This window comes from Motacilla alba, chromosome 8 (genome assembly GCF_015832195.1).
Source record: "Motacilla alba alba isolate MOTALB_02 chromosome 8, Motacilla_alba_V1.0_pri, whole genome shotgun sequence".
Lineage (NCBI taxonomy): Eukaryota > Metazoa > Chordata > Aves > Passeriformes > Motacillidae > Motacilla > Motacilla alba.
In genome coordinates, this window is record NC_052023.1 from 1509424 (window position 1) to 1576482 (window position 67059).

At 49.5% G+C, this 67059-nt stretch overlaps 3 protein-coding genes across 6 annotated transcripts; all 3 read right to left on the reverse strand.

Annotated features, from left to right (window-relative positions):
• Positions 1-10645: 10645 nt before the first annotated feature.
• LEPROT lies at positions 10646-15494 on the reverse strand. The gene is made up of 4 exons (XM_038144864.1): positions 15413-15494; positions 15142-15217; positions 14219-14405; positions 10646-13079 (listed from the first exon to the last, which is right to left on the reverse strand). The coding sequence occupies exons 1-4, from the start codon at positions 15426-15428 to the stop codon at positions 12963-12965; spliced, it is 396 nt and encodes a 131-aa protein (XP_038000792.1). The 5' UTR covers positions 15429-15494; the 3' UTR covers positions 10646-12962.
• Positions 15495-16588: 1094 nt separating this feature from the next.
• Positions 16589-60178, reverse strand: DNAJC6 (DnaJ heat shock protein family (Hsp40) member C6). 4 transcript variants are annotated; one of them, XM_038144510.1, is made up of 20 exons: positions 59953-60178; positions 51009-51129; positions 39195-39345; positions 38416-38465; positions 38171-38319; positions 34607-34729; positions 32417-32550; positions 30672-30866; positions 29120-29237; positions 28501-28580; positions 28136-28329; positions 27962-28042; positions 26889-27344; positions 25118-25270; positions 24282-24350; positions 23526-23660; positions 21576-21833; positions 20940-21085; positions 19750-19926; positions 18359-18809 (listed from the first exon to the last, which is right to left on the reverse strand). In XM_038144510.1, exons 2-20 carry the CDS (start codon positions 51019-51021, stop codon positions 18708-18710), a joined length of 2784 nt encoding a protein of 927 aa, XP_038000438.1. In that variant the 5' UTR covers positions 51022-51129; positions 59953-60178; the 3' UTR covers positions 18359-18707. The 4 variants fall into 4 exon arrangements, with proteins under 4 accessions (XP_038000435.1, XP_038000437.1, XP_038000438.1 ...); XM_038144507.1 differs by lacking the exon at positions 59953-60178 and having other exon boundaries at positions 16589-18809; positions 51009-51238; XM_038144509.1 differs by lacking the exon at positions 51009-51129 and having other exon boundaries at positions 16597-18809.
• Positions 60179-61920: 1742 nt separating this feature from the next.
• Positions 61921-66711, reverse strand: AK4 (adenylate kinase 4; the record flags this gene model as incomplete). The annotated part of the gene is made up of 3 exons (XM_038144511.1): positions 61921-64427; positions 65201-65319; positions 66097-66711. Coding segments are annotated over 3 exons (849 nt in total), but the record flags the coding sequence as incomplete, so codon positions are not given.
• Positions 66712-67059: the final 348 nt, after the last annotated feature.

Consider the following 67059-nt stretch of genomic DNA (forward strand, 5'->3'; position numbering starts at 1 on the left):
AATGCAAACCCACTATCTCTGCTTCATGAAGTATGAAGACAAATATTTTTGTTTCCCTATTGCAAGCTCGTCTCAGTAACCAGACTGGAACTGTCTTTTGGGTGGTGTAAACACTTCTCCCATGAGCAAACCCACTGATTGGCTTCAATTTATTTATTGACTTTCTGTAATTCACAACCCATTTCCTCAAAGCAGCATCAGCCAATTTCGCTCCTTATTAAAATAACCCTCTCTAAATTGATAAATTCTATTTTTAAAACATTTCCTGATTCTAGTATGGCAGTTTGGGAAATCTGACTAAATACAACCCGTGGCTGAGGTTAGGAAGCCACTGAGGCTTTCGCATCCCAGACTTTCACAGCATAAGCAAAAGCTGTCAAAAGCTGCCACTAGAAAATCCTTTTATTTAGAATATCTTGAGACAAACATTTGACAGAGTTTTCTTTCACTTCCCCATGTGCCACTGCTGTTCAGCCAACCAGGGGAAAAAAAAATCCCCTACAAAGTCTCCAGTAGTGGAAATTTTTTGAAGGTTTTTTCCCCCTGTAACACCCAAACTAGAACTTCCTTGAGCTTAATCCTCTTGAGGAAGACACAAGGTGATTCCTCCTTTCAGAGGCCTTTGACGTGCGTTACGCTGTGGTTTCACCCTGATCATCCTTTGTGTAAACTTCAATTCCAGTTCATTCTGTCCTTCTTTTACAGACCGGCTTTCCTGGGGGCCTCTGAGGCTGATCCCCGACAGGATCTGGGACCAGCTGGGATCAGGGAACAGGACAGGGCAGGGGGCTCAGGCTGGACCAGCAGGAATTTCCTCATGGAAAGGACATTTGTTCAGATAAATATCAGTTTTAGAGGTGATGAGATTTTAGAGGAGTATTTGGTTGTAGTTTAAGAGTAGTTATAAGTTTTTTTGTTATAAGTTAATATATAATTTTTTTAACTAATAGTTGTTAGAGAATTTATTTTGGTTTTTAAAAATTTATTATTTTTATTTACTTTTATTGTATTGTGGATATTTAAAATTAATAAAACAAAAATATTGTTTATATATTATTTATATTTTATATATTTATATATATAAATACATATATTTGTACATATGTTTTTATATTTTTATAATTTTAAAATGTTATTTTACATAACATATTTTACATTTTTATTATTTTATTTATGTAGTTTTTATTTATTTAAGGTATATTTTTACTTATAACTATAGAAATATAAGGGTTTTTTTTTTTTGTTGGATGTTTGTGATTGCATTTTTAGATAAAGTCAGGCCTAGGCAGGGGCTGCCCAGGGAGGTTTGGAGTCCCCATCCCTGGGGGTGTCCCAGCAATTCCTGGAGGGGGCACTCAGAGCTCTGGGCTGGGGACAAGGTGGGATCAGATCTCGCTGGCCCTGGAGGGCTTTTCCAACTTAAATGATTCTGGGATTCCACTACTTTATTTTATTATTATTATTATTATAAATTAATATTTTATTATGATTTGACATCTTGCTGCTCAAATGTTTTCACGCCTGTTGTGTTGTTTCTCTTCACGTCTGAGCGAGTTTCCATTTTGCCAGGGCCTTTCTGACTCCAGGATTTTCAGTTTCTCTGTGCTTTATTCCCCAGGATCTGGAAATGCAGGATGTTCTCCAGCCTCAGCACAGCATCCCCTCTGCTCAGGGCCTCCTCTGTTTGTGGAACCAGAACAACTTTTGGAGAGGCTTTTATTATAAATACAAACAAGGAAATGTTTTTTTTCCCCTCAGCCTCCACGTTTCACCTCAGATTTTCTCCCTCAAAGCATTATAAAAACAACAAGAGGCCAGAAGCTTTTCAGTGAGTTTCATGTTGAAAAACAACAAAATACCATAAAATACCAAGCCCCGAGTGGTTTTGCAAAGCACATGAGAAGATTTCAGTGACCTATGTGCATGCTTTGAATCTACGTGTGAGCAAGAAACACAGAACTGTTCTCCAACAGAACAGAACTTCAGCCTTGAGGGTTTATTTATTTTAAAAATGTGACATTAAAGCAATTCCTTCCACCAATTATGCTGGATACAGTCACAGAGCCTCTGTGTGGCAGATCATAATAATTCCCTGATCTCTTACAAAGAAAAATTCCTAATCCCCTGCTCAGCTCTCCTGAGTCAATAACCTCCTGCCTGGTTTTCCATCCACATCGATTCTCTGAGGAGGAGCAGAGATGCCAGGCTGGGTTTGGGGTGGGAGGCACCTTAAATCCCATCCCATGGGCAGGGACACCTTCCTGTCCCAGGCTGCTCCAGCCCGGCCTTGGGCACTGCCAGGGATCCAGGGCAGCCCCAGCTGCTCTGGGAATTCTATTCCAGGGCCTGCCCCCCTCCCAGCCAGGAATTCCTTTGCAATATCCAATCCAAACCTACTTTCAGGGTGAAGCCATTCCCTCTTTTCCTGTCCCTCCATCCCTTGTCCAAACTATTCATCTTTTAGGCAAAGAACACCAGGAGTTTACACCACAGCAAGCACAGGGAAGTCTCCAAAATTAAAAATATGAGCACAGAACTCATAAACCCCGTGATAGTCACAAGATATGACTCTTCATCTCTGCAAATCTGTAATTACTTTATAATCAAAGCATGGTTTGAGAGGCAGAACTGACACCGGGCCAGGAGGGGCAGAGCCACAGCAGCTGCTCCTGGAGAGGGAAGAAGGGAAAAAGGGAGGAAAACCAAGTGGCACCAAACACCCTTGGCTTCCCAAGGGAAGTTCAGCCGAACCTGTGGAACAGCTGATGAATAGGTAATTTTTCATAATGTATTCTTTATTTTTAATATTTAAGCTCTGTCAGGAACGAGCTTTTGAGGGAGGCAGAAGGGAATGATCTACAGCAAATTTCCATCCCTTTTTAAGCCTTCACATGGCTGCACAAGAGGTCCCAGGTAATTAGTGCTGTCACCATTAGTGCAGCTTATTTCCCAAGAGCCACGGTGTCATTTAGCAAAAAGAGGATCCTGAGTGCATTCAAGGGGAAAATTGCAACAAAATATACAAGTTTGGCCAAAAAAAAAGTGGTCCTGGAAGCAGCAGGCTGTGCAGTTTAACTTTCATTTTGACAGGCTGGATGTCTTTGATATGTCTATTTAATGGGCTTTTAAATAAAACCACTGTTACTATAGTAACATTTACATCAGAGGTTGTGCTCATGCTGCCTCTGAGGTACAGAAAACCAATCTGCTCTGCTCACCTTTGTGCTTCACGCCGATATTTTACATGGCAAAGCTGTTTTCTAATAAATAATTTCCTTTTTTCGGAGTATTTTCCTTCGCAGCTTGGAAATGAGGATATATTTGAGCTGGTTTGGCTTTGCAGTGACTAAGCCCTGTGAGGGGGAACAGCGCTCCTGGTGCCAGGGAGAACAAGGGAACATAATTGCAGGATTGCATAAAAAGGGAACTGCAGCCTGGGGAAATCCATGCTGGATCCCTGGAAGGGTCCAAGGCCAGGCTGGACTCTTGGAGCAGCCTGGGACAGTGGGAGGTGTCCCTGCCATGGGAATGGGATGGGCTTTAAGGTCCTTTCCAAGCCAAACTCTTCCAGGATCCTACAATTCCATCAAATAGGACAAATTTTGCTTTTCTGTTCCTCCATGACGTTTCCCTGGTCCAACTCTGCTTTCACTCAACAGCACCACAACATTTCCACAGCAAAATGTGACCCTCTTTGGGTGAGGAAATGAAGGCACCCAGGCTTCTCAATTCCCCTAAAAAGACTTTTCAGTCGTGCATGTCCTTAACAGGAATGAGCACCTGAAAATAAAGAGGATAACAGGAAGAGTGAAGGACACCTCTCCAACAGCTTGACTGGATTTTACTCCTATTTTTCTATTTTTACTCCTATTTTTCTTCCCGATGAGCATCATTTGAAATCAGCTTTTAGTGAAAACGTGCATGGATGGGACTGTGGCACAACCCAAACACTGCTGGCCATGTAAAGCCAGCTTTGCTGATGTCACAGCCATGAAAAAATCAGGATTTACTTTGATCCCAAAGCATTGTTTGGTCTGTTATCCCCACAGCCCCTGCCAGGATGACACACTCAGCTCCATCTCGGGGAGGAGAAAGTAAACACCACGACTTTTTCCCTCAGGGGGTGGTGGGGATCTATTTCCAGCAGCACTTCAGAAAAGCTGGCACCAATCCGGGTTCTCAAGTGGGAGCTCACACAGAGACCAGGAATTCACAGCACCGAGCTGGCACAGACAGAAATGCTGCAGAAAAGGGGAAGGTATTTTGAATAAATGCCTTCATAAAAAAAAAAAAAAATCTAGGCTTTTTATCAATTTTAATGTTTCTAAATCTGTCCAAAAATTGAGTTTGTGATAGTCATAGGCTCAGAAAAAAAAATATCAAATGGGTGGTTTAATCCAAACTGAGGCCACTTTTATGGTTTTGGCTAGGGAGAGAAGATTTTACTGAAATGTTTATATCTCAGTGATGAGTTTCATCCAACATGAAATAGAAACCCCATCTTCTCATGCCCACAATAAAGGAAAATCATGGAAGGGTTGCAAGAGGCCCTAAAGTTGTTTTTTTTTTAATGCCACCATTTTTTCATTAGAGCAGGAGAAGTTTGAAAATGGGTACAAGGATCCTCCCCCACCTTGTTCCACCATCCCAAAAGACATAAAAACATTCCTAAATAAGGGACAACCTCACATACCTCTCATCCCAAAAGACATAAAAACCTTCCTAAATAAGGGACAACCTCACACATCTTTCATGGCTCTTATTGCTGCATTATTCTCAAAAATCAGATTATTTCACCTAAACATCAAGGGAAGTGCTGGCATAGGGTCCAATTTTTAGCTCCTACTAAGCACAGGTTTGGACACTAATTTTTGGGTAAATCCTTGGAAGATTTGGGTTTCAGTGTCCAAAATCTTGCAGCATTTCATCCCTGTTTAGTTGGAGTGTGGAATGGCTGGATCCATCTGCTGAGATGTTGATTTTCTGCTTATTTTCCAGATAATAATAGGTGAGAAGGAATTGCATGAGGGGAAAAAACATAGGGATATTGAGTGTATGGTGGGAAAACAGGAAAACTGGGCTAGGAAGGGAAGATATGGGAAGAGGCAAGAACAAGAAGCAGATGGATCCTTCTGGGGTGGGAATGATGTGTCCAGATAGTGCTGGCACAGAGGAAGTGCGAGTGAAGGGATGATCCTGGAATTGTGACAGCAGGGAAAGGGTCAGGGACACAGAGTCCCACCAAAAAGGGGTCAAATCTCTGTGAGAGGCACTGGGAGGCTGTGCCCTCAGATTTATGGGATGGTGGGAACACTTGGATGCTGGATTCTGAAGTTGTTGCCTCTTTATTTGGGAGAAAAGTGGGAGCAGCATTGCCTGGGACAACAATTTCCTGGTTCTGGGAGAAAAATGGGATCAGCAGAGCCTGGAACAGCCATTGCCAGTTTTTGGTGCCTCTGGTGCAGGCTGGGAGAAGCTGGCCCATGGAGAGGGGTGCTCTGTGTGCCTTTCCCTCAGGAATTCCACACGGGAATGTTCCCTCAGGCAGCATCACTGATGCCTCGTGCAGGCTGCCCTGGAGCAGGGGCTGGGCAGAGTCCCAGAATAAAGCAGGGATTTATTCAAAGCATCTCCTCCATGGATCCACCTTGGGCAGCACCAGAGCCCAGCCAGGGCTGCCCCCAAGATGAACCCAAATGGTCCCAAAATGCACGAGCGCTCCCGGGGTCTCTGCCTTGGCTCAGCTCTGCTCCATTTGCACCTTGCAGTTCATTGTCCCGTTCCAGCTTTAGCCCAGGCACTCCCACCCTGCTTGTTTTCCTCTCTGCAGCCCACGCTGTTTGTGCTCCTGGGCTGAGCTTTGGATCATTTGTCCTTGGTGCCCAGCTGGAGCAGGAATTGTTTTGTGTCCCTGCTCTGTGCAGAGCTCACCATCCCCAATGTGAAGCTCAGACCCACACACTGAAGCAGCACAGAACCTGAAAATAGAAAAGCCAAACATGAGGCATCAGCAGCAGCCTTTGCCAGGTGCTCCTGCAGGAGGGAGAGGCCGAGGCACTGCTGGGGCTGGAGGAGTGGGAATGGGCAGGGATCAGCTCTCCCACACTTGGCAAGGAGCTCTCCAAAAGGCAGAATTCCAAAGGAATCAGACAGGAACTCCACACCCAGAGCTGCTCAGACCACACCAGGCAAGAGCAGAACATTCAAACCCACAACCCACTCCAGTCTCCACTCACAGCCCAGGCCCGGCACATTTAAAATGTCATTTCTGGACTTTGAGAGACGCTCTACACCTCCGAACTCTCCCTTATTGATCAGGTATTTGTGGCAAAAGGTCTCCCTTGAAGGCTGTCAAACACAAATCTGATTTGATTATTCAGTGCAGACAGGTTTTCCCTTCAGAAAGGTCACATTTATTTAATTTATTTATTTAATTCCATCCTGGAGCTGGCTGCAGGATATCTGAACACCCCTGAATCAGCCCAGTTCAACATCAGCTCTTTCCCTCCACACCACCGCTGCTATTTCTTTGTACTTGGGTTAACAAGAGATAAAATTGACTATTAAACTTGATTCATAACACTAATTTCAATAGGTTTCATTTTGGAGCAGGAGTTTTGAGGTTTAAATGGGACCAAACCAGCCTCAATCCTGCTTGCCACGCTCAGTCTCCAAATAAAAACACAGCCCTAAGGAATGGCCTATTACTGCCATTTAAAAGTTAGCTACTATTCATTTAACGAGATTACTAAAAGTGCTACAGGAAATCAGGTGTTGACTGACCCTCAGAATGAGTTTACCTCATTACCTGCCCATTACAGAGCAGAAAATATAATTATTGCAGGAACTCGGAGCACCTCACACAAAACTGAAGAGTCGTGGGCAATAAAAGCACTTCACTGTCAGACAGGTGGCAGAAAACTGGTTTTGCCCTTTGATTTACTTAAAATTCTGCAAAGAATCCAAAAGTTTGGGATCTACTGGGAAATGATCCCCCCAAACTGGCTTTATTTCTGTTTTAATTCTTCCCATCGCTAAAGGAAAAGGGAGCGGTGCTGTCATTCACCGTGACTTCCATCACTTGTCAGAAGCATCACTGCATCAGCAAGATGAGACTAAAATAAAGTTAATTGGGCAATTTTTCACACCAAACCAAAGGCCACACTTTAAAAATACCTCACAGCCCACAAAGTTTGAGCAACCATCTCAAACCATCACACAGTAACACAAACACATTTCTTTTCCAAGATCAGTAGCAGTGATGAAAGGTTTGTATTTCATAAAAATTGTTCTGACATTAAAAACCTTCCAAATATGACAAATCAACCCCCCGTGAAAGAGCAGAGGAACAGAGATACCTGTGATCCTCCTCAGGTGTCCAAAGGGAGGTGAATAATCCCAATCCTAATTGAGGAGATTGGCTGCATCCTAATTAACTTTCCACATTCCTCAGCTCTGAGACTCCCAGACAAAAGCTGGGCATTTGGAAATTGTGTCTAAGGACTGGCTGGCTCTTAAGAGATCCATGAAAACTCATTTTCTGCTGTAGATTTTAATTAAGCAGCAAAATATTTGTTTGGAATGCAATCTTTAAAGGAATGGAAAGGAAACCCAGCATACTCTGGACTGGCTAAATTAGTTCGTATAATCTGATTTCAAAGATAAAATTTATTCCCGTATGCAGGAGAAATATTCTGCATTTCTTAATCTGTTAAAATTGAGCAGAGTTTTCTTTGGGGGTTTTTATATGGGAAATGGTTTTATCAGCCTGGAGCTGTTTAAGACATCATTTATTTGGTGACAAAAACCTGCCCCGCAGGGTGACACTCAGCTGTGTTCCCAGGAACAAGGACAAGCTGGTAAATCCTCTCCCTGTGTCCAAGGCAGGGATCTGTGGATCCAACACCGCACTGCTGTGAGGCACAGCCAGAAATCCCAGCCCCTCAGCCAAGGGACAGTGACTCCCACTCACATTAAAGGGGTCACCAACCCAGCTGGGTCAGGCTTTCATCCCTCCTGATCCCAAATTCCCACCAACTTCCCCAGGGACAGTTTGATCAGCAGCCAGAAAGTGACAACTATCGCAGCCTTTGTTTCTGGGTGCTGGAAAGGGTTTGGGTTTTTTTTCCCCCTTAAAGATGGAGAACTGGGAACAAAGGCTCCTGTTATAGTGGGAAACAGCAGAGCAGCAAAATGCCAGCCCCAGATTAAACAGTCCCAACAGAGGGTAAGCAAGACATACAAATGTCACCCTCAATCCTCTTAGTCCAAGCGCTGCTTTCAAAGGCACTTTATAAACACCCTTGAACTTGTCCCCAGATCCCCGAAAAACCAAAAGCACCCAGGCAGTATGTGCCATTTACTGCCATGCACCAAGAAAGGAAAGCAGCACAGGCAGGGAATTGGACAGCGAGGCTCCAAGCAGTGACAAATCAAAATTCAAATGGATTGATAACCTGAAATGACCCCCTGGACCTACCAGAGACACCAACATTGCTGTTTGTACCTCAGGATTATTCTCCTTTTAAGAGTTTCAAATAATATAAAACTCCAGCCTGAATAGGATTTCTGCTTTGTTTTTTTCAACTCCTCAACAGTGAGAAATTCCTTTTCTCAGCATTCCTCAAGAAAATGTGCAACTGAAAATACGTAACACTGTAACACAGGCAGTTTCCAGCAGGGAATTTCCACCAGTTCGGCTGGGGGCAGGCAAAGAGCTAAAAAATCTTAGGGGTTCAGAGGCCAACACCTGGGCTGATTTGAAATTCCTCTTCTCATCATTTCACAGAAGTCTTCCCTGAATGCAAAACTGCAACAGGAAGGCTTTTATCATGTATAACCACTATGATAATTATAATGTATGATTATTATGATAATTATCATGTATTTACTATTAACATTACGTGTATTTATTATCAACATTATGTGCCATTCTGCACAGTTTATGTTGACTACATCTAAATGACTGTATTAAAGAAAGCCATGGATTGAGTCTCACTTGGAAAACAATCTTCCATCTGTTCCCTAGGAATTTCCTGAGGGAAAAAAGGGGTGTTTTATGATCCCTGTGGTGTCCCCAGCAGAGGTGGCCAGAAGGAACTCCAAGTGTGGAATCTCCTGCACAGGCAGACCAGGGTGGGACAGGAAGCAGGGACCAAGCTGTCCATTGGAAAGATGAATATCCAGAATATTTGTTACAATCCAGAAGTATTCTACAGGAAGTAATAATTCCATTTTAAAAAATAAATACTGCTCATGGGGAATCAACACCTGTAACCCATTTTTAATATAACTCAGAAACAGCTGAACCAAGCCTCAAAATAAAGGGCAAAAGCAAAGCAATAAAACAAGACAAATACAGAACAGGCCTTTTGAGAAAATGTCTCCAGCTGATCTTTAAAGTTTGATCCCAATTCAGCAGCCAGTGCTTCCTCACCCATTTTATCAGATTTCCCCTGGACAGCCCTGCAGTAGGAACCGGTCCTGTGTTTGCAGGGGCCACTTAAACAAATCAATGGCTCATTAGTACCTGGTGAGCATCCAGCCTAATGAGACAGTCTGTCCATCCTTTCTCAAGAGCCCAAAACAATCCCTGCAGAGCAAACAGAGGAGGATCTGAAAAGTCCTGCTGTGTTAAGAACTGAGATCGGGGCTGTAAAACTCATTCTAGAGCTTTCCACCATTTGCAGTTTGTCACCACAATTTGATATGTGTTTTACCAGGACACTGTTTGGATCACCCCGGTGTTAACAAGCTTACACTCGTTTTGTGGGATTAAAGGCTGTTCGAAGGTTTTAGGAAGTTTCCCAAGGTCATAACAACTGCTCAGGAAGGTTAGCAGCTTCTGAGAGGATTGAAGAACCCACAAAACCAGTGCCAGGCTGGGACCAGCACCCCCTGGGCTGGTTCTTTAAATCCAACCCAGTGGATGTGACAGGGAGTGACTGAAGAAAAACAGCTGAACAGGGCTGGGAGGGATAGGAAATCACAGTTACCCCACGCAGACCCCCAAACCCAGCCCCAGGTTAAAAAAGGGAGCTCAGGACCAAGCCTGGAGCTGAAGGGACCCTGCCAAAGGTGAACAGCCTTCCCAACCCTCCCTGTGCACAGCCAGCAGCTCTCTGACCCACCCTCACCTCCTCCAAAGCCCTGCTCTCAGGGCACTGCTGGCAGCAGAAAGCTCCAGCTCTCCCAAGCAGACACCACAAACTCCTGCTCACCGTGGGGGATTCAGTAACTCCATTCTCCCAAGCTCTGGGGAGATCAGAATTCCCCACTTTAATGCTTTCATCACCTTAATACCAGGAGAAGTGACCTGGAAGAGAAGGAGAGCTCTGCTGCCCTCTGCATGCCTGCCCTGCTGCCAGAGAAGGGATTTTATCCCCACTCCCTGGAACAAAGGGAAAAGCTCAAGCCCTACCTTACATCCCACCTTTTTTATGGAATGCTTTAAAACCCTCCCAAATTCACCAGGTACACAAGAGATAAGTGATGATCCTTTACCTTTCCCACACATCCTACATGAATTCCACTCCCATGGCTCCTGGAATTGTCCATTCCCCACCAGGAAAGCAGCACTGGACACGTGTTACCTTCCCCCTCACACCTGTCTTGTCACCTCTTGAAGTTTAAAGACAGACAAATGTTTAAGCATCGGATATGTTTATTAGACAATTCCAAAAGTCACTTTTAGTAGGCAACTTGGAAAGAAAAGTAGAATATATTTGAATGTCCACGTTTTAATACTTGATGATCTCAGGGACATGGCAATCATAAAAAACTGTTTACAAAAGGTACAAAAGCTGCACCGTGCTCCCCGTGACAGGAAACAGGATTAGCTGGCAAGGAAGCTTTGGGAAACGCAGCTCCACATTGCCAGCTGATTACGGAACACTGATCTTGCCACGGAGGTGCAGCCACAAAAATCAGCCTCGTGTGGAAATTAAGGCACTTTGGATACACAGCGTTCACTTCCACACAGGAAAACCACTCCAGAGAAACCACAATCAATTCCCACGGGAGGGACGGGACACAATTCCCAGCACAGACCATCAGAGCGCAGTGGGAGTGAAGCTCTGGAGAAAAAACCCCACTGAAAGATTATTTTTAGCATATTTGATAACAAAGAAAATTTACTTTACAGAGGTTAAGGAAGATCTCCACGGTCTCAACACAATTTTAAACGTTAAATGTAAAGTCCATGTGAAAACTGCATGAAATTCACATTAGGGATTAGTGCACGTAGCTACTTCCAAATAATAATACAAATAATAAAAATAATAATAAAAAAAGCATTGACCCTCTCCACTCACCACCCATGAGGTGCCCACCAACCACAGCCCGAAGGGGATACAGTACAATGGAAGAATTTGGCAAAAAGCAATTTAAACCAGCATTTTCTGGTCCTCCTGGTCCCTTTGGATTGTCCTTGTTCACTGTTCCCGTCACACGCTACAGAGTGATTTATTTTCAGGAAAAATTCAATCTCAGCTGGTTTTCCTCCCCAAAGCTCCATCAGTAATTGAGGAGTTTTGTAGATTTCTATCTCAGCCTTTGGTACATAAATGGAGTGAAAGCCTGCCAGAATCCAGCCCCAATCCAAGAGGAGCTAAATGGAATTTTAGCAATGGCATTAGGAATTTATCATCAGGCACTGACTGGGTTTTATTTCACTGTTTTACACCATTATTGAGTGAAAAATGCCTCTGTATAGGGAAAAAAAGGCATCTTCTTTAAAATCCCAGCAGGGTTTAAACATGGAAATGATGTTTCATCTGAAAAATTTGGTTTATCACTAAAATGACTAAAACAAGTCATTTCCCCAGCTCCATCAGATTTCATCAAAAGCAGGAAGAAGACACTCAGACCATTTGTTATTCCCAGGATTTTTGTAAGTTTTTCCTGCCATGTCTTGGATGGAGCATTAACATTCAGAAATAAAACTGTCCTTTAATGTTAATTCCTCTATCAGCAGTAATTAATTACTGACCATTCCCTCTATTCTTACACAACTAAAGTAATAAAACTGTATTTTCTTAAGTGTGATTATGCAAATGTTTACTAGGATAATGCTATTAAAATATAGTGTTTTATGCAATAATAACCTTCTTCCAGACAAAAAACAGGAGCTGAAGAAGGGTGTTTTAGAAGCAAGGAGGAAATAAGAAATCCTACCCAGCAGAACACTCCATTCCTTGCAACTCACACCCATAAAAACACAAGAGTTGAACACTAAACTGTGATTTTAAGTGTCCTGAGGGTAGTTTCTCCTTTTGTGAACCTTCAGAGAAGTCATGTCAGCTTTAAGATGCATTAGAATATGTTATTCCCCAAATACAGCCACAATTTTTATCTAAATAGGGACAGAAAAACTCTTTGTGGGGAAGAAAATGATCTTGAAGCAAACATAAGTGGAAGGGTTTTTAACCAGGGTTGTTTTCTTTTTTTCCTCAGGCAGTAAGAGTTGGCATCATTTACATTTGGCTTTATTACCACTAAGAAAAATGACAATTTTTCTCAAATAGCAATTAATGAGATGCAAATGCCACAATAACTGATCTGAATTAAAGCAGAAAGGTTGATCAAGCTGAACAATCCCAATCAGGATAATCTGCCTATGATTCTTTGATGACATGGTTAAAAACCCAGCAGGAGTGGTGACCAGTGGCACTGCAATAAACCAAAAACCAATGCAAACACAGTGCAAAATGGGTAAAACTGCTTCTGTTTTGTAAACTTCTCCAAGGATAAATTCCTGGTGATTCCCCGTTTCAGTGACTTCTTCCAGCCAGCTGTCAGCACCGTCCCTTTGGCTGAAGTGCATTTCAAAAAGCAAATTATTACACGACAAGGTAAAGCCAGGTGAATGTTAGAACACACCACACACATTGGAGTATCCCTACACACAGAACAGGGGGAAAAAGCTGTGGGACAGTGAAAATCCCCAGCACCGCAGCGAGCTCCTACCACTGCTCCCAGCTGAAGTCATCTCCTCTGCCAAACACAAGGAAAAAGCCTAAAATGGTGAGGAAAATGACTGCATTGCCAGCCAGCACCAGGCCACAGGCTCCCCACTTGATCTGAAATGCAAGAAATGGAACAATCAGAGCAGTTCTTGGAAAAGGTGCTCAGGACAGTCATTTCTAGGCATTAGATCAGCTAAAACACTAAAAAAAAATCAAAATACTACAGAAAGGTGCTAAAAGCAGAACAGGCAAACAATAAATAATTCAATTTGTGTGACTAATTATTCAATTAGCAGCCACTTGCATCACTAATAAACACTTCAGCCAAGCTACTGCTAGGATTTAGAAGAAAATGATGACTTGCCTTCCAAATCCTTAAAACACACCTAAATCAGAGAGAAATCTGGTGAAATTAGTGCTCTCCTTTCATTGCCAAGCAACAAAACCAAAAGATCTTTCCTTTTAAAAGAACTAACAGGCATGGAAAATGTGGGTTTAAAAGTAAACAGCTTTTTTTTCTTATTCATGAGCTGCAGAAATAATTTACTTAAACAAGGAACGTTTACTCTTAAAACACATGACTGAGAGTTCCCTCTCGTGGTGGTTCTGCCCCAACCCCAAAATAAAAATATCAGGGGAATTGGGCGTTGCAAATAAACTCAGAGCAAGCACACAAAGCTTAAAGGAGTGAAAGCAAAGAGAAAAACCAACAGGACCCAGAAAATCACTGGGACAGGGGGAATTCTTTGCCTTTCAAATGTGACCAAAATCTCACCGCTGGGGAGCAGTTCAGAAAGCAAAGAGGAAAGAATTTAGGCAGAGTTTCCTCAGGTTTTGGAGGGTCCAAAGCTTGGGAAATGCTTTGAGAGGCACCAGGGCAGCTCTGGAAGCTTGGCCTTTTATCTTTTAACTCCTAACACTCCCCAAGTTTGCAGCATCCTAAACGGAGAAAGCAGAAATTCCAAGAGAAAAATAAGGAAGCTGGAGCAAGAAGTGATGCAAAGGGTCATGAGACAGAGAGGCACGAGGTGCAGGAGGAGATATTATCTTGTGTTGGGCCAAAACAAGGCTGGAGGGGGAAAAAAAACCAGCTAAAAACTTTTCAGTCATGTGAGTTCTTTTTTTTTCAGCTCAAAAAGGCAAATTTGAGTGGTTTATGTTCACCTGGAGGCAGCAGAGTAATGAAATAAAAGCAGGATTGAAGAGGATACCCAGCAAGTGGGGTCTGAGAAGAAAAATCAGCAAGGACTTACTGCTTCCACCCGTGCAAGGATGATGGGAAATCCAAAGGCAGAGACAACAATCCCTGTGGTGAAGAAATAGGCCAGCTCCCTGCAGGCACTGCTGGCTGCATCGCTGTCATCACCCACCCTCTTGGCAATGAAGTGGGGAATGGGGCAGATGAAGTAAAATATCAGCACAAACAGGGGCCAGTACACACTGGGGAGGGGGAAAAGAAACGTGCCATCGGTTAAAAGAGGTGCTACAAGCTGGTGCAAAACTCCTCCTAGAATAGTCCACCCAAAATGGGGCAATTCCACCTCGTTCTCCCTGCTCTGACACAGCAGCACGCAGCCTCTCACACGAGCAAGGGTTGATTTATTTTACTTTTGAATCATTTTGCTGATTCAGCTCTGAGCACAGAGGGAGCAGGGAATGCACTGGAGCAGGACAGGAGCGGCTTTCCCAAACCACAGGGATGAAGCAGGCACACCCTCACATCTCCTCTCTGCCAGAGCTCTCACGAGCCTCCTGGGAGTTTTTAAAGTGTTTTCCAGCCCCAGAATCACGGAATTACAGAACGGTTCGGGCTGGGAGAGAACCCAAAGCTCACCCAGCTCCAGCCCCTGCCATGGGTGGGGACATCCCAAATGGAAACTTGTGGGAGGACGACTGCTCAAAGAAACAGGAAACTAAGGAAAACGTTCGTGTGAGATTAAAAAGCAAGGTGGCACCGCTTTCCCCGAGGCAGCGCAGAGCTGTTTGCAGCGTTTTCATTTCAATGTAAATGCAAATACCGCCTTAGGAAGGGCTGTCTAATCACAACAAAGCGCCACGTGCCAAGAGCCCGGGAGCGGGGGCTGCAGAGGAGCCCAAGAGCTCCCTTAAATTACAAACGCCTCAATTAATGGCTTCCAACCGGGAGAAGCTTTGCCAAGGGCGCCGGCCCGCTCACCCGTAGTACTCCAGGGCGCAGCCCAGCATGAGGAACGTCAGCCCGATGGCTCCGCTGAACGACAGGGCCACGAGAGCTGCAACGGCACAGGGCGGCCGGTGAGGCACCGGGCACCCCTCCCGCCTCACCGCGGGCCGGGCATCCCTCGGCGAGGGCCGGGCACCACCTCCCCCGGTGCCGGGCGCCCCTCCCCGCCATTCCCGGCCGCCCGCCCCCGCGGGAGGCGCCGCCCGGGGCGCGCTCCCTCATGAGGGGAGGCAGCCCCCGGTACCTTTCACGCCCGCCATGTCCGGGCTCCGTCGGCACCGCGCGACTTCCGCCCTCTGGCCCCGCCCCTTTCCCGCGCGTCACGTGACCGAGCCTTTAAAAGGGCGGGCGTTGAGCGGCAGTGCCTTTTCCTGCCACGCCCCCGCTCGCGGCAGGGGGCGGGGCGTCCTGAGGGGACGGCCCCGGGTGGGGTTTAACCTCGCAAAAAAGGGGTTTGTTTTCGTGTATAACCCTTGTATGAGGGTAAGAAATGTGTATGTGTGTGCGTTACATTCGTATCAGTGCGCAAGAAAAGTGTATTTGTGCGCAAATGGGTGTTTGTGTGGATTTGAATCCGTAAACACCGCTCTGAAGAGCCCCCGCCCCTCAGGCGCTGCCGTTTTGTGGGTACCCCTGAAAAGCTGTGTTTTCACCCCAAAACATGGAGCCGGCCGCCCGTTTGCCTCAAGCAGGGCCACCTCAGGACCTACATCATCCACCCTTCTGCTAATCCACACGAAGAAAGGCACAGCTTCTTTTAAAGCCGTGTTTTTCAAGCCTTGGAATTTTTGAGATGACACATTCGAGCTTCCATTTTTGACCCAAGAGAAACCTTTTTGCCCCAAGAATGTCCTTTTTACCCAAGAACAGCCTTATTAATTCAGCGATTGGACTTTTGCCCTAAGAATGGTCTTTTTGTCCCAAGACGAACCTTTTTGCCCCAAGGACAGCATTTTTGCCCCAAAACCAGCCTTTTGACCCAATAACAGTATTTTTCTCCCAAGAAAAGCCTTTTAGAGGGCGATTTTGCACAACCTTTTCCATGACCCCCCTCCGGGAGCTTTTCTTCATACACCTCCCTCCTCAGCTCTTCTCTTTTTATGTACCCTGCTCCATATTTTTTCCCCATTTTTCATTATTTTAAATTATTTTGAGCCAGAGGGCTTATTAAAACAGGCTTAATCCAACAAATGCTTCCCAAAAAACTTGAAAAATTTGGGTTGTTTGGCTGTGGGTCTCTGAAGGCAGGAGCCTGAGAACAGCAATGCCAAGTTGTTTCCAAATAATTTGGGAAAAGCACCTGGAATGCCAACCTGTGGATAATGACAGTGACAAAACCGACCCAGCCAGGGCTCACCACCCCTCGCACAGGAGGTGTGGGACTTGAATCTCGTGGTCAGAAGCACAAAAGATACCTGAATTTGTTAATTTGAGCTTTTTAATGTATATACAAATGTTTTAGACCAGTCACAATTTCATCGAGTATATACCGTATTTACAAAAATTACAATAATTTAGTCAAACAGTAAACCTGAACATTGATAACCTCTGTCACTACCAGATATGACAAGAATGGATTTTTTTTCAGTTAACTATTTGGATATACATACGTCCTAATACTTTCATGCATCCATAAAAACATTAGGGATGGAAGTAATCAAAGCTTAAGTGGGGTAGAGGGTTGGATTTTTTTTTTTTTTTTGGTAAAGTTTAATGGTGGATTGGTGTTTTGTGAATGGATGAGTATCCAGAGTCATGTGCCGTGACAAACTCGATACAAAGCTAATGAGGTTTTCATCATTAAAAAAAAGTACGTTATAGTAATGAGATCCTTTTTATTATATAGGCATAGGTCACAATATCTACAAATGTGAATGAGAAACAATAAACCAACAAATCACAGGAACATGATTCACATTCCAGTTATCTCTTTAAATAAGACGAGCACATACTGGATCAAAACATTAATAAATAACATCCAGTTTGTTACTATTATCTTAAGGTCTTTTATATAAAAGGAGACCTATGTGTTGGTTTCACATTTTCAGTTAATGGCAGTAAATAATGGACCAGTACAACAAAAGGATGAGTTTTATACAGAAAGCCATGTACTTTGACACGCTGTCTTTGCAGTAATAGCTTTGCCACTTGAAAATGTAAGTGCAACAAGTAGTGGATTGTCTTGAAAAACCACCAGCCTTAAAGACTCGCATCCGATGGCAACCTGTTCCTGAGGCAGTAAATACACATTATTTCCTGCCCGTCTACTGAGTATCCCTCAAACACGGATAGGTGTTGGTAAATAAACTGCTAGCTTTAGTTACTCTGCAAAAGAACGCCAGGATTTGGGGTGAACTTTGAATTTCAACTCGCTTTTGAACTAGGAAAGCTGCTTCAGCTTCAGCAACAGAGAGATTCCCTCGTGATGTCACTGCTTTGGTCCAATATAAACTTTTAAGCTAATCAATTTGCACTGGAGTGACCTCAGAGATCAGACCTGCTCTGTGGACGTCTGTGCGACAGCTCGTACACCATGATCTGAAAAATGAAGTTGCAGCAGGTTTCAGCCTGCCGAGAGCCTTGGCCAAGTGCTCTGGAGCTGATAAAGGCATAAAGGTGATACGAGTGGGCTGGAAAAGGTTCTGAATCCGCAGGAGGGGAAGTGCTACCTAGAGACTGGGAAGTTTCTAAACCTTTCCAGCAGAAAATTTTGAGTTGTTGGTGTTTCTTTGATGGTTTCAAGCTGCTGAGGAGAACCACGGGAAATGCAGCACGTGCTCGTTCCTCACTTGGACAAGGTGGATTCACCCTCCCTTCCCCCCAAAACTGCTGCTTGACAAACCAGCGAGGGGCTGTCGAGCCAAGGACTCGTTGCTCGCTTTCCAAAGCTTTTGGAGGAATTCTGCCTGCACGTTTCAGTGCGGGGCTGTGAGGTGAAGCACAGCGTTAGTGCAAAAGCAGCTGCCACACTGACCCAGCCCAGGATTCAGCTTTGGCTCTGTTCAGCCAGACTACACTAGATGAGCAATTAAGCAGCAAATGGTGACTGATAGGAGTGTGCCTAAACCACAGCTGAGCACTTCAAGTGGATAATTCGATCCAAACCCAGGAAAAAAATAACAGACATCAAAGTTTGGGCCTCACCAGCAGCTGTTGAACTCAACTGAAGCGTTGCCATATCACACCTCACAAAAACAAGGTAGGAAATTCACCAGCTACACTTTGTTGGAGACAGTTCCACCTCTTCCCAGTATGTGTTCTCTCTTGTCCCACTGGAACCCAAAATAAAATAGAAAAGTTACCAGAAACTGTAACCCTGTGGCTCTGGTGGGGCGAACAAGGTGGCCAGAGTTCCTCTGAGCTCAGGATTCTGGAGACAAGTGTTAGGAAACCTTTCTCATGCTCTTCATGATAAGTATTAGGCTCTCAGTTTTCTGAAACTTCTGAATTTCCAGCCAGAGTTTGGTTGATCTGTGACATTTGTGACAAGAGACTAAATAAGCACTAGCACGGGTCTGGAGTGGAGGCTGAGAAAGTACCTAATACAAGGGTTTTTGTCCTTGGTTTTCAAATTCCGACCAGGCATCGTTCAGCTCCATAAATATCATCTTTGCATATTGTTCATACGGCTGCCCGGTAGCCTGGAATACAAACAGAGACAAAAGAGGGATATCAGAGCTCCCAAAGCCAACCACGAGAGCTGCCACGCGAGCACATTCCCAAGCAGTTCCAGGAGTTTTCACTTTTTCCTTGACAAAAATCAGCCACTCTGGAGGGCTGCTTTCCTTAAGAATTTCTTGGCTTTGCTGCTCCTCAGAGCTGACAACCCCCAGAGTGGGATAAAGCACTGTCCCATGGGCATAATAAATGTCACCTCCTAAATAATAAATATAACCTTGGCATCGGGAGAGGAATTTTACCTGCATGGAAGGGGAAGAGCTGCCACCTGACACAGTTCCTGGATGAAATCAGAATTCCTGCAAACCTCAGGCAGCCCACGTCCTCCCAAGCCTTGAGACTCCCAGGGCCTCCATTCCCTGCCAAGTGGACGCTTCCTCCTCCCCACGGGGTGTCCCAGCTGGATTCGTTACTCCCTGGTCAGCAAATGGCAGCAGCCAGGGCATGAGCCACAAGCTGGGCAACCAAACAACCAGATGGTTCCCTTTGCAGGAGTTTGATTTGGATCTCCTTTAGCAGGAACTGCTGTCCAGCAGCAGAATGGCCCACAGTCAGAGTGAGGGTGACAAAAGCTCTGAATCTCTGCTGCTTGAAGCAGCAGGTTCCAGGCACAGCCTTGGGGCTGGCAGTGGCTTTACAAAACCCCTGACTGCTCTGGGCTGGGAGGGACCTTAAAGCCTAAATGGTTCCATAGGCAGGGACACCTTCTGCTGTCCCAGGTTGCTCCAGCCTGGCTTTGAACGCTTCCAGGGATAAATTTAAGGTTCTCAACTTCCAGAAACTGGCAGAAATCTTGAGCTCCCACTCTGCACGGAGCTGTTTGCAGCAATAAATCAGCGATCCCATCCAACACTTTATAATCAATTTTGGTTTCCCCCCGAGGTGGAGGCAGCCCAGCCTTACCTTGTCGGGGTGAACGACGAGCACAGCCCGCCTGTACACCTTCTTCACCTGCTCTGGAGTCACCAGGTCTGCCATACTCACGGGCTTCCACTTGGTCTCCCCTGCCCACAGCACCGTGTGCATGGTGGACAGCAGAGCCCTGATATTCCTCTCCTTGCCTTCGATCCACTCCAGGACCTGCAGGAAGGAGTGCAAGTCTCTATTTATGCCTCACTTTAGATATTCCACTAAGTTTCTTCACTTGAATAGCTGTGACCCCGAGGAGCATCTCAAATTTCTTTCCATGCTTTAGAAAACCTTCAGAAAACCTTTGCCTAACTGTCAGTAATTTTTATATCGCTGCTTGAAAGTTAAGACAGACTTTGAGCAACATCCCTGCTAAAAACACTGACTTAGTAATGCTTGATGGAATAGCCAAAATTAAGTGTTTAACTGTCTGGTTCCTTAGCAAGGTTAATTGCACTCCTAAACTAAGCTCAGCTAAGCTAAAATGTAAATGTGAAAACCAAAGCATAAATAGATTTTACAGTCCCAGGCTGAGATACCCCAATGAAATAAAAAGGCATCAGAGCAAAGAGAATTGTATTGGGAAGGCCAAATCAGCTGGGAGCTTCAGTGACTCGACAGCTTTTGTGGGGATAAAAATGGGAGCTGGGAAAACTCCTGCCCACTCCACGGCCTGACCTCTGTCCAGCTGTTGTGGCTGATGGTGGTGTTCAGCGTGGTTGCTGTCACCTCCCAAAGGTTAAAACCTTTCCACAAGACTAAAACCAGGACATTTTGAGAGGATCATTCTGTTTTCTAGAATTTTGCTTGGCTTTTGCTGCAGCTTTTCCTCTGAGTTCTCTCTCCTTCTGTAATTCCAATCTGTGGTCTCATATTTCACATACAGAGCAGGACAGACTGAATTCCCTTCCCTTCCCTACGAGATCTGCAGTTTGGCAATTTATTGAGGAGAGATGAGAGAATTCCAAAGCAGGCAGGATTAATGAGGCAGAGGATTAGCTCAATTAGCTGCGCCTGCTAATCAGGGCTGGAGCGCTGTGGAAGAGCAGCAGCCCAGACAGTGGCACTGAGCAAGCCATTGTTGATGTGGTCTGGTTGAGGACAGAAATGTCACCTTGGAGCTTTAAATCTGTTGAGGACATGTTGAGAATGACTGGGAGGATATCACCAAGAATTTTGCTTACTTTTAGTTTTTCGGGGTCCATCTCCTTTGCCATTTCTTCTTTTCTCATCTCAGCTATTGTTTTGGGGCCCTTCTTGTCCTTGTGAGCATTAAAGCCTTGACCAGATAATAAATCTTCGAAATCTGCAGACACTTTTGGCTTGGAATCTTCAAAAAGGGAGAAAATTTGAAATTATTATCATAGCACGGGTGCATTTAACCCTGGCTTTCTACATAAGATACATTCTTTAGTTAATCCCATTAACAATCTCCCACTGCTAATGAACGTGCAGGTTCTCATGAAAGGTGTTACTTAATGTTACTTTTAAGTTGTTGTTGTTATTATTATACAATCCCAGAATGGTTTGTGTTGGAAGGAACCTTAAAGTTTATCCAGTTCCAAACCCCTGCCATGGCAGGGACACCTTCCACTGTCCCAGGTTGCTCCGAGCCCCATCCAGCCTGGCCTTGGGCACCTCCAGAATTATTCTGGAAGCTCGCTTGGAATACAGGACTTCCTAAATAGCAGAGTTCAGCAATCCAGGACAGGATAAAGCACCAAATAATCCCCGTGGCTGACTTGCTCAGCCCTAAGCTGCAAACCAAGGGATACCCAAAGGGAGCCAGCCCTTGGGAGGCTGCATTCCGAGGCTCTTACCCACGTTAGCGGCGCCTTTCCCGCGCTCGCCCTGCGCCCCCGCGGCCGAGAAGCTCACGTTGTAGTTGGGCTTGTTCTGGGGGGAGGCGTGCGGCACGCCGGGCTGGCCCTTGGGCTGCGTCCCCTGCCAGCCGTAGCCCGCGCCCTGCTGCCACCCGCTGCCCGCCATGGGCTGCGCCGGCGGCTTCTGCGGCGACGGGGGGAAGCCGCCGCCCATGCCCGTCGGCGTGGTGGGCTTGCTGGCGAACGAGGGGCCACCTGCGGAGAGCGACGGCAGGGAGTCACGGTGGGGATCAAACCCCAGCTGCCTTCCCGGCGTTGGAATCGAGGGTTTGCTGCGTGTTTTGCGGCATAAAGCAAGGGGGAAAGGCTTTTCTAAGCAGTGAAGCTTTGTAGCCAGGTGCGAATACCCCACGTTTAGATAATATTGCAAATTAGAGGCAGATCAGTTCCACGGCTTTTCTCACAAAGCAGGATTGATCCAAGCGAATTCCCCCAGGCTTCTGTTTTCAGCTCTGCCACCGATGTTTGCAGCATGGCTTTGGCCCCGAGATCGCTCTGTGAGCTGATTCTAGGACAGCACCTGGCTGCGAGGGTTTGAGGAATGGGAGGTGGCCTGGGGGAACAGGGAAAGCTGGATGCAGCTAACAAGGAGCCACAGCTGCGGGGGAATGGTGGCAGCACGGAGTGACAGAATGATTAACGTTGGGAGGGACCTTAAAGCTCATCCAGTTCCATTCCACTCTGCACTAGGCCACGCTGCTCAGAGCCCCATCCAGCCTGGCCTTGAGCACTTGCAGGGATGGGGAAGCTCTCGGGCAGCCTGTGCCAGTGCCAACACCAAGCTGGTGCTGTTGGAATCCTGATTAAAACCATCCACAGAGATGTGTCCCAGCCCCTCGTTGCTTTAGGGGATGCTCCTCTGGCTCTGGTTGTGTTTGTGGGAGGAACCCAGTGTCAATGTTTTATTATTTCACACTGACATCCACACTCAGCTCCCAGCTCAGAAATGTGTCATGGAAACTGGATGAAGTGCTTGTGATTTACTCACGACCAACAAAAATGTGCTTAAATATCCTGGGGATGCCAAGCCATTTGTTTTTAAACCCCACCACTCTCCTACAGAATGTGTGTTTTAAAAGGACCTCGGTGGCTCTGACGTGGGGCTTGGCACGGTTTTTATTTTGCTCCTGCAGAGCAGCCTGAAATCCAGCAGAGGGAACTGGGAAACCGAATTCCAGACCCATGCTGGGACTGACGCAAAGGGGAAAACAAACATCACACCAAACCACAAGGGCTCCCAAAGAGCTGAGGGCACCACCAAAGGCAAGAAAAATCTGTTTATCACACTCAGACAATGCTGGGCTTTAAGGAAAGCTTCAATAATTTCTCAGAACTACGTTTTAAACATTGGAATTTAGGGTTTGCTGATTTTTTTATTACATAAAACAAGGGGGAAAGGCTTTTCTAAGCAGTCAAGCTTTGTAGCCAGGTGCAAATACCCCATCTTTAGATAATACTGCAAATTAGAGGCAGATCAATTCCACAGCTTTTCTCACAAAGCGGGAAAACAAGTCAAGTCTAGAAGGAAGCAATTCCTCAAGAACCCCAGCAGCTTTGCAGAGCCAAATTCTCCTCCCAGGCCTGTAGCAGCACTTGAACACAGAGCATCCTCAGCCAGAGCATGTTTGGACTTATCAGAGGTTGTGCTTTGCAATCCATGGAGCCTGCTGAGCTCCCTGCACGTTGCCAGCACATTTTTTGACCGGGGATCAGGAAAAGCACGGATTTGTGAGAGTTTACAGAGAATCAGGCAGAAGGGAAAGCCTGGCAGCAGCACTGGCATGCAGGTGGGTTGAGAGGCCCCACACATACCAGGCTGCTCAGCCTATTTCTCTAAAAGAATGCTGGTAATTTATTATTTTCCTTTTTTTAATAAGGGATGCAAACCTGCTAAACTCGCTCCAAGGCTTCCCAGATCAGCAAATGGATCCAGTGTTTGGGGTTTAGCCTGATGAGTGGGAGTGCTGTGGAGGGATCCTGTAGGACTGGTGGCAGCAGACTTACTTCCCATTCCTAGACCACCTTAAAAAGAAAATGAAAAAAAGTATATGTATATAAAAGGAAAAAGAACATTTTTCCTTCTGTTTGACATTTTTCCTCCTGTTTGATATGAGTGCAGCTCTTCCCCAGTGCTCAGCCACATATTAGAAGACTGCTGTTAAAATTGAGTGTACCATTGTCAGGTTCCTCAGCAGCCTCAGACTTGTTGCACTCCCACTCCCAATTAGGAACAGCAGCAGGAATGTTCCCAGACTGTCTGCACTGCCAGAGGAATTGTGACATGTGCATATATTTTAAGAACTAGAAGCCTTCAGGAAGCAACTCTGGGAGGCCATACACACTCTCCCAAGATTAGAAAGAGCCATGCAATCATTGAGTGGCATCCTGGGAATGCACAGCGCTCCCCAGGTTTTTCCCATGGCTCTACATGGGATGAAACAACCCCTGGACACCCTCACCTCACCTGTCCTGCTCTGGGCTCTTGAGGAAACAAACCCAGATATTTTTTTTAACACGGAAATCTTTAGAGGGAGGCTGTTCTTTGCAGTCACTGGCAGCATTTTCCCTCTGCTTCTCCCCTCTTAGACATCCCTAAAGGTTTTGGGTTTTTTTGCTACCCACCCTGAATTTTATGACACATACCTGCTTTGTTGGGCCAGTCCCAACCACTGGAAACATCTGGTTGGATGGAAACCGTTGGAGTGCTCGAAGCTAAGGAGAATGATTGATATCAGTATCTCAAAGCAGTCCAGCAAAACCAGCATGGCCCAGTGCCCACCAGGAGCCACTGGGACTCCACAAAGTCCCAGAACCTCACATGGGAGTTTCTCCCCACGGCAGGGGGCTGCAACTGGATGGATCTTTAAGATCCCTTCCAGCTTTCCAGGGAGATACTCCCAAGGAGAACGTGTTAGATGATCAGGCACAAACAAATCCATGGCTGAATGTGTTTCACACAGGGTTACACATTAAATTTTGGGGTGAGAAGGAGGAAATTATGGAACCTTTAAACAAATAGAAGAAAATTCCTTCTCTTCAGTCAAATTCAGCTGTGAATTTGGTTAGGGTTACTACTGGAGCTAAAGAAAGCTGGTGCCTGCAACTGAAATCACCAAAGGATGTGTGTTTTCTCTAAATATGGCTGTGTTTAGTGCAATTAATGGTAGTTTGCTTCAAAGGAGACCTCATAACCACAGGAATATGTGGGCAGACATTCTGCATGGCCTCTTTTTTATTTATATAAATAGCCTATTAATTAAGTGTAAGGCCTGATCAAAACTCAGCTCATCCTACCACACTTCAGATGCTGAATATACTTTTAAGTCCAGGGACAAAAAGCTCTTTCCTGTTTCGTGGGGTTTCTGTGGTTTAGAGTCGTTTTAAGGGAATCATCACTTTGCACTTAATGGTTCCATTTCTATTTCAAAGGAACATTTTACATTTCTTTAAACACCCTGGAAGAGGCTCCCCTTTCTTACCCATGTGAAAGGGATCGCTGTGCACAGTTGGTGAAGGGCTTCTTGTGGCTTGAAGGAAAGGATCCCCGGGGACAGCTGATGAGCCAAGGAAGGAGCCCAGGAGGTCTGGACCAGTTTGCTTGGGGCTGCTTCCAAAAGGATCAAAGGCAGTGGCTGTGAAAACATATTTGAGGAAACAAAATCATGAACTTGCAGCAGGAATGTGCTGCAGGGTAAGGGAATGCTGTGGGGAGGAAATCTGATACCTGAAGGTAGCAAAGAGGAGACAGACTGGGACTGTGGGGGAGCAACTGGAGAGCATCAATATCCCAAATCCTGGGCACCAAAAGAGCCCCATGGCCTGGCCATGGCAACAAACTGACCCCATCTCTTGTTTCCTAAGAGGGGCTGAATTTAGAGCCAGGCAAAGTGAGTGTTAGAGTACTCAGGCACTTCAGGTGGAGTTTCAACTGCCAGGAGAGGGAGGAAGACAAGCTGGAGCTTGGAGTGGCTGCCCTGGTGCAATTCCTGCCATTCCTGCTTCCTCTCAAGATGATGCTAGGCTGGCATGCTGGGGGTAAAGGGACTTCTAGAAACAGCTTTAGAAAAGAATGGATATCTTTCCTACATCACTTATTACAAACCCCAGTTCTTCTCAAACTCCATTTTTCTCTTCCATGTAAAACCCCAACAAACTCAACCAAAAGAAACTCCTATGAAGTCACTCAATTCTTGTCAAGAAATTTCAGGTTAAAAGCATCCTGAAAGGTACAATCCCTTGCTCTGCACTGTGGTAATGATAATACTGATTGCTTATGTTACTCAGTCACTACTCTTCACTCATTTCCCAAGCTCTTATCCTTGTTCTCCTGGCTTGGCACAATGGAGCTGTGTGATTCTGGCTCTGCAGAGCTCCTAAATCCCTAAATCTTTTCCTAATCTGTTGCTGCACCTCTTGTGTGATGTGTCTGCAAAACCTGCCCTGGGTGAGAGCTCTCAGACTGAGCCAACAACAAGAGAAACCTTCTCCAGGTACAAGTGACCAATTTCTTCCACTGAAACTTGGGTTCTTCTCCTCTCTCTGCACTTGCTATGCTTCATCCTTCAAAAGATCCCTCTCCCTAATGTCTATCCAACCACTCCTGCAGCCTGGACTTGGAAGAGACAGAAATTCTCTATTTCCTAGTCCAGGATCCCTCTCACAGCTCCAAACCCCCTAAGTTAAAGGAGGAATTCAATTCATGGTGCTGTAGGTCTACCTAAACCCCCAGAGGAGTTTTTGTAAAACTCCTGTGCGCTCTTGGACACACAATGAGAGCAAAACGGAGGCTCTCCAGTGGCTGTTGGTGTGAGGAGCCTCCAAACCCCAGGCTGTGCTCCAGTAGGGACTGGTTTGGTGAGGATGCACCAGCTTGGAGCAGAGGAGTTGGTTGGGGCCTCTTGGGATCTCCTACATGAAAGGAAGGTAGCCAAAATGCCCCAGAGGGATCCTCCAAGCCCAAGTCTCGCCCCTGGGGGGGATGCAGTTCATTATATTATCAATTTCATCAAAACTTCTGTTCTTCATTACAGTCTCTGCTGGTTTTGTCTTCTAGAGGTAGTGCAAACAAATAATGATTGTTATTAATATCAAACTGTTTAAAGTTTTAGCTCTGTTCCCTTGATACATGAATGTTTCAAAAGAGTTAACTTCCTCAAACACTTATTGCTGATATATTGGTTGTGTAATGTGACTTTACTGAGTCATTTATGGAGTATTGCTGTTATATTTTTATACTAAAGCCACCGTTACCTTCTCCTACCCTCGGGGACGGGGACGGGGACGCCGAAGCTGCCGAGCGCCGCGGGGTCGACTGCACAGATCCAGGTGCCCCCACGTGGAAAACCTCCTCAGCAGCAGCAGCAGCAGCAGCTCCAGCAGGGCTCTGGGAGCTCGGCCCTCCGACCCCAAACAAATCATTCAGCAGGTCAGAGTTAGAGGGGGCAGCGCTGGGCTGCGAGGGAAAGCTCTTGCTCATGGGGCTGCCATCCAGGCCCAGCAGGTCCACGTCTTCAGGGGGAGGTGCTGCTGGAGGCTCTTGCTGCTTTTTGCTGTGTTTGGGTGTCCCGTGGGGCTTGTCACCACTGGCATTACTGTGCTGACTGGAAAGGGACAAGAGTTCGTCATCTGACTGTTCGCTTTCCTCATGCACCAACGCTGCTCGATCCTCTGAGGTGGGGTGAGAGCTACTTTTGTCAGATTTCTGATCTAAATGATGATTGAAAATAAAATTAGGCAGCTGTTAGTTTGGTCATCACAAAGGTCCCGTAAAAATCAGCTTACAAGCAGAACAGAAAGCTGAGAATAGCACAGCAGCATTTGGCTAAAATAATTTTGCTTTTTAAAATAAAAGCTGGTGAATTTCTTCCCCTAAAGGGTTTTGCAGCCCTGGCACAGCTGGGGTCCCCATCCATGGGGGATGTGGCACTTGGGGGCATGGTCAGTGGTGGCCTTGGCAGTGCAGAGGAATGGTTGGACTTGATGACCCCAAAGGTTTTTTCCAACTTAAATGATCCCACGATTCCTTTGCCAAGATTAACCTAAATTTTCTCATCCAGGCTTATTTATTCCAAGTTTTAGCACGAAGGAGGCCTCGGGTGAAGGTTCACCCTAGAAGCGTGTCAACAATGGTCCCACAGAGCACAGTTTGAAGAAGATGTTGTAGGAAAGGAATTCCCACTCCATGGCCACACCAGGGTGTGCCTAGCTCTGTGATCTAATGCTGCAGTGGGATCCCTCAGCCTCACTCCAGCTCCAGCCAGGGGAACTGGAGTTGTTTGTGTTCTTTGGAGCAGATTTGACTCTGAAGACCAAGCCTTGCCTACCTTGCCAGCTGAGAGAGGAGAAGAATGCACTCTGCCCAACGTTCCTGATGTTATCCTGGGGGGAATCCGTGGCACCTCTGCCTGCAGCACAGAGCACCAGAGAGGCGGAATGAAACAAAACCCAGCTCAGCATGAAGAACTCATGGGAAGGGAATAAATCCATGCAGCTCTTACCTGCCAAAGCAAGAGTGTCCTGGTGCTCCTGGTGGGAGGAGAAGAGAATGGAGGGATTGATGTCTTTTGTCGTGAAGTTCTCCCATGGGGGAGTTAATTCAGTTTGTCTGTCTGCAGACTGTATTTCTATGTCCAGTATAACATGAAAAAGCTGAGGATATTTGTCTGGAGAGTCACAGGCATCCAGCTCAGGCCTAAAGGGGACAAGAGTGGTCCAGTTGAAAAGGGAAGAATATTTCTGGAAAGCTATAAAAAGGCTTTCAGGACATTCAGGCTTTTCATATTTCATCTGTGACTGTTCTCCCTCAGCCTTCATCAGGCTTTTATGCATCAGGTTTGATTAATGTTCAACTTCAAACACTCACTTGGTGAATTTGAGAGTGGTTGTTCCCAGGGCTATGAATCCAGTGTGAAATTGAATTTGGAATATTTGCGTGTTGGTCATCTGAAAAGAAAAAAAAAAAAAAAAGCAGAGAGAACAAGGGCTTAAATACAGGAGTTAGTTAAGTCTGCCCTAATCTTAACTGCTGCATAACTGAATTCATTCTGCTTGTTCTACAGGCAGTATTTCCTTCTCAATATTCCCAAATATTCCAAATATTTCCACCTGCCTTCAACCCTGCTGCTGCAGCCTCTGTACAGCAGAAAACCTTTAGGAACTGGCCTTTTCCCCCTGCTTCTCTTTATTTCTGGGATCTACTTATCAGTTTTGCAATGAAATTAAGCTGTTCCCACTGAATACATGGGAGCAACAGGTCTGTGTCCCAAAAAATATAAATCCATTTCACTTGGAGTGGAGGCCTCAGGGAAATGTCATCTACACAGCAAAGGGCACCAGGAATGAGTGGAGAGGAGGAAGATATTCACTGCCCACTCTGCAACTGGAATATCCAAGTTTTAAATACATCCTCAAGGAAACAGTGGAGATTCCATGTTTAGCCAGCTCTTAGTTCCCCACACAAGAGAAGAGAAACCAGCTCCTACTTTGGCTTGGAGGCGTCCCCCGATGGTCGATCTCATGTGGTAGACAGAGACAACAACATCTCCATGGACAGTGGCTCCCAGTGGGATCAGCACCTTCCCTTCCTGCACACGGTATTCTCTTGGAGGGGAAGAGGAGGAAAGCCAGGGTTAAGCTCCCTTCCACCTCGTGTCCACATCAAAGCTCTCAGCTCCTTCAGGCCAAGCAAGGAGGAGCATTCAATGCTCTGCTTGGTTAGAACAAAAATATTCCACAGGGGGAACCAACAGAGCACTGGATGGTCTCTAGGAAGGTATCCCACTCATGCCAACCTCAGATCCTGATGTCTGTGCAGTTATCCCACTCCTGCCAACCTCCCATCCTGATGTCTGTGCAGTTATCCCACTCCTGCCAACCTCCCATCCTGATGTCTGTGCAGTTATCCCACCCCTGCCAACCTCAGATCCTGATGTCTGTGCAGTTATCCCACTCCTGCCAACCTCAGATCCTGATGTCTGAGCAGTTATCCCACCCCTGCCAACCTCAGATCCTGATGTCTGAGCAGTTATCCCATTCCTGCCAACCTCAGATCCTGATGTCTGTGCAGTTATCCCACCCCTGCCAACCTCAGATCCTGATGTCTGAGCAGTTATCCCATTCCTGCCAACCTCAGATCCTGATGTCTGTGCAGTTATCCCACTCCTGCCAACCTCAGATCCTGATGTCTGTGCAGTTATCCCACTCCTGCCAACCTCAGATCCTGATGTCTGTGCAGTTATCCCACTCCTGCCAACCTCCCATCCTGATGTCTGTGCAGTTATCCCACTCCTGCCAACCTCAGATCCTGATGTCTGTGCAGTTATCCCACTCCTGCCAACCTCCCATCCTGATGTCTGTGCAGTTATCCCACTCCTGCCAACCTCAGATCCTGATGTCTGTGCAGTTATCCCACTCCTGCCAACCTCCCATCCTGATGTCTGAGCAGTTATCCCACTCCTGCCAACCTCAGATCCTGATGTCTGAGCAGTTATCCCATTCCTGCCAACCTCAGATCCTGATGTCTGTGCAGTTATCCCACTCCTGCCAACCTCCCATCCTGATGTCTGTGCAGTTATCCCACTCCTGCCAACCTCAGATCCTGATGTCTGTGCAGTTATCCCACTCCTGCCAACCTCCCATCCTGATGTCTGTGCAGTTATCCCACTCCTGCCAACCTCAGATCCTGATGTCTGAGCAGTTATCCCATTCCTGCCAACCTCAGATCCTGATGTCTGTGCAGTTATCCCACTCCTGCCAACCTCCCATCCTGATGTCTGTGCAGTTATCCCACTCCTGCCAACCTCAGATCCTGATGTCTGAGCAGTTATCCCATTCCTGCCAGCCTCAGATCCTGATGTCTGAGCAGTTATCCCAACCCTGCCAACCTCAGACTCCCTCTGGCCATTTATTTTAACCCCAGGCACTAACTCTCAGGGAATATCTTCATTTATCAGCAGCCAGGCAATGACTGCAGCTCAGATGAAGTGGCAGTGGCTGCATCCAGCTCCTGAGGGAGGCAGGGGTGACAGGACTCACTTCATCCTCTCGTACTCCTGGGAGGTGGTGAGGATCCTGGTCTCTCCGCTGAGGATGTCGCAGAAGGGCCGGCAGCCGTTGCGCTGCTTGTTGAAGCAGGGGACGGGGCTCAGGGTGACTGACTTGATCGTGAGTGGTTTGCAGTGGGGGATGACAGGTTTGTCTGCTATTAGGTCACAAATGTACCCTATGTACCTGCAGGCAGAGAAAACCAGGGCTGAAACCTCCATTTCTTTCATTTCATGCTCAAAATCTGCCTCGAAATCCAGCGGCAGTGCCGTTCTTTCAGAGGCCCAGGACTGAATTTCCACATGCTCCAACATCCCTGCAGCTGGCACACAGCCTGCACTGGCACTGCTGTTTCTGTAGGGATGCAGCTGGCACAGAGCACTGGCACTGCTGTTTCTGTAGGGATGCAGCTGGCACACAGCCTGCACTGGCACTGCTGTTTCTGTAGGGATGCAGCTGGCACACAGCCTGCACTGGCACTGCTGTTTCTCTAAGGATGCAGCTGGCACAGAGCACTGGCACTGCTGTTTCTGTAGGGATGCAGCTGGCACACAGCCTGCACTGGCACTGCTGTTTCTGTAGGGATGCAGCTGGCACACAGCCTGCACTGGCACTGCTGTTTCTCTAAGGATGCAGCTGGCACAGAGCACTGGCACTGCTGTTTCTGTAGGGATGCAGCTGGCACAGAGCACTGGCACTGCTGTTTCTCTAAGGATGCAGCTGGCACAGAGCACTGGCACTGCTGTTTCTGTAGGGATGCAGCTGGCACAGAGCACTGGCACTGCTGTTTCTCTAGGGATGCAGCTGGCACAGAGCCTGCACTGGCACTGCTGTTTCTCTAGGGATGCAGCTGGCACACAGCCTGCACTGGCACTGCTGTTTCTGTAGGGATGCAGCTGGCACAGAGCACTGGCACTGCTGTTTCTGTAGGGATGCAGCTGGCACAGAGCCTGCACTGGCACTGCTGTTTCTGTAGGGATGCAGCTGGCACACAGCCTGCACTGGCACTGCTGTTTCTCTAGGGATGCAGCTGGCACAGAGCCTGCACTGGCACTGCTGTTTCTGTAGGGATGCAGCTGGCACACAGCCTGCACTGGCACTGCTGTTTCTCTAAGGATGCAGCTGGCACAGAGCACTGGCACTGCTGTTTCTGTAGGGATGCAGCTGGCACAGAGCCTGCACTGGCACTGCTGTTTCTGTAGGGATGCAGCTGGCACACAGCCTGCACTGGCACTGCTGTTTCTCTAGGGATGCAGCTGGCACACAGCCTGCACTGGCACTGCTGTTTCTCTAAGGATGCAGCTGGCACAGGAGAGGGACTCTCCAGGGCCCTGTTAACCACAGGTTCAGCATGGGGTGGTTGGGATGGAAGCGCCTTTAGCAGTGATCTAATCCCAGCCTCTGCAGTCAGCAGAGACATCTCAAATAACACAATCATTCGGGTTGGGAGATCTGAAGGTGACCTGCTCTCTGTTCAGAGCAGGAGCAGCTTCACAGCTGAGTCTCAGAACTTGGTTTTTTGCTGGGGGTGAGACCCCACTGGGGATCTCCAAGGGAAGAAATCCCACAGCTGCTCTGGTCAGGCTGTTCCAGCACCTGATCCGTGTTCATCTCTGAGGAACACTGTGGGATCTGGGCACCTGGCTGAGCCTAGGGGCCAAAGCACACCTGCCAGGTCTTTGGGCAGCTTTGAGCAGGAGGGATGGAGCTCACAGTGCTGAGCCAGGGTGCTGTACCTCCTGTGAGATGGCCACAGTACAATTCCAGGTCTCTTTGTGTTCAGCAGCTGCACGGCAGGGCCGGGATGAGAGAAGAGGTGACAGAAACAGAACATTGCACTGACCAGAACTGCTGAGGCTGCACGGCCGTCCTGGCAAGGAAAGGGGCAGAGAGGAAAAACTGTGAGTATCAGAAAGATCCTTTAAATTCCAGCTCTCCACTCCTCCTGAAATCACAAAATATAATTTATCCAGGAAGACTAGGGTTGAGACCACAAGATGATGAGCAATTTTGAGTTCTGTGTCATTTGTTCAACACCCAGGACTTCAGTGAACAATCAAAGCTAAGATAAAATCCAGGGAACAGCCAAAGCTGAGGGTGGTTTACACTTGTTTGGAAAGCCCACAAGAACATTTTGGCTGCAAAGCCCGCAAGAACATTTTGGCTGCAAATGTTGGTGTTTCGTGGCTGCTTCCCAGCTGTAATTCTATAATTATTTCAAACATAGGCCTGGAAGTGACCACAGGGGTCAGAGTGCACCCATCCTACAGCTGCAGGCAGTCCTCTAATAGAAATTTATCCTGGAAAAGGATAAACAAACAAAAAATCCAGCCCCAGGCTCCCTCACCCAAACACCTCCACAGCTCTGATTGCTCCTGATGGGTTTTTTTAAGGTGATTATGGGGAAAATTTGCTGAGTCACATTGATAGATCAAAAATGTAGGAAGAACAGGAGAAAATCAAAGCATTCCCAGTGCCCTGGGTTCCTGATATACACGTTGCACTATCCCAGGTTGCTCCAAACCCCTTTGAACACTTCCAGGGATGGGGAATCCACAACTCCAAGGCCTGACCACTCTCACTCCTTGCAGTTGGTTTTTTTCAGGCCCCCTTTGGGCATTCCAGCCATTTTCTGTAGGGTTTTCTGTACTGGAGCTGATCCAGACCCCAAGAACCTGCTGACATGAACAGGCTGTTTGCTTTTTTCCGAGTTTAGCCCCTGCCAGTTGTTTCTGGCAAGATCTCTCAGGTTCATATAAACTAAGTGGGTTTCTGAAGCCTTATTAGAAAGTGTTGGAAAGGACTCCCTGTCCTTTATCACATTATCCGGATACCCATTGCTCAAAGGGAAGGAAAGGAATTGGATTTTTGAGTTAGATTTCCAGGATTGGAGGCATTAAGTGCATCCTTCCCTCTGTTTGAAGAGAATTTACATCCTGGAGCTGCTGGCTGTGCTGTGAGAGGCAGAAATGCCAGGCTCACATGGGAGCTCTGTGCAATTTGGGATCAGTCATTTCCTCAGTCCTCCCAGTTTCTGCTGATCAGGGCTGACAGCCTCCTGGTTTAATTTAGGCTCCAGGAGCAAAGCAGAACTCTGCTTTGGGGCATTGCTGTCAACGGGAAAGGTTGGATGGAGTAAATTAGGAGTGATCCTGGATCACACCACCCTCACACAGCGCAGCATTGCCCAGTGCTGAGTAATCCCTCTGGGGGCTTCCTTCAGCCAGGCCTGACCTCTCCTGATGGCAGGAGACTTCAACAGTCTCCATTTCACAGCTCGACAGGATTCCAGCTCTGCGTTTTCTGCCCATTTTCCAGCCCCCTTCAGCCAAAGGCTGCATTTTCTCCTGTGACTACTCAGATTAAAATGCAAATCACAGAATCACAGAATGGTCTGTGTTGGGAGGAGCCTTAAAGCCCACCCAGTGCCACCCCCTGCTATGGGCAGGGACACCTTCCACTGTCCCACGCTGCTCCCAGCCCTGTCCAGCCTGGCCTTGGGCACTTTCAGGGATCCAGGGGCAGCCACAGCTGCTCTGGGCACCCTGGCCAGGTGACAGCAAGCTGACAGCTCTTGGGTGAAATTCAAGCCTTTCTCCTAAAGATTCTTTCTCCTAAAGAATCTCTTTCTCCAAAGAGATTTTGACCTCTCTTGCTTTGCATTCCTGCTTCTCATTCAGTGATTCTCTTCCAGCTGAGCTTTGGGTGATGATGTCCTTTACTCTGGGTCAATCCCATCCCATCCCATCCCATCCCATCCCATCCCATCCCATCCCATCCCATCCCATCCCATCCCATCCCATCCCATCCCATCCCTCCCTCCTCTTTCAGGCGTTGTCCCCGTGCTGGCACACAGCCTGCAGACACTCCACGAGCAGTGTGAGCCGGCACTCCCCAGCTGTGCTGGCTGCTGTGGCTGCACTCACCATGCAGTGGATGACACAGACGTTTTTGGGGTTCTGCTGCAGCCAGTTGTGCATGTTCTTGCAGACAGCATAGAGGTTGTGCAGGCTGGGCGCCTGCCGGATGGGCCAGCTGCACTCGGACACCTGCAGGGATGGCAGCACCAAAAAACACCTTTGTGGGAGCACTAAACAAGCCCTGCTCTGCTAATTCTCCCTGCCAAGACACCTCCTTGTCCTTTACAACCCGGAGTTATGTGCTGGAATCCTACTCCACCTCTCCTCGTGCGTGACTCCGCGCCGCGCTTCCCATGGGTTGTGAGGAGGCAGACAAAAAAAGCTTTCTCAATGGAATGACATTGGGCTGGTGTGTTGTTCCTGACTGCACATTTTTCAAAATTTACATTTCACATCAGCTTATCTGGAGGGGCTCTTTTAGAACGCTCCAGTGTCGCCTTGATTTCCAAAGCCTTTGTACAACGTGTCCCTAAAAACTGCTCTGATTTGCACAGGGCACTGAGCATCTGTTGTTGTGAATCCTTCTCTGGCACAGGATCTGTGTGACAGATATTAAACTGATGAAAGGGAAAGTTCTGTTCAAAAAAAAAATAATCCTATCTAAGTATGTTAATGTACGAGCCAGAGAAATGAATGGCTCCTCAGAGCAGAAACCCCACAAATCTTAAAGTCTGTCTGGTTCCTACTCCTCAGTGTGCTGGTTCTGAGTCAGCCCTTGCAGTCCCAAGCAGCACATCAAATAGCCCTCGACAGACATCTCCCTTTCATCTGGTTTTAATTGAAATATCTCTTTTTTAAAAGGCATTTCTGGCCTGAAGAAATTTAAAGGAGGAATATCCCGAGGCTTGTCCTCAGCTGAAGAATTGATTCTCTCTCTCTCTCAGCTGACATTTGGCTGCTGCTCAGTGGGAACGGGGAAGGAAGGAGATGATTTGCCCAGATGTTCTTAAACAGCCACATGATCTCCAGAACTGTCTCATCTCTCAGAGGAAGGAAATGCTCCAGGTTTTACAAAACTTGCACTGCAGGTTCTGACACAACATCTTGGAGCAGAAACAGGCAACCAGATTCCAACCAGAGCCCCGCCAGGCTTTTCTGTGTCCAGCAAGGATCCCAAAGGCTCCCATGGGATGCAGGGCCAGGCCAAGCTGGCAAATTCCATTATGTCCCACGGCAAGTTGGATATTTATCTGATCGCTTTTTAGATCTGTGAAAGTTTGGGTCTCCAGAATATCCAGAAGTGGCTTTGTGTTGTAGAAGCCACTGAACAGATCAAGCAGTGCTCAAAGTTTGGAGAGCAGGGAGTGACCATTCCCTATTTACCCTCTCCACCTTCTCCTGTCTCCAGAGTTTCTTTCATTCCTTCTGTTGCACATCTTTGATTTTCCCTGTTACAATCCCTACAAGTGACCCTTCCACTGACAATCCTCCGAGCAGACCTCCCTGCCAAGCATCTGGAAAAGCCATTATCACTTCTCTAGTAAATCATACACATTTCCCACAGTCCATAATTACATATTTACGTTGCCTCTAATTACACATCTGCCTGATGGCTCACAATTAGGAAATTAAATGTGTGCTTGGTGTTTCTATCAAACAGAACCTCAGCAGCACTCAGCACAGACAACCTTAGGGAAAAGCAACTGGACTTCTCCAGCTCTGGGAATCAGCACTCAGCACTTGTTTGATTTTAGCAGCAGGGCAGCAGCTGCCAGGAACGTGACCCACGAGGGGCTTTGAGGTTTGGGTTTGTTTCGTGCCAGATTTGAGTTCTGTGGTTTGAAACTGCTCTTCTCTCCTCTCCTCTCGGGGACACAGAGGGGACAACGGAGCACAGCCAGGCCTCTGCTCAGAGTCACACTCTGGCTGGGGTGGAAGGGACCCTGAAGATCATCTTGTTCACACCCTGCTGCCTTCCACTATCCCAGGGTGCTCCCATCTCTGTCCTTGGACCCTTCCAGGTTTGGGGAAAACCTTTCCCAGTGCCTCACCACCCTCGCAGTGCCCTCTCCTCCTCGGCACACGGGGCACCTGGGGCTTGCTGAGCCACTCAGCCACACCTAGGCAGGGAAATGGCCCAGCAGGACACAAATTCACCTCCCTCCCGTGCCACCACGCAGCACAGTGACCCTCTTGGATCTTAGCAGCAGAAAGTTTTAAAGAAAGCAGGGACTGAAAAGCTTTTCCTGTCAAAGGACAAGTGTGTGTCTCAGTGCAGCTCAGCTGACATCCTCATCCCAGCAGAAAACTCACTGGGGTTTCACCTCCTTGAGAGCCCTTTAATGGTTTTTGAGAGAAGCTCAGCCTGGTAATTATTTCATGTATTGTGTTGTTCACACTTCTTTCTCATGAAAAATACTTGCAATCAGGACTTCCCAGCCCATAAACTGAAAGCACAATATTTTAATAAAAGATCATTTGATTTTCTTCCTGCGTGAGTCAAGGCAATGATTCCAAGGCACTGAGCTGTCCTTTGAGAGTGACGTTAAAAGTCACTTGTTAAAGTGTTGGGCAGGGTGGAAGATAACCCCAGGGGTTCAGGAATTATGGCCAGCTCACACAGCAATAGATCTTTAGTGCTAGGCTTTCAGAAGTAGATAAATTTTTCTCCACCCACAAAGAGCATCAGTGGTGCACCAAAATCAATCAAGACTGAAGACTCAGAGCTCTTAATATCTCTTAATTAGTCTTCCCTGTTCATTTACTCGTATTTGAAGTCTGGTTACTGATGGCCACAGAGAAATTTGCTTCAAGTGCCAGTGAGTGGTTTCTGGTGATCAGAATTATTGAAGATAAAGTCAGCTACACCTCAAATTAAAACTAAATTAGCCTTAGATTAGATTCATTTACTCTGACTGAGAGCTAAGCCTGGCAACTGCTGCTGCCTTTTGGGTTGAAGGCACCAAAAAGTTAGAAATTAAAAAAAAAAACCAGAACACAACACCAAAACACAGCACTCCCTTGTGGGAGAGGGAAAGAACAGGAAGTTTTCAGAAAGATTAAATCTAATCTTGCATTTCAGCAGCAGCATTTCATAGAGATTTCCTCTAAAAGCCATTAACGAAGCAGAGGCTCGCAGTGCTCCCTGACGCTGCTCTGGTTTTAGAGAGGGAAACTGGGCCAGGCAGTGCAGGTGGCTTTTTAAAGTCACAAGAGCCAAAATGCCCCTCAGATCCCATTTCCATCCCGAGCTTTGCCTGCTTGATTAAAGCCCTGCAAGAAAATCATGTCCCTCCTTCTATTGGTAATTTCTTCCAAAGGCTTTTCGTTTTATTCTTTCCCTGCAGCAGCTCCAACACTCTGTAGGAGCAGAATAAACTCTGATTTATTTTTTATTTGGCTGCAGCCCAGGCTCCCCTCCATGCCATGCCCTTCACTCTCCCAGGCTCCTCACATGAACATTATCCCTGAACTTTCCAGCTCTTTCATCCCCGTGCTCCCAGCTAAAACTCCCAAACCCACCCCAGCAGCTTAAGAACACCTCTAACTCCTAAATCCCCTTCAATTCTGGATACAACAGGAGCTGCTGCCCCTTTCCCTGAGGACTTTGCCCCCATGGAAGGCACTCACCCTGTTGTGGAACTTGGCACTGCGATAATATTTGGGTGACAAGTTGAACACGGTGTAGTGGTCGGGGTGCCTGGAGTCCAGGAACGTCCTGACATCCTCAATGTGGTTCCTGAATCCCAGCTCCACGCCCTCAGCAGGAAAAGACATCACTGGCAAAGCAAGGAGAGGCCAGGATCAGCAGGGCTGGGTGGAATTCTGGGGTTTGGGCTGTTGCAGGTCGTGTTTCTCCATGGAGCAGTGCTTACCTATGATCCTTGAGGTAATGTAGGAAATATCCAGCTCTCCCTTGGTGTAACTAAAGGACAAAGCAGGGAACAGAATTTAGGCACCTCAGCAGCACATCAGGAGTGTTTGCCCAGAAAAAATCTACTTATCACACAAGGAAAAATTATCTTTAAATTAATTCTTGAGATGCAGACAATGACCCAGCCTCCCCCTCTCTACATGCAATTAACTGGATACAAAACCTGCAAGAAAGGTCCCTTTTCCCTTTTGTCATTAATTTTTAGTGCCAGTTTCCAGGGGAAATCTCCAGCAGCTTGCACTTTGCAGATCCCTCAAACCCTTCGGGGTCTTGCATTAAATCTCCTTAATTTCTTGTAGCCCCCGCTCCCTTGGAGGGGGACAACACCAGGAGAGTCCCCAAAACAAAGTCACCTCAGCCTCTCTTCCATTCCAAGGTGGATTTAGGGATGGCAACATCAGCAAACACAGCGGAGAGAGGCATCAACAGCAATGACAAAATAAATATTCAAGTGGTGGTTCACTGGAAGGATCCCACAGGAAATCCTCCAGGAACTGGAGACCAGGTGCTGCACTTTCAGTGGCATTTCCCAGATTTCAGGAAATCACTTCAGATGCTCACTTTGGTTTTCCCCACTTCCTTGAGGCCAAACCCCAATTATGAAACAGAACCAAAGGAATGATTGGGGATTCTCCCCTTTCCTCAATCCCTGCGAGCTGTGCTGTGCTCGTTCAGTGGGATCAGCAGCTCCTGGATTTTCCTGCTTCAGGTGCGCTGTACCTGGCCACAGACTGCATGACCTTGGAGGAGGTGTCCTTCAGGGTGTCCTTCAGGTTGTCCTTCAGGTTGCTGAAGAGCCTCCCTGCTCCTCCCTTCACCATGTCCAGCAGGCCTCCCCCGTAGCTGGACTCCATGTCTGGTGACGAGGCACCTTCAACACAACAAAACCAAAAATTATGACACAACAAAACCAAAAATTACAGCACAACAAAACCAAAATTACAGCACAACAAAACCAAAAATTACAACACAACAAAACCAAAAATTACAACCCAAAAAAACCAAAAATTACAACCCAACAAAACCAAAGCCAACGTCACTGGTTGGGAACAAACCCCAACACCCCCTCTGCTCTGTCCACACCAAACAGGTCCCCATGAGCTGCTGGGTGTCAGGCATGAGGAAAAGTGGTTTTCCTCCTCCAAGGGGGTGAGGGGTGGCTCCTTCCTGCCAGCTGGGCTCGGAGCTCTCAGCACTGTGTGCAGGTTGACTGTTCAGTCTCAGCACAGAAAGGACAACAGGGTAAAAGATCTAAACTGGGGCTTGAACTGGGTGATCTGAGCATCAGCCAGGTGTGCCCAGGTGGCCAAGAGGCCAATGGCACCTGGGCTGTGGCAGGAATTGGGTGGCAGCAGGAGCAGGGAAGGGATTGTCCCCATGTGCTGGGCTCTGGGGAGGACACACTTGCAGGGCTGTGTCCAGTTTGGGGTCCCTGAGGACAAAACTGACCCTGAGGGGCTGGAGCGTGTCCAGGGAAGGCAAAAGGGCTGGGGGAGGGTCTGGAGCCCCAGGAGAGGCTGAGGGAGCTGGGAAGGGGCTCAGCCTGGAGCAAAGGAGGCTCAGGGGGCCCTTGTGGCTCTGCACAGCTCCTGACAGGAGGGGACAGCCGGGGGGTCGGGCTGTGCTCCAGGAACAGGGACAGGAGCAGAGGGAACGGCCCTGAGTTGTGTCAGGGGAGCTGAGGGTGGACATCAGCAGGAATTTCCCCATGGAAAGGGGGCTCAGGCACTGGAACTGCCCAGGGAGGGTTGGAGTGCCCATCCCTGGAGGTGTCCAAGGAATTCCTGAGTGACAAGGTGGGCATCAGGCACAGCTTGGATTCTGCTCTGGGAGCACTTTTCCAACCTAATTAATTAATTCTGGGATTCTGTGATTTTCAAGGTCCCTTTCAACCAAAGCCATGCTATGGTTTGAAGCTCCTTCACCTCCAACCAACCCAACCCAGCTGATTTGTTTATTACGACCAAGAACCACTTCCTCAGGAGAGAGAGAAACTCTCCCCAGCCCCTGGGACATCCCTCGCAGGGGCCCCTGCAGGGCCACCCTACCAGCTGACTGAAAGCTGCCCATCCCAAACTGTTCTACGATTCCATGATAAAATGACAATTTAACTGCAAATGCACCCTCCACTCCCAGGCAGCCTCACCCACGGTGAGCTACCCATAAATCCTGAAACTGGAGATTCTGCTGGGAAGGTGATGCTACTCTGATCCACAGCACCTGATCCAGGTCCTAGACTGCTGAAATCAGAGGCCACCTCTCCTCTACACTCTGCTTTAGAACAGAAGATGGCTCCTCAAGGCACAGGAATATTTCTTTTGCCAAACTTCCTGTGAGTATGATTTAAAAAAAAAAAAAAAAAGAGAGAAAGGAAAAAATCAAAGAAGCTTGTTGGCTTCCAAGGATGGAATCTGTGTTTGATCTCCCCTCCAAAAGTTTGTTTTCATGTTATTCTGTGCTGGAAGAGGCAGGGCTGGAAGGAGGAGATGTTCAAAAGGGGCTTTTAGTTCTGCAGGTCAGCTTTTAAAGGAAAGCAAGGCAGAGAAGTGGTAGCTTGGAACAGGGAAAAGGGGACAAAGGATCAGAGGTCCAACAGCACTGGGCAAATTCTAACAGCTGGAAATGCTGTAGGAGAGAACAGAAGGGCTCTGAGAGTATGGAAAACTTAAAATCTTTAGAAATCAATCTGAAGATTTAGAAAGTGGAGAGAAGAGGAGAAACAGAGAGAAGGATACTTTCACTGTATTTCTAAGAGGAGCAGCAGGAATCAGTTCCAAGTTTCCTGTGTCCCCTAAAGCAGAGGATCAGAAAGGATGGCTGAGGAAGAAACGGCTCCCACTGCCACAGGGCAGGGATGGATGGGATATTGGGAAGGAATTGTTTTCTCGGAGGGTGGGGAGGCCCTGGAATTGAATTCCCAGAGCAGCTGGGGCTGCCCCTGGATCCCTGGCAGTGCCCAAGGCCAGGTTGGACCATTCTGTGTTCAGAATAAACCTCCAGCAGTCACCAATCCCAGAATCCCAGAATCCCAGCATCACAGAATTCACAGAATGACTGGGTTGGAAGAGACCTCCAAGATCATCGAGTCCAACCCAGCCCAACATCCCAACTAAACCCTGGCAGCCAGTGCCACAGCCAGGCTTTGTTAAACACACCCAGGGATGGTGACTCCAGCACCTCCCCGGGCAGCCATTCCAGAGCTTTCTCACCCTTTCTGGAAAACACTTTTTCCTGATATCCAACCTGTATTTCCCTCGGTGCAGCTCGAGGCTGTGTGATCTGGTTGTGTCAGTGCTGCCTGGAGAAAGAGCCCAGCCCCAGCTGAGCACAGGCACCTTTCAGGGAGGTTTAGAGAGACAGAGCAACAAACAGAGCAACAACCTCCTTCCAAAAGTGAAATATGTCAGGTGGGAACCTTCCTGCCATAGTCCACCCTCAGCAGTGAGAGTTCAGCTCAGGGAGCCCCTGCTGATAGCATCAGCCTGGTGTTGGACAGGATGGGAGCTGCAGGGTGTGGAAATCTTAATTAAAGCACTTAAGTGCAAATTCTACAGAGGATCAGGAGATGGATGTGCAGGAGAACTTCTCCTCCCAAGGCAGAGAGAGCTTTGGAAGAGAAGAGGGATCCAGGGGAGCTCCGAGGGATGTGCTCAGTACAGGAGTAGCTGAGGGTGGCAAAACCATCGATGTCTGGATTAGCCAGGCCAAGAAACTCATTTCCTACCCAGGGAAAGGGAAAGAAACCACAAATCCAGAAGGGAAATGCCCCCTCCTGCTGTCCCCTGCAGTGCCATGAGCAGTGTTTTGCTTATTCTCAAAAACCAAACACTTTCAGACCAATCCTGCTTTAAATGTGGGGGCTTGGAGGCAGAAATGGGAGAGTGGAACAGCTGTGACCTGGAGCGGTGGGGACATTTTGGCACCTGCAGCCAGAGGTGCCCCAGAGTGGCCAGCAGCAGAGGGTCACACCCTGCCACCAGTGAGGGAGGTGCTCGCTGCTGGAATTCCAGATTTGGAATCTTTCCCTGCAAAATCTGCACTGCTGGAGGTCCTGTCTGCCTGGGGAGGTCCCTGAGCAGCCCCTCCAGACAAGGCAGGAACTTCCCCAAGCACGAGGCCTGAATTCCAGCTCTCCTGAGAGCCCAGCGGGAGCCAGCCGACATTTACCAGGCATTTCAGACTCTGTCAGGCTGGGCATTTGTGCTGATGAAGCAAATCTGAGCTGAGAGAGGGGCGGTGGAAGGAAGATGCCTGCAAATTGAGGCTCAGCAGAGAAGTGCTGCCTTTCCCAGGTCACTTAGCAGGAGTGAGCAGACCCTTTTTGCCTGGAAAGGGCAGACAAGAAGCAGGCACGAAACCATAGGAAAGGAAGCAGGTTTCCCTCAGCCTGCCCAGATTTTGTGTAACAATATCTTCAGTGTCAAATGAGGGGTTTTATTTTTGCTCAGGGAGCTGCTGCCTGTGCTTTTGTTAGCGGTGGAGTGAGGAAGGATCTAAATATTCCCTGTTCCTCATCATGGAATCGCAGAATGGTTTGGGATCTGAAAGACCATCTCATTCCAGCTCCCCATTCCACACAGAAAATCATTAAAGCTTCATCTCCCACCTTCCCAAAAAAAGAGGTTTGTTCGTTTTAAACCCCCTCTGAATTCTCTTCCAATGGTACCATAAGAGCCTGGCACTACAATGGGAAAAATTTGTTTGTTCCTGTGTTTGTGTCCCAAATTCTCCATTTCTAGATTTTTTTTCTTCTTGTTGCAGCCTTCTCCCTCCCCACAAGGTATTTTCTGGGGGAAAGAAAGGGGTTTTCCTTGTTTTATCCCCTAAGATAAAGGTGGAGGCTGCCCTGTGCCTGGGCAGAAACAGCCCTTTTAAAGTTCCCTGCCCTGAAAGGAGTCAAGCCACTGTTGTTGTGGCTTCAGCAACAAAGCCTGGATTGTTTTTAAGGAACACTCAGGAAAAAAAAAAAAAACAAAACAAAAAAAAGCTGCTTTTTGTGCCTCTCCCCCCCAGCAGCCAGCAGAGCTCACGTTCCTCCCCCAGCCAGCTCTCCCAGCAAAGCCTGCCTCGTGTGGGACGTGCTTTCCCACCAGCCTGCAGGGAGCAAAGCCAGGCTGCTACAACTCCAGGATCACCCTGACATGATTTCCACTCCTGGAAGGGTCTGCAGGGGAGGAGGAGCAGCCCTGGAGCAGAAATTCCTGCTGTAGCAGGGTTGGAGCATCCTTTAAAGGGCTTCCCATGGCTGGAGGGGTGTTGGGTGCAGAGCAGAGAATCCACATCCCTGGGTACCCTCAGCATTCCTGCTGTTCCCCACATTCCAGCTCTCAGAGGATTGCAAAGGGGAATTTCACCTTCCCTGCCCAGGGGAAGGGTGGCAGGAGCTCCTAAAAGCAAATCTCTGGGTAGTGGCTCCTCTGCACCCAGTGACAATCAATAGCTGAGATATTATCAAAATCAATATCAGAGATCTGAGGGCTTCACCTGCCAGCTGGGCTTGGAACAACCTGAGATGGTGAAACGTGGGCTTGGCTTGAGATGGGCTCCAAAATCCCTCCCCACCCAAACCATCTGTGATTCTCTGGTTCTAACTGGGTTTTAAGGGCACAAAATCACATCCTGATACCCAGACCTTCCTTCCAGCACTTATCCTTCATCTGGACAGCTGAGCTTTGCTACACTGAAGCCAAGACTAAACCATCGATCTGCTATGGGCATTTGCATCCTGCCTTGGATCAGACACAGCCCAAGCGTCAGAATTGCATCAACTTTCCAACAGTCACTGGGTGATGGTTTGGGAGAGAAATCACCACCAGCAGAGGCAACTAAAACAGGGATAAAGGGGCATTCACAGGAAAACCTGCAGAAATTACTTGGGAAGTTCCTCAGACTCACTCAGACCCCAAACACTGATTATTTTTTACCTAATTTTTGGTACCAGTCCCATCTGTCTCCTCCTCCTCCTCCACTGTCCCAGATTCCTGGTAGAGTTAGGTTCCCTATGAGGCTGAGCACACTAAAAGTGTAATTCCATAAAAACAAGCAGCAAAGCATGTGCAGAGCAGAAGAGCTCATTTGATAAAACCAGTGCTGAGACCCCCAAGGCCAGGTTTCGCTCATCCTCACACTTCCCACTGTCCCAGGCTGCTCCAAGCCCCATCCTGGGACACTTCCAGGGATCCAGGAGCAGCCACAGCTTCTCTGGGCACCCTGTGCCAGGGCCTGCCCACCCTCCCAGCCAGGAATTCCTCCCCAATATCCATCCAACCCTTCCCTCTGGGATTTTCCAGATATTCCCCCTTCTCCTGTCACTCCAGGCCCTCATCCAAGGGGTAAAACCAGAATATTTCTCTCCTAAGCAGACAATCATGAGGCACAGAAGCATCCCTAGCACTAAGGTATCTTCAATAATTTATTCAGCTGAGCAGGGAGTTGTTGCTTCTGAGGTTGTTGTTTGGGGTTTTTTAACTGCAGCTCTCCAGCAGTTTACTGCCACTGCCCCATGCAGGCCTTTTGCCTGGAGGAGATGGAAAATGCCTCAAAACAGGGGAGGTTTAGGTTGGATATTGGGAAAATTTCTTCCCCAAAAGTGTTGCCCAGGACACATCCTGGAAGGACACATCCCTGGAAGGAGTTAAAAGACCATTTAAAAGGTGGTCTGAGAGGGCTTTTCCAACCTGAGCAATTCCATAATTCTGTGTTTCTGTTGGACAACAGAGAGTCCCCAACGTCCTGTGGGAAGCACTTGGAGGCTCTGGCAGCAAACGTTGGGGTAGAGGACTCAAGAACCTCTTTTTGTGCTTTGCTGGGATAAAATTCCAGAACTAACATTGCATGAGCCCAAAGCTTTTCATCCAAAGGTCCGTTTGAGGCTGCTTAAAAGTAATCTTCATGGAAAGTTGAAGAATTAAGGTTCTTTCTTTCTGCTTTTGCTCGAGAAATGGAAACTGAGGAGTGCAGCTTGCACCAAAAACGTGGAGGATTTCCACAAAGAGGGGGTTTTACTCCATGTTTTTTTAGCAGAATAGTAATATTGAGAGGGGAGGAGGGGATTGGCACCCAGTACTTGCCAGATTTGTTTAATTTGTTAAAAATTTCCCCTCATGAAACTCATCTTCAGCGAGGCCCGACAGCGGGCCACCGGCCCGGAGCATGAAATTTGTCTTTGGAGTCGATCGACATTCTCTGTGCTTCTCCCCCCTGTCAAAACAACTGAGAAAAGACAAGACTCCTGCCAACACCCAATCGTTCAAGTGTCCAAAACACACCAAGCAAACAAAGGAGCCATTAAACAGAACCTCCCCGTTTGAGAACGCAGCGAGGGGGGAACACAGGACAACATTGTCAGGCCAGCCCTTTGTCCCCGTGCCAGTGACATGGAGACGTCTCTCTTCTGACTCAGAGAAAAGGAATCACCAGAGCACAAGACATTATGTTTGCAAGTGTAAAACAGCTCAAGAAATCTCAATTTCACCACTTGCAGTTTCTTTCAGAGGCTTTTTCTTCGTGGTTACTCCTCCTGAGGAAGCACAGAGCACAAGCAAGTCCATGCCCCAACTGTTTAAAAGCTCTTTTCTATCTTATCTAGATTATAAACACCACAGAACAGCACAGAAAGGGTTTTTTTTCCTTTCGTAACAACTATCCTTGCTGTTACTTTTGCATCTTATTTCCTAGAACCTCTTCTTTCAATGCTCAGCCAGCTGCTAAGAAAGCAGAATTGAATGCCACAGCAAAAACCCAAATAAATTGGCTTCTTCAAAATTCTGCCTGGTTCTCATCTTGAGAGCACTTGCAGCAACTTAAAAAGGAAGAGACAGAAGCAGCTCTGGGTAGATGCCTTTCTTGGAATCTGCTTTTATAACTTGTGGTGTTTTGTGTCCTTTGAGGTTCAGCTCAGGTCTCTCTTTGAACCTCCCCTCATCCATTTCCAAACCTCCATCCCAAGCTGGGGCATCTGCAGGAGGAACAACAGGAGCACAGAGACCCCACTGGAGTTGTGTGCTGTGATCCTGCAGCATTCCACAGAATTTCCCAGCTGTGCTCCCATCCCTGTGCTTGGGATAGTCCAGAGGAGGCCCCGGAGCTGCTGCAGGGCTGGAGCCAGGCTGGGAGAGCTGGGGGTGCTCCCCTGGAGAGGAGAAGGATCCAGGCAGAGCTCAGAGCCCCTGGCAGGGCCTGAAGGGGCTCCAGGAGAGCTGCAGAGGGACTGGGGACAAGGCCTGCAGGGACAGGACACAGGGAATGGCTTCTAGAGGCAGGGATGGATGGGATACTGGGAATAAATTCCTTCCTGTGAGGGAGGGGCTGGGCTGGAATTCCCAGAGCAGCTGTGGCTGCCCCTGGATCCCTGGAAGTGTCCAAGGCCAGGCTGGAGCAGCCTGGGGCAGTGGGAGGTGTCCTTGCTCATGGCAGGGGTGGCACTGGATGAGCTTTAAGGTCCTTTCCAAGCCAATCCATTCCAGGATTCTGCTCGGGACTCAGCTGACCCCTCTGTGCCAGCTCCCTGCCATCCATGAGGAGCTCCTGCCTTCCAGCAGCAGCCTTGTACTTCCACTTCCTGGCTTTTGCTTCTTTTCTCTTTTCACTCTGAGCAACACCAGTCCAAAAAAAATAAAATAAAATATTAAGCCAATAATCAGAAGCACTTGGGAGCTGGAGCAAAGCTGCAGCCACTGATTATTTTCCTTGCAAGAAGGTGTTTATGAGGCTGCAAATCTGCATTACGAGAGGATGCTTGAAGAGCTAATACTTAGCATTAGTCTAAGGAAATTAATAGAAAAACCAAACGGGAGCCCAGTTCCTCAGCTCATGGGAGTTGGTGACAGCAAACACAGCCCTGTTAGTGAAACCAGCAGCAGTTTGCCCCAGAACTGCCAGTGCTTTGCCTTCAGCACAAATCCTCACCCATCCAACATGTGCAATGGCTCACTGGTGACCCACACACAAATATTCCACAGGACAAAGGGCATTTTCCTGTGCCCAGGTGCAGAAGAAATCCAATATGAGGGGAAAGAAGAGAAAGGTTTCATTGCTCAGCTTTTTAACTTGGCTGGAAATGGTCTTTAGCTGCAGCAGAGCTGTGGCAGCAGGAGCAGGGCAGTGCCTGTCCCAGTCCCCCTGTGCTGGGGGCACTTTTGGGCCCCTCAGGACAAGGACATGGAGGGGCTGGAGCGTGTCCAGGGAAGGCAAAAGGGCCAGGGGAGGGTCTGGAGCCCCAGGAGAGGCTGAGGGAGCTGGGAAGGGGCTCAGCCTGGAGCAAAGGAGGCTCAGGGGGGCCCTTGTGGCTCTGCACAGCTCCTGCCAGGAGGGGACAGCCGGGGGGTCGGGCTGTGCTCCAGGGAACAGGGACAGGAGCAGAGGGAACGGCCCCAGGCTGGGCCAGGGCAGGTTTGGATTGGATATTTGGGGAAAATGTCCCAGAATGGGTTTTCCATTCCTGGCACAGCTGCCCGGGGCAGGGGTGGAATCCCCATCCCTGGAGGGGTTTAAAATCCATGTGGATGTGGCACTTGGGGACATGGGACAGTGCTGGCCTTGGCATGGTGGGACTGGATGACCTGGGAGAACTTTTCCAGACCTAACGATTCCATGGCTGTCTGTTCAGCTCCCCACAAGACAGACAGACAAACCAGTGTCCCAGTGTCCCCCATCACTGGTGGCACTGGGCTCTCCTCCCAGACTGTTCCCCTCCTCCAGTGCAAACAGCAGCTGCTGTGCCCCACAGGCAACCATCACTGAAAATCAGGGGAGAAAAAGAAAAAAGGACTTAACGAGCTTGGATGTGGCCAGGGCACCTCAAGGGTTTCACCTTCAGGGTCTGACACTGAATTCCACAGACCAGAGATCCCCCTGTCCCACCAAAACCCAGCAGCACAGTCTTTTCCCTGAGGAATCCAGATCTCTTTTCCCAGCTGAATTATTCTCAACCACTGCCCACCTTGGGAGTTTCAACTTTGGCATCACTGGGAGGAGTCTGAAATATTTATAATACCAATATTTTCTCTACTAAAAAAAAAAAAGAAATGCACAGAAGGTGGGTGGTGTTTTTTCCTTGGTCCTTTTAAGCCAAAATCCCAAGCACCTCATTTTCCTGTCTGTGTCTTACACTGCTCCCTAATCTTTGTCCCCAATTATCCATCTGCAGCCCGTGTGAAAGATAAATTATGTCCCCCAGTTCAGGAGCAGCTTCAATCACCAAATCACTTGAAATCACAAGCACACCTGAGGGGTGGATTTGGTTCTTTAAGCTGCTGTAATTTCATAGTTGGCAAAGAAAAATGGCTTTGCAGTGAGCTGGGAGAAATTAGGAATTTATCAGCCTGAAGTGCTCAGATGAACAAGAGAGATACAAGCGTGGAGTTTGGATTTGGAACAGAGCATCACAAGCAACACAGAAAATTTTAAAATTTTGTTTTGGAACAACCACCAAACAGCCCTTATAAAATAAAGAGGTTATTGGAAAAATAACCTATAAATAGAATTCAAGGGCCACATTAAGACTTGGGGTTTTTTGCTGCTCAAGTGCCAGGTGTGTTGTTCAGAGCACCTGTAAAATTGAGGCAGGGAGAGTGACGTGAAAGGAGAAAACTCTGGCTGAGACAGATCCCTTAAAAAATCAGCTCCCAAATCCCAGAGCCAGCCCTTGATCCAGCCCATGTGTTTGGGAAGAACATCCTGGAAACTGGTAGAGGCCATTAATACAATTTAATGCTCTGGGCTAGAATCAGAGTAGCTGCAGAGTGGAAATGGCTGAATATTGCAGAAAACCTGTGAATAAAGGCATTGTCTGGCTGCCCATGAGCAGTTTGGGGTTTTGTGGTTTGTTTTTTTGTTTGTTTGTTTGTGGGTTTTTGGGTGTTTTTGGTTTTTTGTTTGTTTGGTTTTTTTTTTCTCAGCAAAACCAGAAAACCAAATTGAGCTGCATTCAAATTATAGCCCAGGATGAGGCTGGAGAGGAGCCCCACACCTGCCTGGGTGCCACCACCACCTCCCACTACCCCTCTGCCTCTGCTCCCTGGCCTGGCAGGGAATTCATCCAGGCAATGGCCTTGATGATAGATATTAACCTGCCTGCAGCATCTCAGCATCCCAGCAGCTGCAGGGACCCAAATCACTCTAACACAGCAGCCCACTGTGAGTAAGGAGCTGCTGGCACAGCCTGTGATTATGAGCAATTGCAGCAGAAATGTTGTAGCAGCAAATTCAGAGATGTTTCTGAAGTTTGGGAGTAAAGCAAGTTAGAGAAAAACAAACACCAGCCTAAAAGAAGACTTGGAAGCAAATTCAGATGGCAAAGGGGAAGAGGAAAACATGACTGAAAGTGTTCAAGGAGGTGGGACAGGGCTGGAGCAACCTGGGACAGTGGGAGGTGTCCCTGCCCATGGCAGGGGTGGCACTTTAAGGTCCCTTTAACCCAAACCATTCTGGGATTTTATGTTACATCTTGTTACATCAGAAAAAAATGGGGAAAAAAAATCAGGGATAAGGCTCTTCCTGCCCAAGCCCAGCCATGACTCATTAGGGGTTTTTTCCCCTCAAAAAGAGGTTACCAGGTTAAGAAAAGATGCTGTATCTGAAGTGCTTGTGGGGTGCCTCTGGCCCAGCCCTGTCCTTCCTGGAACAGTGCAGGTGTTTTCCTTGGGAATTGCAGTGATGGGCCAAGGAGTAAAGGGATCAAACTGAAAGAGGGGAAATTTGGGTCAGATTTACAGAAGGAATTGTTCCCTGGCAGGATGGGCAGGCCCTGGCACAGGGTGCCCAGAGCAGCTGTGGCTGCCCCTGGATCCCTGGCAGTGCCCAAGGCCAGGCTGGAGCAGCCTGGAACAGTGGGAGGTGTCCCTGCCATGGCAGGGGTTTGGGATGGGATGGGATTTCAGGTCCTTCCAAGCCAAACCATTCCATGACTCTGTGATTCCCTGCTGCAAGCCCACCCTGTCACGGGTGGCCATGAGCGTGGTCCCTCCCAAACAGCCAGGGTGTTTCCCTGCACCACTCTGAGCTCCACAAGTTCCTGCCAAGGCTGTGGATGCTCCTGGAGGTGGGCACAGGTAAAGAACCAGAACCAGGGGGGTCCCTTCAAAGCATGGCCACTCTCCCCACTCCTGGTTAGCCAGGCAAATTCGAACCTTCCGAGGTGAACAGCTCTCTATCCCATTACCAGCCATGAAGACCATCTGCTCCCTTACTCCCTGATTAAAAAAAAAAATGGTGCACGCTGCACATCATCCATCAGAATTAATCCAACTCACTTTGACGAGTGCCTTTTGGAGGGGTGAGGGGGGAGGAAGGAAAAAACCCTCATGAAATGTGAATTCATCCCGTGGCGGGGAGGGGGAAAGATCCCAGCGCGCTCCATCCATTTTCCCTCACGCTTCACACGCTTCATCTCCCGGAGCGGGGGCATCGGCAGCCAGCCCCGAGCAGCCTGCGGCGCTGCCTCCCTCCACCCCGGCGCGCCCGGACAAAGGGCCGCTATTGTCCCCGATGGTCCCCGCGGCCACCGAGCCCTCCCGGCGAGCGGCCCCGCCGTACCTGAGCTGTCCATGGTGCTGCCGCCGCCGTCGGCGCGGGGCTGCGGCTGCTGCTGCTGCCGCCCGGGGCTCCGGCCGGGCCCCGCGCCGGCCCCGCCGCGCTCAGCGCCGCTGTCCACGAGCTGCAAGGATTCATAGCCGTCACTGCCGGGCTTTTTCCGGTAGCTCCCGAGCAGGCTCATGGGCGAGCCGGGCGGGCGAGCGGCTCCGGCGCCGCGGGCGGGAGGGAGGGAGGGAGGGAGGAGGGATGGAGGAGGAGGGATGGAGGGACGGAGGGAGGGCACGGCGAGCGCTCCGGCCGCCCCGAGGGGAGGGGAAGGGCGGGCCCGCAGCGCCGCCGCCCCCCCGCAGCCGCCGGAAGCGGGCGGGGAGGACGCGGCGGCCGGCGGGAGCATCCCGGTGCCGCTCCGCGCTCGCCCGGCCCGAAGTGCCGCCTCCGCAGCGTTTCCTTCTCCCAGCCCTGCCTTCTGGCGGGGGTCCCTCGCGTCCCGCCGCTCCCGGGCTGCGTGCGCGGCCGGGACAGGCTCTGGCCGCGGTGAGCGCGCCCAGATGTCGGCGGAAAGGCGCGCTCCGGCCAAGGTCACCGCCTCCGGGGCTGGCACTGCCCGCTCGGCGGCCCCCGGGAGGACGGGTGGCACAGCACTTCGCCACCGAGCCCCCGAAATCCTGAGGAGCGACCCTGGGCCGCTGGAACGCCCAGCTGGGCGTGGGCGGGACCCGGAGGGACCCCGGCGGCCGATCCCGGTGGGATGATGGGCCGGCGTCCCAAACCTTGTGCCGCCGCTGCTCTGGCTCCCGGCAGTGCCACCGACTGCTAAAGCCGTTTTTGTTGTTGTCACCCATCTATTTTTAGCTGTTCCCATGAAAACAGACTCGGGGCCAAGCAGAGCGTGGCCCTGAGCGAGTGATGAGCTGTGCCTTGCTCAGATGCAGTTTTCAGCCAGGCCTTGTTCATCCTAATTCCATTTTGCACGGAACGGAGGAACCCAGGGATGCTCCAAAGGAAATGAGCACTATTAAGCTCTTCTAAGTGGATTTCTTTGTAATTTAAGGAAAACTAAAGGCAAAAGGAAGCCCTAGCAAACAGGCATGAGCATGCCTTTGATCTCTGGCAGAAAGGAAAGTTCTCTGCTCAAAAATTAGCCCGGCTTTGTTTCTAAAGCAATGACATCAATAAGCAAGGCCAGGCTGGACAGGGCTCGGAGCCACCTGGGGTGGAGGAAGGTGCCCCTGCCATGACAAGGGGTGGGCCTGGATGAACTCTAGGTTCCCTCCCAACCCAAATAATTCTAGGATTCTCTGAGTCCAATCTCTTGTGCAGCAACACCCAAACCTTGAGGTATTGCTGGCACCTGGCTGAAATTTCCTGGCTGAAATTTCCTCTGGGGCAGCAGACATCTGGTCCAGCCCTACCTCATCATGTGCTGCTGTTTATGTAACCCCTGAGATTTCATGGCACGGAGCAGACAAGGTACATCTGTGACCCAGAACTTCCCCAGAAAAACCCCGGCAGATTTACAAGCAGCAAACCCAAAAATGAGCTGACCTGACATGAGCAGCTCCCTGCCAGCAGCAGGAACAGCTTGAACTCAAGGTTGGGGTTGTGTTTTCTACCCCCTCCATACTTTGGTCTGTGTGGAGCAATTTGTGGATTGCAACACCGGCCAGCAGGGATGGGCCCCTCCCTCTTGGCACCCACAAGCAGCAGGTTAATAAAATTTAAAATAAACACATTTTCTGAGCCATTTTGTGTATTCTGAGCAACCCAGGCTAGTGGGAGGTGTCCCTGCCCATGGCAGAGAGTTGGAACAAGGTGGTTTTGAAGGTTCTTTCCAACCCAAGCCATTCCAGGATTCCATGATCTTCACTAGGCATCACATCTGTCAGCCTCTCCTGATCAGTCTAGGATAAAACAATTCCTGTGCTCTGGGATAAAAACGGGAAGTTTGTGGGGGTGAATTTTCACTTGTTTTGCTTGCTCAGGTAAAGCCCAAACACAGCAAAACAGGTGGAGGAGAAACCTGGCACAGCACAAACCCTGCAGAGCCTAAAACCCATCTCTGTGGCGTCCACAGTGTCCAGAGGCTCAGCTTGGACAGAATTCCATTTTCTCAATAATCCAGCAGCCACTCCCTCACTGCTGAGCAGCCAAGGTCTGTCTGCCTCAGCTTTTCGGGGGGAAAAAAAGCCAAAAATTTCTCCTCCTTGTTGAATCTGTTGTTAATTCCTTTCCTTGTCCGAGGTTTTGGGGGATCACAGAGGGATCACCACCACAGCCTGGAAAAAGGGGGCTCTGCAAAGCACAAAGGGACAGAGCAGCCACTCCAGGGGATCTTGGGGCAGAGGGGGACGAGGAAATGACCTCAAAGTCCCACCCTTGCTTGCACAAACACAAGGATTAGGGAATCCTGTGGGCTCAGGTGAAGCTGCCCTCTTGCACTGGGAAGTTCAGCTGAAAAGAACATATAAAATAATATTCCCCTCTCCCTCCCTTCTCCCTGTGAGCTGGGCTAAAGCAGGGCCACGTGGTTTCTCTGGTTTTTGGAGAACTACAGTATAAAAAATGCTATAACAACCAAAATCAAATAACTTTGAATTGCACGTGACTTTCAGAGCTGAAAAGGAAGGGAATGAGCCCCTCAGAAATATTTATTTATCGAGCAGTGGCTGGTGACAGATCTGAGGGGCAAGGCTGGCAGGGGCCGCGAGGGCTGCGGAGGTGTTAAGGACGTGCTACGGAGGATTTTGTGTTGCTCAAGCCTCAAGAGATACAAACTCTCCCCGTTCCTGACCTTGGGAAAAATTGATTTGCCAACCTCTGGCTGTTTTTCTCTGTCTGGGTTGCAGCCTCTCCTGGGTAAAGTCTCTCTTTGTAGCTGTAACCAAGCCCCAGGTGTCCTGAGGTGCAATTCCATTTTCTGCCCCTCTCCTCCCATCAGAGGAGCAGCTCAGGTGAAATATTACACCCTGAATTCTTCAGGAGCACAATTAATCTGGGGAGTGCTGTTAGAATTGCAAATGGAGCTTGAAAATTAATTGAATACCTGGAGCAATACCTTTAAAACTCCCCGTACCAAACATTTGTTCTGGAATTTCTCCCCTGGGAATGCTGAACTCCTCCTGCACAAAGGGGAGTTGTGGCCATGTCCAGGTGTGGAGCCACAAAATCACAGGATCATGGAATGGTTTGGGTTGGGAGGGACCTCAGAATTCACCTCCCAGGGCAAGGACAGTCCCAGCAGTGAGCTGCAGAACAGGGATCACCTTTCCTGCCTCTCACCTGGGCAGCATCCATCCCTGTCTCAGGTTGGAAATGGTGGTGTGTATTCAATTCCCATCTGTCAGAGCCAGGGCAGTGATCCTCTGTTCACTGGGCAGGTTTCTTTATCTCTCCCTCATCCAATCCTCCCTCCAGGAGAGCTCTGCTGTTCATGGGCCATTAATTATTAATCATCTTCTGTCCATGGCCAGTGAGTGTCCCTGCATGGCTGATAAAATTCCATCATCCCATGGGAGATGCTCCACCCAGGGGAGGAGCCAAGCATTCCTACCTGGATACAATCTGAGCTGTGGAACAACAGAAACAGCCTTTACACTGCATTCCCAGAGGAGCAGCTTTCTCCTGCCCTGCATTCCCAGAGGAGCAGCTTTCTCCTGCCCTGCATTCCCAGAGGAGCAGCTTTCTCCTGCCCTGCATTCCCAGAGGAGCAGCTTTCTTCTCCCTGCATTCCCAGAGGAGCAGCTTTCTCTCCCACTGCATTCCCAGAGGAGCAGCTTTCTCCTCCCCTGCATTCCCAAAGGAATTCCAGGCCCATCTCCAGCACCCCTGGACCTTCAGAGGAAAACTCCCCCCTTGTGCAGGATCCCTGCTGCAGCAGAGCCACAGCTGGCCCTGCAGGAGGGCTGAGCCACCCTGGAATGGCACTGCTGCCACCACCCTGACCCACAGGGGCCAGCTCCTGCTCTGACTCTGGCAGTGGTTTGTTTTCTTTTTTATGCTATTGCATTTGTATTTTTAATTTTTCCTGGTAAAGAACTGTTATTCCTCTTGCCACATCTTTACTTAAGAGCCCCTTAATTTCAAAATTGTAATTATTTGAAGGGAGAGGGTTTACATTCTCCATTTCACAGGAGGCTCCTGCCTTCCTTAGCAGACACCTGTCTGTTCAAACCAAGGCAATCCCGCTGCGCTGCTCTGGGAATGTGGCAGCAGAACAGCCCCAGGATGTGGCTCCAGAGCCAGGAATTCCATCTCCAAGCAGTTTCCAGACTTGTGCTGGGATAAACCAGTGGGGTTTGGCCTGGAGCTGGGGATGGCCATGTGCTCCTCCCTGTGGATCAGGGAATGGTGAGTCCCTGCCTGGACAAGGAGCTGTCCCAGCCTGCCCCGGAGCAGTGGCTCCTCGGGCAGCAGAGCACATTCCCAGGGTGGGATGTGATGTTCCAGGGAAAATCTGGGATGGTTTGTGGGGATCCAGGTGGAGAAAGGGGCATCAAATGATCCAACCCCTTCTTAACCCCCTCGACGTTTGGGAATTCCAAAGTGGCTCTGCCTGTCTTGTTCATCTCTAATGAAAAGCAAAGGAGGTTCTGAGGTGGTTTGGGCTGGGTTTAAATGTTAAACTCGATTTAACAGCAGAGGAAGCCTGGAGCCTTGGCTGCAGTGAAAGCCAGCCCAGTTCTCAGGGCCTGGCTGGCAGCTGGAGTGCTCTCTCTGAGGATGGACGCTCAGGATGACACAGGATGTGACAAATTTTCAACCCCCAGTATCTTTTCCTCCATCCTTTCCTCCCTGTGAGAGCACACCCATTAAGTACCCTGCTGCGTCAGCACATCCTTCATTCCTTGCCTTTCAGTCTTCTTAAAAAGCTGTCAGGGACGATCCACAGTTTACTCATCCCAGCCCAGGACTTGGTTTTGGAGTGCTCAAGGATTTGCCTGGCTCCTCAGCCACGCTGAGCTGCAGAGCTGCCTGCCAAGGGCTCTTGTAGCTGCTAAAAACATCCATGGTTCACAAAGGAAGAGGAGAAAGGGATGGGAAGTGGATCTATAAGAGGCCATTAAATAGGAAGTGCTGGCTCAGGAAGTCCCCAGCCTGCAAAATGTTGGAAAATCAAAGGCTGCACAGCCATTCACCATCAGGTATTTTGGTAAAAATCAGATATTTTGTGGCCTAACTGCTGTTTGTTCATCATTTCCCATTCACTGTGAGGTAAGTGGTTAAATCCTGAGGAAAATCTGGGCGCTGGGTGTTGTCTGCACTGGAAAATGGCTGGTGGGGAAAGCAGGGAGGAAAATTATACAACCAAGTGTCATCGTGGGGTTGCATCAGCTGCAGCTGCTGAGCTCAGGGTCAGCACAGAACTCCATGGGAATGGTCAGGTCGTGGGCTCAGGTAGCTCTGAGCCCTCAGGGAAATCAGATTTTCCATGGAAACAGAGGGAAATCACAGCTGGGGCTGCCATCCCTTCCCCAGGATGGACAGGGTGAGGGTTTCCTGAGGGGGAATGATGTCTTCTCATGCCAGGCCTCACTGGGATGGGCTTTCCTGGGTGGATGTTTAAGACAGGCCCAGGGCTGGAAGATACAGAAGATACCAGACCAGAAGGGTCTGGTAGCACAGGAAAGTTGCCCAGAAACAACACGACCCCATTAATGTGGTTCTACCTTCTGCCAGAATTTAGGTTTTTACCTAAAACTAACAGGAAAAAATGATATTATTAAAGATTTGCTACTCTGGCTGATATAAAATATTCTAAAATTGTGTTTGTCTCAGCTTGTGGTGACTTACAGGTCCTGACTGGGGCAGTTTGGGTCCAGGTTCATAAATGAGCAGCATTTCCAAAGGGCTCCTCCAACAGACCCCACAGGGCTGCTCGTGCTCTCTCCCACATCCTGCTTTTAATCCATGTGCTGCTCGGAGCTTTGGGATGCTGTTCAAGGCACAGACACCCTGTTTAATGTTGGAATAGGTTTCAGCTGGCACAGGGTGCCCAGAGCAGCTGGGGCTGCCCCTGGATCCCTGGCAGTGCCCAAGGCCAGGCTGGAGCACCCTGGGACAGTGGGAGGTGTCCCTGCCATGGCAGGGGTGGCTTTGAGCCCTTGAAACCCAAACCATTCCAAAATTCCATGGCTTTGGAGGAAAATTCAGCTTGGGGACATCCCAGCCAGGGATCAGGCTGGGATTGTCCCGCTCCCTTCTCCTGGTGTCATTTCCACCAGGACAGGTGACAAACCCCCCTTCAGCACTGGGTGGGTTCCTAGGGTCACCCCGCTGGGAATGCTCTCCTGGGATGTCCCCGAGACACAAATCCATGGAAAACCCCATGGGCACGGAGCTGCAGAGTGCTGACTCAGCTCTGAGCCACGTGGCTCTGAAATAATTCAGTGGGAGCTCTGTGGGGATCCAAAACCTTCCCAAAGCTGGCAGAGGGGGAAGGAGCACCAGGAGGGAATGGGAGGAGAGCCTGGTGCACCCCACCCCTCACAGACATCAGGGAAAGCTCTGCTGGACGAGAGCAAATTGCTCTTCCTGCAAAGTTTTCCATGAAGACTCTCACTTGGAAAAGAAATTCATGTGGTTTTTAGGATAATTTCTTTTTTGCTTCCAATCGTGATCTGGGGAAGTGAATAAATTCAAATTTTCCTGCGTGGCAAAAGTCCCATTTCAGAGGATTTGGAGCAAATCCTGCCCCTGGTCTCAGTCTCCCTGCCTGACTTTGCCCTGCGCCCCCAATTTCTCCATCTCTCCCTTTTCCCCAGCCTTAATTCAGGGATCTAAATTCCCATCCTTATTATTTCTGGCTGCTGAAGACAAGGAGTTATTCAAGAGAAAGAAATCCATATGTTGTTTGTGTCCATCAAACAGGGCCTCATCCTCTTTTGGGGCTGTAGGAGCTCATAAAATGCAGTTTCTAGTTTGGTATAATCATAGTTTAAATTGTAATAAAATACTAAACCCCTTGTAAAAACATTAACATCATAGAATTATTAGTGGGAACCATTAATTATTGATAATTTCATATAAATAATAAATTCCTATTTATGGCACTTTAATTGGAGAGTTTCCCACGGCTGCTTTGTGCACCCCTGAAGAAACATCTATAATCCCATTTTTATGGGAATTTCAGCATCTCTGCCTGCCACATCCACAGAATTCTGGAATTTCCAGGCAGTGTTCCCAAAAATCTGGCAGCTGTGGGCAGCTCTCGTGGGTTTTAGTGGTTTCCTGATCCCTGGAGCTCGGGCAGAGCTGGATTAATGGTCTGGCTCGACGGTCTCAGAGGGCTTTTCCCACCTGGATGGTTTTGGGATTCTGGGAGAGGAGCAGCCACCCCTTTGAATCGGGACGTTTGCCATGGATGAGTTGCATCCTTTGCCACATCCCTGTGGTGATGACAACCCCGATTCCCATCCCGAGGGCAATTCCAGCCCCTGAGCAGAGCCGGGCATGTGCTTGGGAGGGGGTCGAGCCCCAACGTCCCAACTCCCACCCCAAAACCTGCCTGACCCCTCCGTCTCCCGGGCTGTCCCCGCTACAATCCATCACCTCCCTTCCCCACTAGCCCCCAGCACCTTTTCCCGGCCACCTTTTCCCGGGGGAGCGGGAGGGACTGGAGGCAGTCCTGCCCCAAAGCTGCGGCTGCGGGCGGGAGGTGCCGGGATTAGGCTGCGCCGGGGATTAGTTGGCTCAGCAATTCAACGCTGCCGCCGAGAGCCCGGCTCAAGGACAAACCCGGTGCCTCCTTAAGGGCTGCAGCCTCTCCAAAATGCTGCATCCCTGGGCCGGGAGCGTTCCCGGGATGCAAACAAGGCGGCTGTGCCACGGCCGGCTAAATTTAGAGGCGCCGGTGTTGCCGTCACGCCGCCTGTGCCGCCGGAGTCGCTCCGAGCGCTGCCTTCATGGCATTTATTTTATATTTTTCTCTCTTCTCAGGGAAGGCTATGACTAAGAGAAATCCACATTCGGAGGGATAGCAGAAGATGGAGGCCCTGGTCCAGCTGCGGAATAAAGTCGCGAGTTTGCAGACCTGAGGGTTTGCCCAAAACATTCCTCATCCTCCTCCTCCTCCTCCTCCTCTTTCTCCCTCTCCTCCTTCCTCCTCCTCTTCCTGGCAGTATCCAAAACAAGCCGTGATAATGACAGGCGCAAGCACAGCAGCCAGACGGGAATCATGGGCTGTTTTCCAGCCGTGGGGGGATAAACACCTACCTGGAGCCGCGGGGAGCCCCGGCACCGCCGTCCCCTCCCGGCGCGCCCGCCCGGGGCCGCCTCGGCAGCGCCGAATCCGAGGCGGCGATGTCCGCATTTACCTGCGGATCTCAGCTAATTTTTTTTGGCCCGAAATAGGATTTTTTTTTTAAAGGCAATGCAGCCCTGTGTTTGCCTCGGCATAGCAGAGGGGGGGTTGAAGGTCAGCTTCCCGCTGGATTGGCAGGGAAAGGCCGGGATCAGCGTTGGATGGCAGCGTTTGTGCGCTGACATCGCCGCCGGTGCCCCTCCTGCAGCAGCTCCGGCTCCGGCCGCAGAGAAGCCACACTTATTATTTTAAGCCGGAAAATCCCCTTCTTTCTATTCCGTACGCCCGCGGAGCTCCCAGGCGGCCCTGAGAGCGCACCCCAAAATTCTGGGGTGCGAGGAGAGGTGTCCGTGCCCCTGCCGGGCACCGGGGGCCCGGGGGTATCCGGCACTCCATGGCCAGCCGCACATCTCCGCATCCCGGCTCCTCGCTTCCCTGCCCGGCCGAGCAGGTTTGGGCGCGATCCCTTCCCTGCCCTGTTACATAAGCGGCTGCAAAGCGGGGAATCCTCCCCATGCCGGGGTGCGAGGCGCCTTCCCCAATTACTCAGCACAAACGGGCCCTGCGCGGCGCCCAACACCGCACAACACCCCCAGTTTTCTCCTCTCTCCGCTTTTCCGTGAGCCCCGGGGAGCTTCCCCTTACCTTGCTGCTCGGGGCCGTGCATGCTGCGGCTGCCGGGGCTGCGGGGAGCGGTGCTGAGCGCGGCCGTGTCCCGCACGCCGCTTCTCGCCCGGCACCGGCACCGGCACCGGCGGCGGGGCCGCTCCCGGCCCGCCCGGGGCGCTGCTGCCGCCGCTGCCTGCGAGCTGCGTGCCGCTCCCGGGTTATTTTGGGGATTACGGAGACTCAGGGAAGGATGGGGATGGAGGCAGACATATCACACCGTCTAAAATGTGGCCTGGAGTGGGATCTGGAGTCTGCAGCGCAAACCTCAGCAGGAGGTTTTTTTGTTGGTTTTTTTTTTTTTTTTTAACTTGATTTTTTTTTCCTTTCCCTTGACTGCATGCTTTTTAATTTTTTTTTTCGTTTTCCTTGCTCTTTTTTTTCTTCTTGTTTTTTCTTTTTCTTTTTTTTTTTCTTTTTCTTTTTCTTTTTCTTTTTCTTTTTCTTTTTCTTTTTCTTTTTTTTTCTTTTTCTTTTTCTTTTCTTTTTTTTTTTTTGTTTGTTTCTTTTCTTTGCTTCTTTTCCCTTGATTTTTTTTTAAATTTTTATTATTTCTGGAGACTGCTAAATGCTGCTGGATGGACTCGGCAGGGATGTGACTCGTCCAGGCTTTGCAGCCCCGGGAATGGGGCTGATCCAGGCACACCTGGGCCACTTCCCCGGGCACCAGGCGGACAAACACTTCAGTGATGCTGTAAACAAATATTTGGAATCATGGAATCATTTGGGCTGGAAAAGTCCTCCCAGGTCATCGAGCCCAGCCATGCCCAGCACTGCCAAGGCCACACTGCCCCATGTCCCCATGTGCCGCATCCACAGGGATTTTAAATCCCTCCAGGGATGGGGACTCATCCACCCAGGGCTGGACAAACCTTTCCGTGAAGAAATGTTCCCAAATATCCAACCTGAGCCTCCCCTGGTGCAATTTGAGGCCGTTTCCTTTTGCTTTCCGTTCCAGCCGGGGCTGAGGTCAGGCCGTGGGGTGGGGACGTGTCCCCTGTGCCCTCCCAGCTCCCCCGGTGGCACCGGGGGGGAAGCCAAGCCTTTGATCCCAGCTGGATTTTGGCTCACATGCTGCTGCTTTTTGACCTCCCAGCTTTTGTTTTCAGACCGAGTTCATATTCCAGCTTACGTTCATATTTTTCCTCCTCGGATTTCTCTCCTCGCACATCCCCGCATTGTCGCGACCCTCAATCGCGACATCCCCCCCCCGCCGGCTGGGGCTCTCCCGCACCTCCCCGGCAGCAGATTCCCGGTTTATCCCCTTGTTTTCCCACTCTCCGATCATTCCCGAGGCTCTGCTCGCTCCAAACAGGGAGTGCCCCGAGCTGTTACTCGGGAATGACAGCAACAAGCGAACTGCTGGCACTGGGAGGAGGCACTGCAGCTCCGGGAGCTCAGTTCCCAATTCCCAATTCCCGATTCCCAATTCCCAGCACTCGTGATGGATTACCCGGGGCACGGGACACGGCCAGAGCCTCCCTGTCCTACTGATCTCCGGGATTTTTATCAGGGAGAAGTTTAAAAGGGAATTAAAATCACTTTTTGTGCAGGGGGGTGTTTTGAGATGGGCATTGAGGACCCTCCCAACCCAAACCAGGCTGGGATTCTGGGATTCTGGGATTCAGGGATTCTGGGATTCAGGAATTCCGGGATTCTGGGATTCCAGGATAAGGATGGGAAGGCTGGAGCAAATGGCTGCATCCAAACTGGCTTTTTAACCAATATTTTGGATTATATCAGAAAAAGGACCCAAAGAGCTGCGCTGTGTCCAAACCCAAAGCCTGAGGAGTTTCCCACCTTCAGGCAGGGATGCTCGGATTCCTTTTATTCTCCTCTCCTCCTCCTCCTCCTCCTCCTCCTCAGCTCCTACAAAGGAGCTCCAGGTCAACACTGCCCTGCTGCCGTGGCAAGGCACAACCCGCACAGACTCTGCCAGCACAGGGATCAGCAGGAGAAAATCTTTATTTACATCTCGAGGGCAGGAACACAGCTGCAGCGATTCACCGCGAAGAAACTCCGGGAAGAGAACTCCGGGAAGAAAACTCGGCGCGACATTCCAGGGGGGAGAGAGGCTCCTCCCTCCACACAGTATCTCGGCTCGGTACAAAATTGCTGTGGCTTTACAAAAGGTTCGGGGTTCACAGTAAAATACCGAAAGGGAGCACGGCAGGGGCACAGCGAGGGACAAATTCCCTGCTGGAATTTGGTCTCGGAAAATGCAACAGGTCTGGTAGAAAATTCCATCCCGAGGGCCGGATGCATGCACAGCCGCGGGATTCCCACACCAGTTATAGGGCTCAAAGGCTGGAAAAGGCATCTGCAGAGCTGTCCTGTGCTGGGCTGCGTGGAATTCTCTCTTCAGGAGGAATTTTGCAGGAGGGAAGGACAGGACACAAGGAGAGGACAAGGCAAAGCAGGGATCAGCCCCTCTGCCTGCACCTCAGCTGGTTTTATAGCCTAAAAAAGAAACCCTGAAACCTCCTCCCCTCCTGCCCAAAGCTGTTCCAAAGAAAGCAGCACGCAGGTTTTGGCTGTTTCGGGATTTGTGTCTAAAACCAGCCCAGACCTTCATCCCAGGCCTGTGGGAAAATCCCAAATCTTTCTGAAACAGGCTTGCACTGCCAGCTGGAAGATTTGCAGCCTCCCAGCACCAGGGCATGGAAAGGCCTCCTGGGACAGCAGTGAGACCTGACAATCCCATTGTTCCCACCTGGAAAATTCCCACCTGGAGCAGGGTGGGAGCACTTTGGCCTCTCCCCAGGCAGGGGCGAGCAGGGGGGATGTGTGCAGTGATCCCACTCTGGCTCCACTGGGGAGAGCACCAGGATGAAGCAATTTTAGGAAACCCTTGGTCAGCACAAGGATGCTCAGCCGGGATAAACAAACCCAGGCAGGAGCTGGAGTTTCACACCTGGAAAAAAACCCTAAAAAATCTTGTTGTCCCCTTTCCCTGCTTTGGGCCACAGGGAAAATAAAGGAAAAATAAACCCAGGGACATCCAGCAGCAGAAAGGTGCTCTGGTTAACCCACGAGATGCCAGCAGTGCCAGGTTCCTGCCCTCCTGTGAGCCCCCCTGGCAGAAGCAGAATTCCCTGCAGATCCAGCAGCTCCATGCACAATTCCCTAAAGGTGATGCTAAAATTCAGCACTTTTTGTTTGTTTGTTTGTCTGTTTTAAACCTTTACAAATGCGCATCTTGCTTTTATTTTATTTTATTTTTTTTTCTTAAATATATAGTTTATAAAATAAGGCAACTCGAGGAGACCAGAATTGTCCCCATTGCTCGGGTACTGCCTCCTATAAAAAGAGGGTGGCAGTACTTCCAGTTGAGAAAAGCCCAGCCCCACCACAATCCAAGGATGCTGTAAATCGTGGGAAAACACCTGGGCATGGCCCTGGGGGCATCCCGAGGAAGGAGAGATCTCTGGGATTTCATGGGGAGGGAGTCACTTTGCTGGGGGACGCAGCAGGAGCAGCTGAAGGGACCCCCTGGCCAGGGGACCTCGGGGACAAAGGCAGCGCAGAAGATGGAAGTGAAGATTTCTCCCCAAAACTGAAGCACACATGGAGATGAATCTCTGGGAGAAACTTTGCTATCTTGGAGTATTGAAAGCTATAAACCAGGAAAGCACAAAGGAGTGCAACTCATGCCCAGCCCAGGTCCTGCTGAGTGTCACAGCATTCCATGAAAACCTGTACAGCAGCTTTTTCCAGCAGGGAATTCAGCTCTCCCCACGGAAGGAGTACAAGGGGGAGTTTCACCTCCAAGCTTTTGCCTCTTTCACGTGCACTCATGCTGGAAATGTGAGCCTCACATCTCCCAGCTTTGTAGTACACACGTTTTCCACGTGGCTCCCAAAATTCCCACTGGGCTGAGTGTTGCTTTCTAGAGCTTTATTTCTCTGAGAAATACATTTAATAGAAAATAATTTATAGAAAAAAAAAAACAAAAAACCACCTCAGCCTAGAGAGTCCTCAGCAGTAAACGGTCCTGTGGAGCAGCAGGATGGCACGTGTGGGCTCAGCCAGGGATGGGGCTGGAAAGGGATGGCAAGGACACCATGGCAAAGCTGTGCAAACCTGGAATGACCAATGCCCCTGTCAGCACCACCAATCCGGGATGGACCACGGGCAGGAAAGCTCCGTAGCCCCCAAAAGAGGGAAGAAAACCCTTATTCCAGCAGACTTGGCCTTCTAAACAATGATCTGATCCTGGCTGTAACTGGTACCCACCAATGTCACCCAGCCATGACCACCCAAGCCCAGCACAGCCCTGGCACTGCGCTGGGAACAAAATCCAGGATGGAATGAAATCCTGGTGCTTGGCACGAGCTGGTTAGTGCTCCTCGTCCGAGAGGACGGGCGGGATCCTGCTGGACAGCAGGGTGTACACGTAGGGCCAGATCTTGTTGGTCTCTGTGCCAGAGAACGAGTGAAGGATGCCCCTGCTCCTGGAAAAAAGGTGGGAAAAGTCAGGAGAAGCCCATCCCAACCAAGGCAGCTTGGACAGGGGTTGTGGAGGTGTCCCTGCCAATGCAGGGGATGGAATGGGATGGGCTTTGAGGTCCCTTCAACCCAAACCATTTTGGGATTCTGCAGTTCTCCCCCTTCCCCTGCAAGGAAAACTTTGGCCCCCCCCATGTGCTTAAAAACACTCCTGGTACTCCCATTCAGCAGCAGATTTACTACCCTACAGCTGCCCCACAATTCCAGGGAACAGCAGCCCCACAGTTCCAGGGACAGCAGCCCCACAGTTCCAGGGACAGCAGCCCCACAATTCCAGGGGACAGCAGCCCCACAGTTCCAGGGACAGCAGCCCCACAGTTCCAGGGAACAGCCGCCCCACAAGGGCAACAAGCCCTGGAACCCCCCTGTGCTCCCAGCAGATCCATCTGAGCCAGTGCTGGGGCCTCTCCCCTCTCCTGCCCTCCTGCCAACCTCCCTGTGCTTCACCCAAACCCCTCGATGTCCCGGATGGATTTTTCATGGCATGTCCCACCCTGGGTCTAGGCCAAAATCCCCGTCCCATGTGATGAGCCCAGCAGGACCAGCAGGAGCTGGGAATTTCTCTGGATCACCCTCCTTCCTCCAAGGGAGGCCCCGTCCAGGCTCAGGGCTTGGCCCCAAAAGCCTGCCAGGTCTCTTTGGGATGTGGGCACGGCATAAAGAGCCCTGGTGGCTGTTCTGAGAGCCCCTCTGGGGTTTCTGCTCGTGCCAAACTCACTTGTAGAGCTCTATCACAGGCTTGGCAGCATCTTTGTACTTCCTGAGGCGCGCAGCCACGGCCTCGGGCCGGTCCTCCTCGCGCTGCACCAGCGGCTCTCCCGTCAGGTCATCCACTCCCTGCAGGGACACAAAGCACACAGGGACCTCAGCCACCCCATCACCTGCCCTGCAGCTGCCACATGCCTCCTCCTGCTGATGCCTCAGCGTTTGGGTTTTCTATTTTTCACATTCTGAGCTGCTTCAGTGTGTGGGTCTGGGCTTCACATTGGGGATGGTGAGCTCTGCACAGAGCAGGGACACAAAACAATTCCTGCTCCAGCTGGGCACCAAGGACAAATGATCCAAAGCTCAGCCCAGGAGCACAAACAGCGTGGGCTGCAGAGAGGAAAACAAGCAGGGTGGGAGTGCCTGGGCTAAAGCTGGAACGGGACAATGAACTGCAAGGTGCAAATGGAGCAGAGCTGAGCCAAGGCAGAGACCCCGGGAGCGCTCGTGCATTTTGGGACCATTTGGGTTCATCTTGGGGGCAGCCCTGGCTGGGCTCTGGTGCTGCCCAAGGTGGATCCATGGAGGAGATGCTTTCAATAATTCCCTGCTTTATCCTGTGACTCTGCCCAGCCCCTGCTCTAGGGCAGCCTGCATTGTCTGCATGAATCCCACTTTCCTCAGGAAACTTCAGCACCATTCCTGAGAACAATTCCCCAGGAAAATTTAGCACAGTTCCTCAGGAAAATTCAGCACAATCCCTCAGAACACTTAGCACAATTCCTCACGGCTCCCAGCCCTTTACCCAGGATCACACCCCGGAGCTCCCTCAGCATCCCAGCTCCTGCTGGAAAGACCCTTCTCCCGAGTTTCCCTCCTGGGGTGTCTCCGGGGGCTCTGGGCCCTCACCTGGGTGTGGGGAGGGTTGAAGTCCATGTTGTAGACGCGGCCGCTGGCGGGGTGCACCCAGCGGGCGCTCAGGCGATCCTTCAGCGTCTCGAAGGGGATGTTGAGGCTGATCACCAGGTCCAGCTGGCAGATCCCATCCAGAGCCTTGGCCTGCCCCAGCGTGCGGGGGAACCCTGGGCGGGCACGGGGACGGGGTGAGAGGCTGGGGAGCGGCAGGACGGAGCCCGAGCCGTCCCTCAGGCAGCTCCGAGCTGCGGGCCCGGCCCCGCTGCGGCACCGGCGTGCGGAAGGCAGACACCGCCATATGGCTGCGAGAAAAAATAGCTCCCGCAGCGGCAGCGGCCCCCGAAACGCGACACCCGGGCTCGGGCTGGTGGCTGCTGTCCCCGCACGGGGGCTGGGGGCAGGCAGGAGGACACAGGCGATGGCAGAACAGGGATGGGCGCTGGAATGACGAGGGGAAGTGTGAAGGGACGGCACAGAGTGCTGTGCACAGGCTGGGACAAAGTGCTGGCTGATGTGGAGGACATCAAGGAGGCTGCAGTGAAAGGCTCCTGTCCTGCTTGGGACAGCCAGTGAGCAGCTGGAGCAGAGAATTCCAGAATCCCAGATGGTTTGGAGAGGAAGGGACTATAAAGAACTGAAGGCAGCCCACAAGAAAGATGGAGAGAGATCTTTTACAGGAGTCTGGAGGGACAGGACACAGGGAATGGCTCCCACTGCCACAGGGCAGGGATGGATGGGAGATTGGGAAGGAATTGTTCCGTGGGAGGGTGGGGAGGCCCTGGCACAGGGTGCCCAGAGCAGCTGTGGCTGTCACATCCCTGGAAGTGCCCAAGGCCAGGTGGGAGCAGCCTGGGACAGTGGCAGGGGTCCCTGCCATGGCAGGGATGGCACTGGATGGGCTTTAAGGTCTCACCCAATCCAAACCATTCTGGGATTCTTTGATTCTCATTCCATGGC

What these genes read in the sequence shown, in the direction of transcription:
- LEPROT (XM_038144864.1), bottom strand. An exon ending in TGCGCCCTGGAGTACTACGG is followed by an intron (nt 14,406 to 15,141) that starts GTGAGCGGGCCG and finishes CCCCCTCCCCAG; the next exon opens with TGTGTACTGGCCCCTGTTTG. An exon ending in TCCTTGCACGGGTGGAAGCA is followed by an intron (nt 13,080 to 14,218) that starts GTAAGTCCTTGC and finishes CTTGCATTTCAG; the next exon opens with ATCAAGTGGGGAGCCTGTGG.
- DNAJC6 (XM_038144507.1), bottom strand. Translation starts at nt 51,189, where the DNA reads ATGAGCCTGCTCGGGAGCTACCGGAAAAAGCCCGGCAGTGACGGCTAT. An exon ending in ACCACTCTCAAATTCACCAA is followed by an intron (nt 28,330 to 28,500) that starts GTGAGTGTTTGA and finishes TGTCCCCTTTAG; the next exon opens with GCCTGAGCTGGATGCCTGTG. An exon ending in TGGACCCCGAAAAACTAAAA is followed by an intron (nt 19,927 to 20,939) that starts GTAAGCAAAATT and finishes TCCTTCCTGCAG; the next exon opens with GTCCTGGAGTGGATCGAAGG.